This window comes from Echiichthys vipera (assembly GCF_963691815.1).
Source record: "Echiichthys vipera genome assembly, chromosome: 17".
In the NCBI taxonomy this organism is placed as follows: domain Eukaryota; kingdom Metazoa; phylum Chordata; class Actinopteri; order Perciformes; family Trachinidae; genus Echiichthys; species Echiichthys vipera.
The window spans coordinates 5,664,045-5,725,423 of NC_139842.1; the positions used below are offsets into that span (position 1 = coordinate 5,664,045).

Consider the following 61,379-nt stretch of genomic DNA (forward strand, 5'->3'; position numbering starts at 1 on the left):
TAATGAATAATTAAATTAATAAAATAATACAAAATGAATTAATAAAACTAAGAATACATGAATAAATAGATACATTAATAAATATGTGAACGTATAAAAAACGAAATGAATTAAGGGATAAATGAATGAATGGACAAAAAAAGAAATGATTTAATAAAAACTACATAAATAAACAGATAAATCAATCAATGAATACATAATTGAATGAATGAATACATGAATGAATGAATACAACAAAAATAAATAGATCATTAAATACAAGAATGAAAAAACCTTGGAAAAAATGTATAAATAAACAAACAGATGAATGAATAAACACAGTAGATGACCACTTTAGAATACCAGAGCTGCTCAGAGTGCCACTCCTGCAGGATCAGGAAACTCTGATGTGGAATTTCAAAATTAAAGCCCTGCCAAATGTTATTTATGAGCCGTGTTCTCTCTGAACTGACACTGGCATGTTATAGATGTATTGAAGAGAGGTGAAACTTTGAGCTGATGAGCCGTAAAACTGGAACAGCGTTTCCAGGTGCAGGTTAAACTGTCATCGAGCAGTGGAACGCCAACAGTGATGAACTGGCACGCTCGGCTGGTCGGATGGCCGATGCACACGAGCTGTGACTAATGGATCCTCGAGGACCCCTCATGCTGGTCCCATCGTGCTTGAGAAAATTATGTATTTATTGCTCATTAGGTTCCCTTTCTAAAGATTGAGCTCCATGTCTGTGAGCACGGCTGCAGCTGCTCTGAGATTAAAAAAAACAAAACAAAACATTGCTATTATTAGCTTTTTGCATTGGATATGAGGGATTTGTACCCTAAGATGAATGATTATTGTGTACAATTCATGCGACATGTGCTCAGTAGAGTGGCCCCCATTCCACAGAGAGTCTCGCACACCATTAGTCATTTCTTTTATTTAAACTGCACGGCTGATTTTAGTCAGTGGGCTATTTTTCTTACTTTCAACTACCACGACAAGGCCACCGAAAACAATGTGTTAATCTGTCTCCCAACCCTGCCCTACCCCTGCCTATTTCCCCCTTGCTCAGACCACATCTTCCAACTCAGTCTTCATTTCAATCTCAAATACGCACCTGTAAAGTTTTGTGACTCTATGTTTGTGATGTTATCCCAGTGACAAAATCTGTCCACAGAAGAAAAGACAGATATACACAAAGCAAAATCATCTTCTGTGGCAGTTTCCACTACAGTATAGTTGTCTCCAGGACCACATACTGCCATGCCTATATTGCTTATATCCTATTATTATTATCATTAAGTTGCACTGACACCTATCTGTTGCACAGACACTTTATTTATTCAATCTCCTTTTGTGCCTTTTATATGTTATATTTTAAAATATTTGTATACATTGTCTGACTTATATTGTCTGTCACCGGGAATAGTCGAACGTAGTTTCATTCTACATCCTGTATAACGACAATAAATATTCATTCATTCATTCATGATGACTCACCTAAACACACACATCCCCAAAGAGGCTTCATCACTTCATGTACGCATCTGACCAGGCTGGGAATGGTCCAACTATCTGGTGTGGAGGTATTTAACCCAAATAACCAAGTCCAGTTGCTTTTGACTGAAATTGCTTTGGGGATAACGATGACCTGGACACAGGAGAACATTCACATGCATAACACACACAAACTCTCAAGGTGAGCTACAAAAGTGATCATGTTGATCCTAATAAAAGAACATGTCGCTCAATGTAGTCTGGTTTACTGACATTAAATTAATAGGCTAATAATAATTAGCTATAGCCTGTATCAGGTCTGGCTACACAGGCAACTCCCTGACTTTGGTGTGAACTATATCATGGCTTTTGGGGGAGCTCACTTTCAGGAGGGCTTGTGCATCCTCAAGGAGAGGACTGACTGTTGTTGCAGGGAAACATTCATAGCTGCGAGCATGTGGACCCACCTGCTTTGTGTCAGCACATCTGATACATAATAATCAGTTAATGACTACATCACACTTCCAAACAGTGATCGAAACCAAACATTACAGCACAATGTGGCCACTTAAAGCAGGGCACTGTATGCTATAGTCTGATAGGTCAAATATCTAACTAAACAACCTGTAAAACACAAATATATGAGCATTAAATCACAAACATGCATGGAAAAGCACGAATACATGCGGTATGAATAATACACCAATAATAATACGCATGATACACAATGATGAAGATACAAAAACATAGAGATGCATGGCAAAAATAGAATGTTGTCAATATTTTAGGGACCAAAATGTCCTGTTTTTAGGCAAAGCTCTTTTCTTTCAAAGGGGTTCCCATCCTGGGTTTTGGTCTTTTTATGGAATTAGTTTCAAATATGAAAACTAGGCCATAAAGAAGAAGAGTTGACACATTGTGACAGGGAACTGGAAATCATAGTAGCCTCTGAAGGAGCACAAACTTTTATTGTGAAAGGCTAGAGAGCGAGATCAGAACGACTATCGGGAGCGCGCTCTGCTGAAGAGTCTGTGGTTTTATCCGGTTGGCTGCTACGAGAGCGGGAGCGCGCCCGACTGGCTCGTTGTGACAGCTCAGAGCTGTCCACGTCAACACACCGAGCGAGCACGGCGGCGGCAGCGATGGACTCCACGTCTCTGGTGAGCCTCTCCGCCGTTTCACCGGGCTCGAACCGACAGCTTTAGTTTTGGGCTCGGAGACTGTTGTGTGCTCGGCAGCTTGTCTAATTCTGCGGCGCGTTAGCGGGACATTTGTTGCGTTACGGCAGTTTCGGTGGTGGGTAACAAGGGAGAAGGAGGGGGGGTGGGGCGGCTGCAGAATGTTTATAAATCAGGAACCGGTTTGATTTATTCTTTTAATTCGCGAGTGTGACCCTGATTGCGTTGTGTTGTGTGGACGCGCAGGCCTGATCTGATCGGGATTCACAGGCAGACCCAGTCTCTCCCTCTGTGCGCGTCCAAGCAGCGTCTCCGGTCAGATTGTCTGCTGGTTACAGTGCGACAACTTATCAGGGTGTTAACTTAACTCCATTACAATAGAGCGGAGAGCCACAGCTGTTATCACTGATACAGACACACACACACACACACACACACACACACACACACACACACACACACACACACACACACACACACACACACACACACACACACACACACACACACACACACACACACACACACACACGCAGTCCAGTCAGAGCGCAACAGGACGCAACTATCAGCCAGACCTGCAGTTCCTGCAGGATAAACAGTCCTCCTGCCTATAGATCGCACAGGAGGAGAGAGTGTGTGTGTAGGTAAATTAAATTGTGTGTGTGTGTGTGTGTGCGTGTGCGCGCGCTTAAATGTTTGCTTGTGTTGAGCATATGTGCACAGATCAGTTGACGTGTAGAGCAGAGTAGGTGCCACGTCCACCGTTCTCTCTCTCTCTCTCTCTCTCTCTCTCTCTCTCTCTCTCTCTCTCTCTCTCTCTCTCTCTCTCTCTCTCTCTCCCTCTCCATTTATTCAGCCTCTCTCACTCTGCATCACTCTTTCTCAGCGCTGCAAAGTAACTATTTATTCAAGTATTTCAAATATTTCCATTTAATGTCACTTCCACTTCACTACTGAGGAAACGGTTGCACTGTAAGGTATTTGTGCTTGATTTGTGTATTTCCATTTAGCATGCATGTAACTTAAAAGGGATAGTTCAGTTATTTTGAAGAGGGGTTGTATGAGTTGGTTACTTATCCATGGTCAGTGTAGGCTCACCAGCCTGGTCACCAGAAAATGTTTGCATTTGATATATCTGCAAACCACAGAACCAGTGATATGAGACTGTTTTGCCCCCCAAGTGTCAGCATTAGGGTGAAACTCAAACTCTACTTAGGGAGGAATAAGACATAGACTTTTCTTCATCGATCCCTTCGGGATGAATCCCGCAAGGACATTGAATTTCCAGCAGCTAAGAACGGGTTACCGTGTTTCAGAAACATTAAGATTCATCGTATCTGTGGTTTGCTGAAAAGTACAATGCCGACATCTTTTTCTGTCGACTGAGTTGTGTATTACCTATAACAGATGACGGTCGGCTCCCTTCGTGTTTGGAGAAACACGCAGGACGGGCACAGAAGCTAAGCAATGGACTGCTGTGGACGAGGGCAACAGCTAGACTTATCTACCTAAAAATCTCTGTATCGGCTTTACCTTGCTTGCCAGCCCTGATTAAGTTTACATTGGGGGGAACTGAAGCAACTATCAATGCTCTCGTCAAAGCCACCAGACTCCATCGACAAAGACTGTAATGTGTAACGGTGTTTTAAAGGGTTAGGAACTAAGACAACTAACACAACTAACAAGCTAACCAATTGAGGCAGCAGTGACAGTCCTGTGTTCCCTGTTGTGTCTTGGCATAATGGAGTATTTTTCAATGTTGCATTACTACTTTTACTAAGGTCAATGATTTGAGTACTTCTTCCTTTCTTGTTGTGCTGTCTGGCTTTTGGTGTACGCTTCTTTCTCAGTTTCTCTTTCTTTTACAAATGATCCATTAGTCAAAGTCATGCATTCAAAATGGAACTTAATGTAGTACGTTAAGTTTAAGCTGTTCATAAAGAGAATTTTAAAAAAAACTGTTTTTTTTCCAGAAAATCTACAAAATACAAAAAAACCTGTTGAGTCAGGGAATGAACCACCATTAAAATAGCCTACCCTAGTAGACATTAAGGTACATAGTTGGTGTTTGTCAAAATCGAAGCAGTAGTTTCACATTTTTGGAAAATATACTTAGTTGCTTTCTTGCAGAAGGTTATGTCCTCATTCACTGTTCCTAGACTATTTTCTATCCACGGAAATGAATGCAGTGTGATTCATCACCCAGTGGACCAGTGGTTATGTGCCAGAAGTGCTTGTTTTAACCTAAAACCACAGACTTTTTTTCTAATCTTTACCAAATTGATGTGGTGCCTTGTAATGGTCACAGTACCGCGTTGTTGTTTCACAGCATTAAATAGCAGTCATGTTCAAATTGAACCAGTCACATAACAGTAGCTTTGGTGCCCAAACGTAGCCGTCACATAACGATCATGGTCATGTAAAGGTCACTGCCATCTCACAGCATTAAATATCATTCATTCATTCATCTTCAACCGCTTATCCCGGGGTCGGGGTCGCGGGGGGGCTGGAGCCGATCCCAGCTGACATCGGGCGTGAGGCGGGGTCCACCCTGGACAGGACGCCAGTCTATCACAGGGCACATAGAGACGAACAGAGACAGACAACCATTCACACCTACGGGCAATTTTAGAGTCATCAATGAACCGAACACGTGCATGTCTTTGGGTTCATATTTCATTTGAACATTTTCAGGATTCGTACTGTTTTGTGCCGTAAATCTTTTTATTTTTTTATTATTAATGCAGGACGGAGGCTTTTGTTAGAGAGCAAAGTCTCAGCTACTGTCACAAATGTCCTCTTTGGGTACCGTGTCCATAATGTAAAAAGTCAAAAAGTAAACCAAAATTGCATTTCAGACAACTGCCAAGAAGCTTTGATGTTGATTCAGGCGAACCGTCTCCAGACATCTAAATTGGTCGTCTGGTTTCGTCTGAATCCGTGACCTTCTTATAAACACACTCTCAGACAAAATGATTACGTTTAAACCAAACAGACGGTTTTTACATTTGCGGCGTTTAGCTCTTCATTCTGGTCCAGAGTGACTTACAGTGAGTCCTTTTACATTTATATGAATTCTCTGAAGTGAGACTGAGACTGCTGTTGGTTTCTATCACATTTGACCAATGATGATCAGTTCCTTATGTTAGTTTCATTTGGCAGAGAACTCATACCTCTAATCAATAGACATTCCCCTCTAATTTCTCCACTTATTCCCAATTACCTGACATTTACAACAGGCTTTAACATCACGTGTTCGCCATTAAGCTGTTGATCACAAGTAAGTCCTTTTAGTGATTAGGTGTGTTTCATCATCATTGGTGAACAGCTCCTCTCCTGAGGGCAGGGCAGGACCAGACACCACTCTAACTAGTGAGGTTTAGATCTACTAAGGTGTAACTGCTACACAACTGACTGAAACAACAGTGAAGAGATAAAGAGACGCAACGATCTGGTTACCAATCCGATACCTGGACTGAGTGTATCGGCCGATACCCGATACAGATCCGATACCACTGTTCAATGAATGAACTGTATATCTTGTCATATGAGTGAAGGCATCAGGCTTGTCATGAACATTTAGCCTTGTTAAAAAAAGGTATAAAATGAACACGGATATAAATGTACTTAATATTATTAACAAATAACGAAGTGTACATTAGCAGCAAAAAGAAATAAATAACACTTCCATGTAAAGTGCACTGCAAACAGATATTTTAAAATGTAATATAAAATATAGCAGCTGCCTGAAACCCAACAAACAATGGCTTCATTAACTTGCTGTGTTTGATATTAATAAAAAAAGAAATGACTGGATCGAAATTCAGCTAATTAGTCAATATGGGAACCGATGTCCAATCCGGGTATCGGATCGGTGCACCTCTAGATATAAACAGGTTATATGGAATATGGTCGGCCTGCCTCCTGATCCAAATGGTATTTAATAAGTGAATTGAATGTATTTGATGGGGACGAGGACATTTAGCATTCATACAAAGTATGTAAGGGTTAATGCCTGGCGAGGTGTCCTACTATATATATACTATATCAGGAACTAATGGGCGACGGGGTGGCCAGAACTTTCTTTCTGCATTCATTCCTCAAAGGGCATTACCATGGTCAATTTCCAAAGAGCATTTTGTAAGAACTTTATGTGTCAGGTACTTTAGGTCTCTTTGTTGACTACTTAAATACCCTTTAGATAAAACCGAACCCCCCACACCCCCGTTATACATCCAGATAACTATTGTTATTGTTACATTATTATATATATATCGTTACAACTATGTTTTTTCTGTGGAAAAAATATGCAAATAGCCATAAAATCTCCCTGATTAACCTAAATTTGAAAGGACATATATTTCTGGGATGTTATACTGGCTTCATACAGAAGCTCTGGTCTCTGTCATACTGTCCAATCACAGTAGGCTTCTTTTTCCGCAGTTTTCCAAGTGAAGAAAAACATCACATGCTATTTTGTGACCAGTCCTTTGGCCATGTCCAGTACCACCCTCATGCCCTGATTCTCTTCAGGTTTTTTCCCCAGCTGCATATTCCAGACATAGACAACTGTGCATCACATGCTGCCCTTATTTTGATACCACATTAGTCCGGTTTGTTTGTGTATGTATTGTCAGAAGGGCCAGCGCTCACAAATCGCAACCCGTGACGAAAGGGTAATCATTAGACCCACTGGTCCCATACATCATGTGTTGCTGCGGGTTTGCCACAAAGCGCATGTGACCAGAGAAAACATTGAAAGTCTTCAGAGACATTGGTGCCAGGAAATATTGCCCTTCCAGTGGCGGTATTCCAAAAGGTTTGCTGTTGCTTCGCCTTTTGCCTTGGTCACTCCTGCAAGAATGAGCAACCCACTCACAGTGATGTCAGCGAGGCAGATTGTTCAGAGGAGACAAAACTCCGGCTGAAGCTCTCCTCCATTTAAGGGTCCGGTATCTCCTGTCAGATGGTAGTCAACTGTAGGTTTTTGGGGGTGATCTGTGTCAGTTGCTGTTATAAAGGCTAGGTGTGTGATGACTCTGAGGTTCATATCTGAGAAATTGGGAGCCGGAAGGCAGCTGATTTTGCAGGCTGTGTGTGTGTGTGTGTGTGTGTGTGTGTGTGTGTGTGTGTGTGTGTGTGTGTGTGTGTGTGTGTGTGTGTGTGTGTGTGTGTGTGTGTGTGTGTGTGTGTGTGTGTGTGTGTGTGTGTGTGTGTGTGTGTGTGTGTGTGTGTGTGTGTGTGTGTGTGTGTGTGTGTGTGTGTGTGTGTGTGTGTGTGTGTGTGTGTGTGTGTGTGTGTGTGTGTGTGTGTGTGTGTGTGTGTGTGTGTGTGTGTGTGTGTGTGTGTGTGTGTGTGTGTGTGTGTGTGTGTGTGTGTGTGTGTTAGTCTCATGTGGGAAAGTTTGTTTTTGTTGGAGATGATATGCAGTGTCTCATCGTTTGAATCTTCTGGGCCTGACAGACTTCTGGACTCTGGACTTTCCTCAAACTGTAAAACATTTGTGTAACGCATTTTTGGAGTGTTTTAAAGTCTTCTTCTTCGTTGCCTTCCTCTATCACAAAAACTGACTTTTATACGCACATGAACTCAGTTAAGCTAATATCAAACAGCCTGAAACAAAAGGTAGTTTATCCAAATACACCTTTGTTCTCGTTGGCATCCTTCTGTAACCACGGATATGCAGGCTTGGAAAACTGGACAGTGCGTGTTGTAAGTTTCTGGTCTAAGTTCTGTGATACACTCTGACTGTGAATCTATGCTAGTCAGTGCATAACAGAACTTTGTCCCGGGTCTGAAAACTCTTCACATGGATGGATGGATGGATGGATGGATGGAGAAACTGGTTATACTGGGTGGCCCATGTGTGAGTAGGGTGTTGCTGAAAAATCAACATGCTTTGACTGTAGCTGTGGCATTAAGACCTCTCCCAGTCCTAGATGTTTCCCCGAGGTGACTCAACAAAGCTAAAATATTTAAAATGTTCTCTCTGTGTATTGTTGCAGGAACCTTCCCTCTATACAGTGAAAGCTCTTTTCATTCTTGACAATGATGGCAACAGACTTCTGTCAAAGGTAGGTTAAAGGACCATACCATTGCCTGCACATTACCACATTACCCCTGTCTCACTCTACCACTGACTATCCAAAGCATACAAAGCACAAGTTTGCATTATGGTTTCGTTCTTTTTGACAGTAAAAGTGCTGTAAATGTGTTGAACGTTGCTTCAGTTAGGTAGTCCATCTATTTGTTCTGTCAAAGTCACATTAGTTTGTAGTCCTAGAACCGCAAAGTGTTTATTATGTGAGTTCCCTAGCTGGACTCCAAGCTCTAAAAGGGTTTTATAATTCTCTTCAAAGGAATAGTTCAATATTTCGGGAAATATGCTTATTTGCTTTCTTGCCAATAGTTGGATAAGAAGATTAAAGCCGCTCTTGTGTCCCACTCTTCTAGAGTTATAAAAGAGTGAACAGTAAGAAGTGAGGCGAATATCAATATGAATTCCAAACAGTAACACTGCTGCATCTTTGATTTCTTCATGCGTATGAAGGCAATTTGACTCTAGCGTGATAGGGCCGCAGAGTTAAGGCCTCGACACGTCAAGCCCGTATGTTTCGTCCGAAATCGCACTTTTAAAAATACATTACACCTGGCCATCACGTTGAAGGTCTTTGCGCATTGAGTCAGTATTTTTTCGTGTACGATTTTTTTTTTAACCCACCATCAAAAAAATAGCGTCATGGTGAAGATCCACCAACTCGGTCAAACTAACGGAAAAACATGTCGCAACCCAAGGCGGTCCCTTTGGATCTGGGCCGTGCTTGGTTTTGGCTTGACTGTTTTCACAAATGTTCTTATTTTAAAGGTAAACTTCACACTAATGTAAGTTTCTGAAAACATTTTAAGTGAGAAATATGCAATACCGCAACATAATCCTGGTTCATATTAGATCAGCGCTGTTTCCAAACTGTATCAACGGGCAGCTCTCTCCATAGATAATGAATTGGATCCGTCCATTTCATATAGGTCAACGGAGTTGGTGGATCTTCACCTTGAGCTGTGCTCACTCTCCGTCTCCATATTTACAGTGATGCTCCGCCTCTCTGTCGCTGTGTTCCTTCAAACACCATCACTTCTTACAGAATGAAACCCTGAACCCATGCAGTGTTCAGTCATTGTTCCTGTATGTGTCTGTTTCAGTACTATGACCCTGAGCTTTACCCCTCCATGAAGGAACAGAAGAACTTTGAGAGGAACGTTTTCAACAAGACACACAAAGCAGACAGTAAGTCCCTCCCTGTGTATTGTACTAAACACTCACACACATCTCCAGTGTCACCTGTTACACATTCTTGATACTTGCCTGAAGTGGTTTTTGTATTAGCCTGGTCAAACTGAGCTACAGTAGTATATCTTCTGACTTTCTATCAACATTTAAACCAATGAGACATTTATGTGGCTGTTCAGAGAGATATAATGGACACTTCTCTGCAGAATAAGTTTAATTTTCAGGGGAAGATACCTGAGTTTCTGCCTCTGGCGTCCTTATCACCCGCCCAGTATATTCCTCCTTTTGTTTGAAACTCCTCCTACATTCCTCCTCTTCTTTCTTCTCTTTTTTCTCCCATGTCATGCTATATCCCCTCTCCTTAATCGTGCCTCATCCTCCCTTTTGTCCTTTTGCATCCCTTCACTCCCCGTTTCTCTCTTCCTTCGCTCCCTCCTTCGATTTCTACTCATTTTCTATTTCTTCTTCTTCCCCCGTCTCCTTCCTCCCTCTCTCTGTATCTTTCTCTTCTCTCCTATCATGTCACATTTCTTCATCCCTTCTCTATTGCCTCCTCATCTCCTCTCGTCCTCCTTTTCTACTTCCCAATTCCCTGAACCAAAGAAGCCCACTATCAATCTTTGTATTTTTTAATTGGCTGTTGTTCTATTAAATATCTTTATCTTGAAAGTGAAATCAAATTAAAAAAAAGAGAGTTACGCCTGTCCCTGTTCTCCTGAACCCTCTCTCCTTCTGCTCCCTGCAGATGAGATAGCCTTCCTGGAGGGGATGACCGTCGTCTATAAGAGCAGTATAGATCTCTTCTTCTATGTTGTGGGAAGTCCTCAGGAGAATGAGGTATGTTGAATTTAGCTTTTTCTGCCAAAACTATTTTTGTACATCTGCATAATTTTTTATTGTTATTTTACTGCATATTTTTTTCTTGTTTGGGACTATTCACATCCACCGGTTTCAAAAATAATAATAAAAAGTCGATCATAAACAGCCTTATCCTTTAATCTGAAAATAAGTCTGCGTAATTTTTCTAAATGCATCTGTCATTTGCCTGAATTTAAACAATATACTTACAGATTAAAGGTGCGCTTCAAATTCCCCAAAATCGTGAAATGAGCATGAAATCCTTCCCCCACTTTAAGAATTACGGCCCCTTTAGGGTTCAAATGAAGGGATATCTACATCATCATGTTGTTATGTCCAAAAGAATTTGTGCATCCATGATCCATGCAGAAAAACCTATTTCCCTTCAATATACTGAATTCCTTTAAATCATTCATTCATTTGTAGATAAGTGGCAAACGTATTAAATACCAGAATACTGAATAAGAATCCCTTAGAATAACATCATTAACCCCTGACGTCAACTGCAGTAAAGTTCCAGACTTAATAACAACCTAAATTGATAGTTAAGGAATATGTCAAATGAATGTATGAATTAAGGGGAAAGTCAGTCTAAGTAATTAGATTAGTTAGTTCTTTTGAAATGAAGGTGTTTGGTGTTACCTTTAAAATATCATGGATAAATGACTGTCCCCTTTACTACAGCACACTGCTTGATTTAGATGGAAGTGCTATGAAGGATGTCTGGAAAGGCCAAACTCATAAACTTCAATGACCCACAGGTGGCATTTATAAACTCATAGGCATCAAAAGGCTCCCTGTGGATCTTGAAGGTGAAGTCATTATTGGAACATTTTCATCCGCTCGGGCACACTGTAATCTACCCGCTCACATACACTGTACTCTACCCATTCAGGTACACTGTACTCTACCCGCTCACGTACACTGTACTCTACCCATTCAGGTACACTGTACTCTACCCGCTCACATACACTGTACTCTACCCATTCAGGTACACTGTACTCTACCCGCTCACATACACTGTACTCTACCCATTCAGGTACACTGTACTCTACCCGCTCACATACACTGTACTCTACCCATTCAGGTACACTGTACTCTACCCGCTCACATACACTGTACTCTACCCATTCAGGTACACTGTAATCTACCCGCTCAGATACACTGTACTCTACCCATTCAGGTACACTGTACTCTACCTGCTCAGGCACACTGTACTCTACCCGCTCAGGCACACTGTACTCTACCCACTCAGGTACACTGTACGCTACCCGCTCAGGTACACTGTACTCTACCCGCTCAGGTACACTGTACTCTACCCATTCAGGTAGACTGTACTCTACCCGCTCAGGTACACTGTACTCTACCCGCTCAGGTACACTGTACTCTACCCGCTCACGTACGCTTTACTCTACCCGCTCACGTACACTGTACTCTACCCACTCACATACACTGTACTCTACCCATTCAGGTACACTGTACTCTACCCGCTCACATACACTGTACTCTACCCACTCACATACACTGTACTCTACCCACTCAGGTACACTGTACTCTACCCGCTCACATACACTGTACTCTACCCACTCAGGTACACTGTACTCTACCCGCTCAGGTACACTGTACTCTACCCGCTCAGGTACTCTGTACTCTACCCACTCACGTACACTGTACTCTACCCACTCAGGTACACTGCACTCTACCCACTCAGGTACACTGTACTCTACCCACTCACGTACACTGTACTCTACCCACTCAGGTACACTGCACTCTACCCACTCAGGTACACTGTACTCTACCCACTCAGGTACACTGCACTCTACCCACTCAGGTACACTGCACTCTACCCACTCAGGTACACTGTACTCTACCCACTCAGGTACACTGCACTCTACCCGCTCAGGTACACTGTACTCTACCCACTCAGGTACACTGTACTCTACCCGCTCACATACACTGTACTCTACGCGCTCACATACACTGTACTCTACCCGCTCAGGTACACTGTACTCTACCCGCTCACGTACACTGTACTCTACCCACTCAGGTACACTGCACTCTACCCACTCAGGTACACTGTACTCTACCCACTCAGGTACACTGTACTCTACCCACTCAGGTACACTGTACTCTACCCGCTCACATACACTGTACTCTACCCGCTCACATACACTGTACTCTACCCGCTCACGTACACTGTACTCTACCCGCTCACGTACACTGTACTCTACCCGCTCACGTACACTGTACTCTACCCGCTCACATACACTGTACTCTACCCGCTCAGGTACACTGTACTCTGCCCGCTCACGTACACTGTACTCTACCCGCTCACGTACACTGTACTCTACTCACTCAGCAGCAAAAAGCAGACGGACACATAGAGACCAGCTGGTAAACATAGTGGAGCATTTAGCAGCTAAAGACCAATAATATTCGTAGGAGTTGAGAGCAAAACGGAGCTAAGTGTGCTAGTATGTTAGCCGTTATAAATATGTCAGGGCTGTATTTTCACTCTGTTCCACTGCCCCTCAAATTACTCATAACTCCAAATGAATACTAATGTTGCTCTGTGTGCTTTATGTAAACAGGCAGCAGTTTGCTAACATGCAGATCAAATGATGTGTGTCATTCTTCAGTTGTTCTTGAATTCTGTCCCAGAGTAGCCACCAAAGCATATTACTGTAACTCACCTTCTATTTGTCTTTTTCTCTCTCCAGCTGATGCTGATGTCGGTACTGAACTGTCTGTTTGAGGCCCTCAGTCAGATCCTCAGGTTTGTTTCCCCATTGAGTCTTAAAAACACTTACACGACTGAACGCATTTATGGTATTTTCCATCTTAAAAAATAAAAAGAGGAAAACCCTAACACAGAAATCCACAGTCTTGTTCTCTAGAAAGTTTATAAAAATGCTTGTTGATGTCTGGCAACTTCAGTGACACTTTACACAGACCTTTCTACGTGCACATGTGCTTTCGTGATATCAGAACCTTCTCATGCGCATAGATAGTCTCGGCATCACCAGTGCCATCGCTCCACCAGAGCCTCGGGGGGAGATAATGAGTCTCCAGGTTGAATATAAAATAAATCATCGTGTACTTTTGAACTGAAAGGGAATCGTGATTTAATTAGAAAAACAATGTTTGACAGACAAAGCAGCTGGATGATGACTCAGTGACACTCTGAGTCTCCATTTTTAGATATTCATTGAAAAAAGCACCACAATTAGTTTGCAATGCCATCTGTGTGTGATTCAGCTTCAGTTAGTGTGTGTTTGATCCCCCATTGTTGACTGCATCATGATCAGCCCAAAAGTGGCTGATGTGGTTGCTATGGGAACTGATGCAGCAGTAATGCAGAGTGTGAGCGACAGAGACACGGAGAGATTATATTATTATACAGTATGAAAGATTATTCTAAGTTGCACAGTGCAATATGTAAATGTGAAGATCACAGCATTAGAGTATGAAATAGTAAGTTCAGGCCTGTTCATAATGTTCCACCATTACCACACGGTCCTTCTCCATACTGTGTCCTGTTAAATTAGACTGGATGGATAGATGGATGGGCTGTGATATTAAAGAAACCGTTTCACTCTTTCTGAGCGTGAGATGAGAAGATTGATACCACCCTCATGATTTTGTGTCAAAGATTTTAATCTAGTTAATTGTCTGTTAAATCACTATCTATCAAAGAGTGAGCTAGATTGATGGGGATTCTTTATACGACCAACTAATGAAAACACTTACTTTCAACACTACTTTCTGCTTTCATTGAAATCTGGAACTTCCAACTTCTAAGTCAGGCTTGTGGTAAGGGCAGAAGTGTAATAGGAACATGTGTGTGTGTGTATGGATTTAAGAGGGTGACATATAGGGGACAGACTGGAAGTAGAGAGGTGAATGTGTTTCATTGAAGTTTACAAAAGAACAAAAACAAAAATCCACACACATAGTGACTGTAAACGTGACCACATGGAGGGCCAGAGAGGCCGCTTTTGTAACAACAGTAGTGGGTCAGCAAATAAACACTTTGTACATAACATAAATAGAATCAAATATATACATAGTGTATATATACAGTGCACAGTGTGCTATAAACAATAAACAATAATAATATATACAACAAAATATGGAAAATATACTATAACAATAATAATATGTACATAAAAATAGTAGAGAGAGCAGAGTTCTCTGTCAGGCAGAGGTGAGAGAGTTATTATATACAGTGATGGATTGTGGCAGGAAAGATTTCATGTATCTGTTGCTACGACAGCGAAGCTGAAGCAGCCTTTTGGAGAAGGTGCTCCGCTGTCTGACCAGTGTGAGTTGGAAAGGGTGGAGATATAGGACAGACTGGAAGTAGAGAGGTGAATGTGTTTCAATCAAGTTTACAGAAGAACCAAAACAAAAATCAACACACATAGTGACTGTAAACGTGACCACATGGAGGGCCAGAGAGGCCGCTAGAAACAAGGTATATCAAATCTCACGGATTATGACTTTAAGTATAAGTAGCTTATTGCTGCTGCTCATGATCATAGTGCTTACTACTCTGTGTTGTGGCCACAGCGAGCCTGGTTCGAGTCTCGTCGACGTCATGGCAGATTAGCTGTATTTGTTGCGTTTTCCTTGTGTAAACTTTATACAAACCTTAAGTGCAATACACTTGTATTATATCACCATTGTGTTGGAAAAGCATTACAGTTGAATTGATTTTTATGATATTCATTATTGTTATTCTAGCGTGCCTCTTTAATATTTCAGCATCCAATATTTAGTATACTTTTCAAAAGCACACTGTATTACAGCTTAAACTGAAACTATATCAAAGTGCACTTCCTGTTGTGTATTTATATAAACTCCCAATGAAGTCAAATTAAAGTACATTTTAATTAAGCATACGATAGTATATTACAAAGAACATTATACGTATTTGCAGTTTAGTATACTTTGAAGTACACTTGTATACAATTAAACATACATTTACATTAAAGTACACTTTCATATGTAAACTGAAATATCACATTACGTATTGCAGAATTAGTTGCTTTTAGTACATTGAAGTTGAGGTTAATGACTGGTATTTTATCAAAGTACCCTTTGTAGAAGTATATGTGAAATATACTTTAAAGATTAAATTTATATATATATATTATTAGATTAAGTCATAGACAAGATGCCATGAGGGACAAATACATCACACCATGTGGATTACAAATACAGACAATGGACATAACGTACAGATAACAACAGATAACAGAGTATTAAAGATAAAATATTGTACTTTTTGATCTGGGGAAGAACATGCAGGAGCTCCAGGGAAGCTCAGGGTTCCTTTACACGTGTTGTCATGAGGTTGCCAGGCACACGTACGTGCATAGATAAACTATCGTCCTTCCAAAAGTAGTTCCACCAAATCCCAGTAAAACCGCAAATTCTCCTTTTTTCATTCGTCAAAAACAAACCGGAGTTTTTGCAAAGCTCACATCAACATCCGTCATCTCTTCTCCTCTCTATGAATAACTACATCTCTCAAATGTCAAACTGCCACTTTAAATGAATGACATGGTGATTTAAGGAGATGCTGAGTATGATTTTACAGGATTGTTGCTGTCTTTTTTTCTGCAGGAAAAATGTCGAGCGGAGGTGTTTACTGGACAACATGGAAGGAGTGTTCCTGGTCGTGGACGAAATCATCGATGGAGGGTAAGAGAGAAATAATGTCTGAAACACGTTCATTTACAGGTGAACAGCATTCATAGTGAGTAGGTGATAATCAGCGAGTAACATATTTGACATCTCTTTTAAATGACCCCGCTGTGAATAACAAACTCTTTAATGACCATGTACAAGAATGAAGGCCTAATTACAAAGGTGTATAACTCATAAATTAGGCCAATCAATAAAATCAATTACAGCTAATTAGCAACTACTTATTGGGAAATAGAATATGATTAATGTTAAAGTCCCCATATGAACTAGCTTACAACTATTCTGTTATTCATTTAAAAAAATATATAATGTTTAGTCTATTTAATGTTAGAAATAATCCCAGAAATCGTCCCTGCCTTGCTTGTGATGTACTGTCCTAATTGCTTTTTTTTTTATCCTGTTGCCAGGGTGATTCTGGAGAGTGACCCCCAGCAGGTCCTACAGAAGGTCAACTACAAGGTAAGATAACTGTCAATCATACCAATTAGTATTTTGATTTGAATCATTGGAAACAGATGTGATATAATGTACAGCAGCTGTTTGGCCTGTTAGAATGACAGCAGACTGTAGCCTCCACAGCTTCTTACCTGCTTTACCTTTCCTTCTCTCCTTCTCCCCGTCCCTCTTCTTCTGATTGGTGTCAGCTAATGTCAGAGCCAGCCTATGGCTTCGTCCTGTTTGATTACATCACCGGTAACGTAGAGGGACAAACAGACAAGAGCCAGCTGCTGTAGACAGACAGACAGGCAGACAGAGGGTGAGAGAGAGAGAGAGAGAGAGATGAAGAGAAAGGCAGTGAAGAATGAATGCATGAGAGTGAGATAGAGACAGTGAAAGGATGAAGGAGGGATGGGCCGCCATAGATAAGGTAAATGCATGGTGATAGAGCATGCTGACTAACAGAGAGGCTTAAAGAATGAAGAGCCGTCCATACCGAGAACCATGACTATAAATGTATTGTTCTATAATGATGTCAGTGGCCGACAATATTGTCCGGATCACTTTCTGTCAGTGATGTGTCTGTGTTTTTGTTCCGGTGCTCGGCACAGATTTGACACCTCCCTGCCGGTAGACAGTATTTTTTTTAGGTTCGTAAAATGTACCCAGTCAGAAGCTCGGAGTAGAGCCGCTGCTCCTTTGTTATGAAAGGGGCCAGTTGAGACTAGGATGTCTCCTGGGTGCCTCCTGTTCGAGGTTTTCCCGGCACGTTCAACTGGTAAGAGACCTGGGGTAGACCCAGAATAAGATGGAGAGATCATGTATCTCATCTGGCCTGGGAATGCCTGCACTGTCTACTGTATTAGTGTATTCTGTATTATCTATCAGCTGAAGTGTGCCACTGTTTACAGAATGTTAAGTGTGAATGCTCACACGTTCATCATTGTTATAGTCATCATTATAGTTATCGTTCTTGGTGTGGACGGCCTTTAACTGGCATTTTTCTACATTTTAAAACTTTAACCTGTTGGAGGTGCCACATGTAATGTCAAGGGATGACCGTGTCATTTTACTGTGTCCTCTGGGGACTGGGACTGTCCGCAAAATGTCATGGCAATTGATCCTACACTTGTCCTGGTATTTCATTCTGGACTGAAATGGTCACAGACAGACTAAGACCCTAGAGCCGCTACATAACACGACTATAAGCTCTAACATCAGTTGTGATTGCCTGAACTGTTACTGAACTGTACTACTTAATGGTGCTTCTTCACAACCAATGGTGTTGGTTTGCAGTGCTCTGCTTTGTGTGTGTGTGTGTGTGTGTGTGTGTGTGTGTGTGTGTGTGTGTGTGTGTGTGTGTGTGTGTGTGTGTGTGTGTGTGTGTGTGTGTGTGTGTGTGTGTGTGTGTGTGTGTGTGTGTGTGTGTGTGTGTGTGTGTGTGTGTGTGTGTGTGTGTGTGTGTGTGTGTGTGTGTGTGTGTGTGTGTGTGTGTGTGTGTGTGTGTGTGTGTGTGTGTGTGTGTGTGTGTCCCCTACATTGTCACACAATGATGTCATTTTGTTTTACAGGCGGAAGAAAACTCATTATCTGAGCAAAGCGTGGCCCAGGTAACACACACATACAAACAGGCACACAGACTCATACGTGACACTCATTGTGTGCACACATGCAATTCACATGCACACAGACCCCATTTACACCTGCCATTAAAATGTGTTTTTGGTGCTGGGATTGCAGCCAGATAGTGTTTGACCATGTGAGAACAGAAGCAAATGCACCAATAACGCTTTCGTTTTTGCTCGTAAGAGGGTTAAGAGACAAAAGCATGAATAGAACAAATGATAAACCTCACATTTAACACAATCATTAACCTACAGATCCATGCAGATATAGTAAGACATACGCATAAATACTCAGCCACTCTGACACACACACACACACACACACACACTCACACGGCTTCATACACAGCTTCATACACTGCACGTTTACCTACTTTCTGTTATTAACATGTAAATCTTCCAGCTGCTTCTCTCTGATACCATTAGCCTATAGCTAGCTGTTCCCTGACACAGTGAGTGTTAGCAGTTTGACATCTGTCTGCAGATTCAACAGGCTGGCTGCATGCTCATGCTTCAGCTAATCACTCGTGTTAAAATGGATAGTTCATATTTTTAAGTGGGATCGAACAGCTCCGTGAGTGAGGAGCAAAAGACCCTCTCGCATGCGCTGCTTCCATGAGGCTCTTCTCAGCAGACCAGTAGTTTGTTAGTTCGTTTCTAAACTTTCTAAACTCCGTTTTTGTCAATGGAGTCTGGTGGTTTTGACGAGAGCAAAGATGAGCTTACCCCTGTCATCAGCACTACATTGTTTAGCATCCGTGCCGGTACTCCAAACTGAGGGCGTGCCAACCCCCCTCTACTGTAGGTAATACACTGACCGTGAAGTATCTCATACAAACCCACTTCAAAATATCCAAACTGTCCCTTTAAGGTAGCAGCTAGCTTGGCTTTGGCTCCTGGGCAGCGGACAGCACTAATACGCTCAACTGTAAATGCATAAATGGATTAACATCCTCTGAAGTACTGCACCTCTCTAAATACTGGACAGATGTAAAACTGATCGGAAAGATTTATTTTGAGTGTCTCTCTAACATTCTTTCATCTTTAGCTGCTTTGTGTGTGTGTGTGTGTGTGTGTGTGTGTGTGTGTGTGTGTGTGTGTGTGTGTGTGTGTGTGTGTGTGTGTGTGTGTGTGTGTGTGTGTGTGTGTGTGTGTGTGTGTGTGTGTGTGTGTGTGTGTGTGTGTGTGTGTGTGTGTGTGTGTGTGTGTGTGTGTGTGTGTGTGTGTGTGTGTGTGTGTGTGTGTGTGTGTGTGTGTGTGTGTGTGTGTGTGTGTGTGTGTGTGCGTCTGCCTGCGCGTGTACGCTCATGCTCTAAGCTTTTCTCTATCTGTTGCTTTTACCCTGACAGCACATAACACAGAAACTGGCTCTGACCACTAACGTAAGTCTTTACTAACTTCACACACACACACACACACCCACGCAGACACACACTGCACATCTTATTCTGCTGTAGCACTGCATACACACCACACACTGTCATCATACTCAGGATGTTATACTAGGGTTTTTAAAGCTCAGGGGACTTCCATATCTATCTGTAGGTTCACACGTAGGGGCTCATGTGATTTCCCAGGATCCCACACTGCAGTGGACGTTATCTGTGCTCCATGCGCCCCCTGCTGTTAGAATGAGGAACTATCGCCTCAGTGTCAAGTGGACGTGAAACCTAGTGTTGATCATGAAAATACCAAGAGGGAGTAAAAGAAATGGCACAAAAATGAAACAATTGGAGAGGGTCGTCCTCAGATTTTATATTTCAGTGACCTTTTTTGCTTCGGGTCTGGATCCATTTACAGAGTTACACAAGAGACGGGCTGAAGGACACGAGGACTGTTCAGTGTAGATGTCCTATCAGAACACACTGGTGTGACATTTAAAAAGAAACTTTATTTAATCCTGATGTGGGGAACTTTATTCATTCTTCTTCACTCCCTTAGACGGATTTGATGCTGTTTGACATGTAATACATTCATTTAAACCCTCGTCCTATCAACGTATTTAGCATACAAGGACGACTGATAGGGGTCCCCGAGGCCCCCGAGCAGAGGAACCATCGTAGCAAAATGTTCACTTGTTTTTTCTTAAATTCAGTCATCTGAAAAAATATATTATATAATATATTATTTTAGGAAAGGTTCAGGTTAATTTGTGTATTTTGTGAAAGGATGATGTATAGTTATCTTTAATACAAAGCACAGTTTTTAGTTTTTAGTTCTCAGTCTGACATCTACTGGGTGAACACTGGTGCTGCAACGGAGCTCTAAGAGACACGCGGCAGCACGGAGTCAGAACTTTTAGCATAGGAAGGATTATCACGGAGGAAAGCAAGCAAGCAAATACACATTTCATTCAGTTTTTTGCCAAAGCTGAGCATGAAAGATTTGTATTATGGCCTCATAATAAGATAAGATAAGATGTTCCTTTATTAGTCCCATAAAGGTGAAGTTTCCTTATGCTCGAACCTACATCATTATTATATAATATCTCACATTTAGTGATGTGTTTAGTGTTTTTTTGACTTCTTGATTTGACTTTTTGCTGCATTATATTAATCATTATTTGTATGATTTCCAGGTTCTGCAGTCGGCCAAGGAGCAGATCAAATGGTCCATACTGAAATGACCCGGACCAGACGCATCACAGAAAGCTCTGGGGACCATTGTTTAGTCCCAAAGCTATTTTTTTTTTATAGTAACAGATTAAAGGGAACATCGTTACAGGCCAGCTGGTCAATAGGCTGCTTTATATAGCAATTAACCCGTCTGTAAAAGGACTCTGTGTGTTACATGTATTAATTTATTTTGTCTGAGAGTGGAGTGAGTTAACTCGTGTCGATTTGTTCTTTAGCAGGTCAAATGACACCAGTGGAAGGACAAAAGTACCAGACTAACACGCGATCGGTGATGTGTTGCTTTAACGTTGGTGGAGCAGGATCCTCTACTCGTATTGACTCAAACCAGAATTTGAATGTAGGATTTATTTTAGCTATTGAAAATGACACTGTTTCACATGAAGATCGTATCCCCCAAGATGCTAATACATTTTCTCTTTTAGGCAGTTCATATTCATATCAATCTAAGGGTAATCTGGAAAATAAGAATAGACATAGAAGAAGAAAACACTGATGCAGCAAATACCTGCAACCAAATCAGTCATGCAACACTCGCAGTTCAATGAAGTTTGGTACGTGTGTTTTGTGAAGCTTGTTTAAAGGGATGTACTGAGGCCTTATGACACTAAACATGTGTGGAGTAATGATGTTCCTGTTGCACTGTCAGTAAAACCCTTATTTCTCTCCTGAGGGCAAATTAGTATATGTGCATAGAATTGATCTCAAGAGTCAAAGGGATGATTTTGTGGACAAAGTTATAAAGAATAATGTTTATTTTCTGAGAGTTTAAAAGATATTCAATATTTTCTTAGTTGAAAAGAAGACGAGAAAAAAAGCCAAAGACATTTTTTTTTGTTATATTTGTCTGATGTATTGTGATAATAAAACATATGTCCTGGATTCAGAGCATCTCTGATTTAAATCGGCGCTATTTATTTACTTTGTTTATTCTTTTTTTTTTATAATAATGTAATGTAATAATGTCAGAAGTAACCAATTATCCCCCTGTGCGCCTCTTATCCAATCAGGATTCAGATGTGCGACTCTGATGAATATTAATGAGACAAGGCTCAGTCCGGGCGCGGCCGGGGATGCTATTGGTCGAAACCAAGTGACGTCAGGAGACACGTGTCTGTACTCCCTCAGCCAATAGTTCGTTCTGGTTTAATTCCGGAGTAATGTGATTGGTTGGCGGCCTCCCCCCACCACCACACACCCACACACTCACACACACCACCACCACCACCACAGCTCTTTCTTGAAGGGCCCGAAATGCATGAGACCAGATTCAAAATAAAGATTATTAACTTTGAATAAAAAGTGGAACCAGGGGACATCAGATAAAACATTTGCCACAGGCTGGATCAAAATACATTACTATTACTATTATTTTTTAAATGCACTTTTATCTGTTTTAAATTGAAGGTTTTTGTTATTTTATGGACATTCATGAGAGATTTGCTTATATAAGTGGTCATTTCCTTCACTTATTTAGTCTATTTCTCTTATTTACCGGCATTAATTTATCAACTTGCACTTCCCTTCTGTTGATGTAGGGGCTCAGTGCTGCTTGATTATGTGCTTTCATGTTCCTCATTAGTTTACACACAGGATGGGTTTACATGGGTTTCTGAAACTTTCATTTTTTACTATGTACATCCTTCAATCTGGAAATCCATAATATTATCAAAAGACATATATAAATTCTTTTGACCGTTTCAGTGATAAAACAGCCTTTGACAAGTCAGCAGATCAACATAGCCAATTGTTGATGAAATCCAGATGCATCTTGGGAATGCTACAGTGTGTTTTTTACAGTCTTTGGTTCATACGTGATGCATGCGTTCAGGTCTGATATGTAGCAGACGTGTAACGTTGGCTCTTCAGGCAGGTACAGTGTTTGATTCCCCATGCAGTTCAGATGTGGAAAGTCTTAACCAACGACAATTCATCTTACCACATAGAGGTCTATTAGCCACTTTTGAAGGCCCACGCATCACAGCCCGGCTAGCTCAGTCGGTAGAGCATGAGACTCTTAATCTCAGGGTCGTGGGTTCGAGCCCCACGTTGGGCGCTTCGTTTTTGGTTGATTCGGACAGAGTTACCAGGTTCATTAGAAACACACACTCTCACACACATTCATGACAATACCAGCACAGAGCAACTTCACAATGAACCTAGTGAACACAATAACTGCAGGAATTACACCCTCATACAAACTCAATAGGCTTCTTCTCTGACAGATCCGGTCCAAAGCTCCCCCGTGCCTTAGCTAAGCAAGTGCTATGTTTTTATGACATATTCACAGTCTTTATTATTGCTTATTTATCTCTAACTTCTGATGGCAGCAACATAATCAACAGTAACTCTAAATTTACCAAAGTTATCCCTTCTTCCTCTGTTTCTTTCCTCCATCCTCTCTTTCTTTGTGTCTTACTTTCCACCACTAAGACGCATTATTGGTTCGGCCCTTGCAAACAAGCTTAGTAATAGAGTTTGATTTCAATTCAAACCTGATTTAATTAACATTTCTTTTTACAGTTAACACTTGAAATGATGAAGGTTTGTTAGTTTAATCAGGTTTGAATTGAAATCAAATCCTATTACTAAGCATGTGTTAAAGAGCAGAGAGGGTGTTCCCATACCAAAGATCATCTGTCGATCCCCGGCTCCCCCCGACTCCTCTGGTCCACATGTCGAGGTGTCCTTGGGCAAGACACTGAACCCCAAAATTGCTCCCTGTGCTGTGCATGGGTGTGAATGGTAGTCGCTTTGGATTAAACTGTCAGATAAATGTAATAAATGTAAATTATATTTAGTCAATGCTGGAATGCAACACAGAGCTATGCTATGCTATTGATCCTTCCGGCAACAACAAAAAACCACCACCAGAGGGCAGCCGTAGTGCCCGGCTAGCTCAATCGGTAGAGCATGAGACTCTTAATCTCAGGGTCGGGGGTTCGAGCCCCACGTTGGGCGCAGATGCATTTTGTAAACTCTATGCATTAGCTTATGCTGACAATAAATGCTTAAATAAAATCATGTTAATGTTCCCTATTTATTTCTATACATCTACAATCATTTATCTGTGTATTTATTATTTCACCTTTTACTTATTTCAATGTTTTTACATTTGCACTTTTTATTTTTCTCTTTATTTAAATATTACTTAATTGATATACTGTAGGGTTTCAATGTGATGAATTCAGCTCTTCTCACCGGTTTTGCCAGTTGAGGTTAGTAAGAAACCAAAATATTGACATTAACATGCTTTGGGCAAGTGAGGTCTGCTTCTGTTGGAGATCTTGCAACTAATAAACTACTTTCCTCTTTAGAAGACACATCTATGAAACATGCGTCTGTGAGGATGTATGATTATTAGATAGATAGATAGATAGATAGATAGATAGATAGATAGATAGATAGATAGATAGATAGATAGATAGATAGATAGATAGATAGATAGATAGATAGATAGATGGGAGCTATCATGTCACCCTCTGGTGGTCAACAGCTGTCATGGAAACAACTAATGAGAATCAGTGAGGAGTTTCTTTGAGTTTACCTGTCATTTCTACAGTAAAGATGGAATAACCTTCAGGACTGGGTGACAGTAAGTTGTTCAGCGCATAAAGCAGATATCTTAACATTTATAACTTATTTATTCAGCATACCCCCTTGAGATGAATGATCTAATGTTCGAGGGGATCCTTCCATATAATGATACACATAATACAAAGTTTTAAAAAAGCAATAGAGAGAAACACATTAAAGGACATATACATGCACACACAGAGACTCACACAGACAAGACTCTCCTAACCCCAGCTAATCCCCACACAGCCAACTCTCAGATTTAGTAATATCCCTGCTTACAAATAGGAGAAAAAAGGTTAGAGAAATACAGGTTTATAGGGTTATATAACAATGATGTCAATGAGGAAGTTAATGAGAAATTAGACATTAACATTACTTCAAGTGACGGCATGCAACTGAATTAAACAGGTCATTCCTGAATGCAGTGTTACCAGTGGTAGTAACGCAGCTTAGAATTTTTTTTGGGTATCACAAGTCACATTTCTTCTCTTCCAGCAGATGCTAACTGTCTCCCCACATCACTTACATACTGTGCCGGTCTGTCAACTGAATTCAGGGGGAACAAACTAATGTCAGCGCTCCATCAAGCTGAGAGGCACAAACGGGGTAGGGATCTCTGACAGTATTGAGAGTTGGATGAGCATATTGCTGGATATGGATTTGGGACATTGGAGATGTGCACTACAATTGACATAAATACCAAGATTAGGATCAGGATATGATCGTAATAAAGGCATCGGAGAGAAGTGGTTTCACACAGCAAAAGCAGAATTCAACCATATTGTTATATGTTTTTAGATGAATGTGGAAAGGACCATAATGACTCTCTGCTTGCAGATAACCTCTCTCTCTCTCTCTCTCTCTCTCTCTCTCTCTCGCTCTCTCTCTCTCTCTCTCTCTCTCTCTCTTTCATGCAACTGCTGTGTCTCTTTATCATTTTCCATCCCTCCCACTTCTATCTCACTCTCTTCCTCTCTCTACCCTCCTCTTACCCAGCCCACATTCGCTGACATCACAACTTAATTGCCCAATCACCAGGAGGCCAATTTGTCCTTGTCAAAGCCCCGGCCAATCAGCTGCTGCATGCTAATTCCCCCCAGCCAATGGCGGTGAGCGTGGCTCTGTTGGTGCAATATATAAACCGGGCACACGGTGAAGCAGGACAGAAAACATCCTGATAAAGTTATCATGCCTTTTATAAATATGGAGATGTCCCGCCCATGACATTTGATTGACGTGTGGTCTCTGGGGAAGGCGGGGCAAAGAGGGAGATAGAGCAGCTGTACAACAAGTGAGGAAGGAAAAGAGTGGGCTGTAGTCATGACGATTCAACGAGAGAACACACACACACACACACACACACACACACACACACACACACACACACACACACACACACACACACACACACACACCTAAGCATTGAATGCCAAATCAAACATGGTGAGTCATTTTAAACACCAAGCACAATTCCTCCTCAGTACCCACCTGCTCTGATGAAAGCCAGACCATCTGAGAGTGATGATGATGATAATGGTGATGATGATTATGATGATCTATTTCTTTCTGTTGAGTCAGCACCAGCTCAAAAGCCAATCACTACACTACAGTCATCCCACCACCCACTTTTTCCTGAGCATAAATATTTTTCCTGCAGGACTCTGTCTCTCGTCTCAGGAGTGGCTGTTCCTGCTCTATAGAGCAAAGCACTACATCAGGAGAGATGATCCACATTTAAGCATTTGTCCCTTTATTAACTCCCCGTGACTAAATGTTCTGGCTTAAGGCCCTATGAGTCAGGGTAACGTTGTCAGGGCTGATTCAGTGCTTTAGGAACTCTTGTGAGTGATTATTCTGTCACTTATGAGACCTAAGCTTTATTCCTAAATCAATGGTGTAACATTACGGTGCATAGGTGACGTTTCAGCTTTCCATTAGGCTTGTCTCTGCGTGGCCAAATGGTCTGCCTGCAAAACGTCACCTTTAATGTGATGTGGAAATGTAATTATGTTATTTTTCTGCAGCAGGCTCCAGCTGGAAGCCTGGCTGTAAAAATTAATTAGCACCTTCAAAACGCCAAGGCTCCGACACCATAAGGAGTAAAGTGACAGCAGAAGAGTCACTGCCAACAACAGCCGGCAGCCGCGGCCTCCACAGACCCTCCGGAGATCTCCAGAGAGACCCAGACACCCAAGAAAGATCTGGAAAATCCCAAGAGACCCCCCCCCCAGAAGTACGCACTAACCAAACTCTTTAAAGGCATAGTTAGACATTTAGGAAAATACATAACTGCTTTTGTTTTTCACTGCGAGATAGATGAGAAGATTGATGCCTCTCTCATGTTTGTATGCAGATAATTACTTTAGCATCTCATCTCATCTCATCTTCATCCGCTTATCCGGGGTCGGGTCGTGGGGGCAGCAGCTTTAGCAGGGGACCCCAAACTTCCCTTTCCCGGGCCACATTAACCAGCTCTAACTGGGGGATCCTGAGGCGTTCCCAGGCCAGTGTGGAGATATAATCTCTCCACCTAGTCCTGGGTCTTCCCCGAGGCCTCCTCCCAGCTGGACGTGCCTGGAACACCTCCCTAGGGAGGCGCCCAATTACTTTAGCTTAGAATAAAATTAGAAGAAACAGCTGGTTCTGTCCTACCAGCACCAAAGCTCATTTATTATCATGTTATATCAGTAGCACTTTATATCAAGGTCCTTGTAATGAGCGTTTGTTAATAAGTAATAAGGCCCTTATAAGTCATTATCAGATGCTTATTAACAGTAATATGTGTTAATAAGACATTACAGTATTGCAATGCTAAATACAAAACATATCCTGAGCAGTGAATCTGAATCTTTACCAATAAATATGAGGTGCATGGTTACAAGGTTCATAAGGTTGTACCAAAGCACTCTTTTACGCACCGTCCTAAAACTAAATATGGAGCTTAATCTCAGATTAAATGTACATTGAAAAGGGTCTCACACATGTTGTCTTCTGTGATTCTTAATGTTGTGGTAGATGTTTGTACTTTGTATCTTGTTTTACCTTTTTGGTCTTTGTCACGTTGCAAATGGCGCTGCTGGGATGCAAGAAAGACGTCAGATCTGATGATACATAGGCTATTGTCATATTATATATATATATATATATACTGTATATATATATATATATATATATATATATATATACTGTATATAGAAATATACATAACAAATATATTTAAGTTTTAATAATCGCATAATAAACACATTTATTGTTAGATGATATGACTTTATTATGCATTTAACAGTTAACTCAGTTCTGAAGCAAGAAAAATTTCTTGGGTTAATAAATCCTTTATTAAGCACTTTTGTATTTTATATTATTTTTAAAGATAGGGGATGACAAGCGGCAAAGGGCTGTAACAGAAAAATGAAAATTTTAAAAAATTACATAAATACAATATGTCTGCAGGAAAGGCACACAACACACTTAAAGACTAAGTGCATATTGACTCTTATATAGTCGTATTATCACATAACACCGTTAATGAGCTTTTTATAAGGACTTCTAATTATTATTATACCTTATCACCTATTAACTAACACTTATTGCTCCCACTACATAAGTCTTCTAGATCACTAAGATCCTCTGAGGCCAACCTGTTCGTGGTTCGCAGAGTAAACTCAAATCATGGGAAAGCATCTTTCAGTCATTATGCAACAAACAGCTGGAATAAACTTCCTGCAGATGTGAGACTTTCACCCACTCTGACCACTTTTAAACTACACTGAACACTTTTATGTTCACCTTAGCTTTCTGCTAAATCTTTACACTTTTAACGTCCGCGCTGTTTTTATTATTGTCTGTGTTTTTATTCTCTTTGTCTTTCTGTAAAGCATTTGAATCCATGACATGTTGTGCTGTGGAGCCCTTTGAGTCTGCCTTGTGTATGAAAAGTGCTGTACAAATAAAGTTGCCTTGACTTATTATAAGGAAAATTAACATTATATCACGTCTGTACAAAAACTAAAGTCTAAAAACATCAGTTAGTCATTTTATAGGAAGTTATATGCTTAAGTTCAGTCTTATGCTAAGCTGAACTAAAACCTCCATTAACCTCGGGAGAAACCCTCCAGAGAGTTCTAGCAATCTCCAGACCAACTCTCCATGGATGACTCTCTTTCGGGGTCACATCGGCTCGATCTAGATCAGATTCTACGGGGATGTTCTCTTACAGCAGGCGGCTGAGGTCTGATCAGAACCGCACAGAGGTAAAAGGAGATCTGTTCTGACTGCAGTGCCCTGTCGGTGGACCCAAATGGGCCGAAACTGTGCCTCATCGGTAAACTCTCCCAACACTCCTCATTCAGCGGTGAAAAGAGAAACACAACACATGGCCTTTACACTGCAGGGCTGCCCGCCTCCTTCTCAAAGAAATACAAACTAAATAAATATAACCCAGGTCTGGACTGGAGCAAATCAAGGGGCCACCATCTGGCCAAAGATCATCTGTTCTGCAAGATGAATCACTCGATATTAAAACGCCATCCCACCTTCATGTGCACACAGACACTGAACACAACTCGTATTTGTGTGAATGTTTTCCCCCTGACTTTAAAATACCTAAGAGAAAGTTTGGGATCAAATCTGGGTTCAAGAGTTTAAACTTTATCTCATAATGAATATTCAACCGGTTCATCTTTAAGTTTAAACTAACGTGATTCTAACCACATGTACGAGGCCTAGGAAATAGTGGTAATTTCTTTAGGATCTGCTGTACTTGGTGGGACATTATAGACCCAGGAGACGGCAAAAATGGGTCACACACGCACACACACACACACACACACACACACACACACACACGCACATTATAAATGATGCCCCCGTGCTTGAAAAAACAAACGGGTTGCCTGCAGGATCTCAAAGCTCTGATTGGAGAAACACAAAACCGGCCAACAGAAAAACACGCAGCCGCAATTAGCAACAGAAAAACCATTTATCCCAGTGTGAAGGTAAACATGTAGAGACAGGTTAGTGAAAATAGAGGAGAGGGAAGGTTAAAGCCAGAAAGCAGGGGAGTGATTCAAATCCCCACAGCTCCACCTGATTCCTTCCTTTAAATTAAAAAAAAGGGCCGTTTAGCATCGATAGAACCAAAAAATACAGTCATGGTTGTTATTCAGCGAGTGCAGATTTCACCTATGAAACATTTCTTTCAGGTCAGGTGATGACATTCAATCTTCGTTCTTCATAACCAACGCAACATTTTCATTTATACTTTTGCTGGCTAGCAAAATAAAGTTTACTCATAAAAAATAAGTTCCTATATAGTTGAATAGCTTTCTTTAACCACAGCATCGTTCTATTTACTGTACACAGCAAAATCAAAAGTGTTAGATTTCCAGTGTTGTGGTAAAAATACAGTGTCAATTCAACACTTGTTCAGTCTTATTCAACTGTGTGAGAGTTAGGTCTGTGAATGTTCTCATTCGTCCAGGTCGTCGTTATCCTCAAAGCAATTTCAGTCAAAGGCAACTGGACTTGGTTATTTGTCGAGGAAGATGTTTCACCTCTCATCCAAGAGGCTTCATCAGTTCATGTACGCATCTGACCAGGCTGGGACTGGACCAGGACCAGGACCAGGACCAGGCTGGGGCTGGGACTGGGACTGGGACTGGGACTGGGACTGGGACCAAGAGGCTTCTGATCGAGATTCTGATGAAGCCTCTTGGATGAGAGGTGAAACGTCTTCCTAGACAAACAACCAAGTCCAGTTGTTTTTGACTGAAATTGCTTTGAGGATAACGACGACCTGGACGAATGAGAACATTCACAGGCCTAACTCTCACACAGTTGAATAAGACTGAACAAGTGTTGAATTGACACTGTATTTTTACCACAACACTGGAAATCTAACACTTCTGATTTTGCTGTGCACGGCAAATAGAGCGATGATGTGGTTAAAGAAAGCTATTCAACCATATGGGAACTTATTTTTTACGAGTAAACTTTATTTTGCTAGCAAGCAGAAGTATAAATGAAAATGTTGCGTTGGTTATGAAGAACGAAGATTGCCAGATAACCAGTCCAGTTGCTTTTGACTGACATTGCTTTGAGGATATCCGAGAGTTAGTTCCTCAAAAGAGTTGGTGTTAATCCAGTGAGTTCAATCTAAGCAGCTCTGTTCACTGTTGATTTTAAAATGCTCCCAGAAATCCAACCAATCTGTGAACTTTGTTTTTCGCTTCGTTTGACTCAACCGAGTATCTTTGTGTAAGTAAAAGAAACGCAGCGTGTCTATTTAATAAAACTGTCTATGCGGTAGTCTTTCACATGTGTTGATAATAAGTGTCACGGAGCCAATATCTGCACCGTGACCTTAAACTGTTCCCCATGTTAAGGTTAGCATGATTGTTGTATGCTATGTTTTGATGGGTGCATTAATGTTCCTTTTGCACAAAAGTGTCGATGAATATACGTCATTTTCTTAACGTAAGTATACAAGTTTGGATAAGAGTAATGTCAACTATAAAATATTTTTATGTTGAGTTATGTACAACACTGTCCACAGTGTTCATATAATTTCAACCTTGTTCAGTGTTAAAGACACACACTGATAGTGTTAACACCCAACACTACACACTAGTAAATTCAACACTGAGTGCGTGTGTTTGTGTGTGTGTGTGTGTGGTCATCTTTATGTGTAGGAGCGTACTTGTGAACTCCCATGTGCATGTGCATGTGTGTGTGTGTGTGTGTGTGTGTGTGTGTGTGTGTGTGTGTGTGTGTGTGTGTGTGTGTGTGTGTGTGTGTGTGTGTGTGTGTGTGTGTGTGTGTGCATGTGTCTGTGTCTGTGTGTGTGTGTGTGTGTGTGTGTGTGTGTGTGTGTGTGTGTGTGTGTGTGTGTGTGAGAGTGTTGTTCCAACTCTGTCACAATGATAACTGTTTAACAATTTCCAAAGGGGATGTTTAAACTCGATCTATAGTGGACCAGTATATACACTTGAATGAACGCTTCCAAATTTACCGTGTTTGTGTAAAGATACAGTTTATTTTTATTACTGATGACCTTTTTATACTGTTTATTGTAACCAAACCTCTGTGTATAATGCACATGCTATTGACAAAACTGTTAATATTACGTCCAAAACAACACAAATTAGACTTAAATTTACTACATTCTGCTAAAAAAACATGCATGAAATCTTCACTGGGACAAACAACACTGAGAACATCTTCTCTTTCCTCTTTAATCCTAGGACGTACTTGTGCCAGGTGAGGAAAGGAGGCATTTAATAACTGTATGGGACGATGATCCCTTACAGTTACACGCACGGCTCATTTTCCTTTGACCTTTCTCTCCATTCCTCACTTGAAACACAACTCAGGACCAACTCTGATGCCAGAACACTCTTAATTCTCTAACTGTGTTTTTTTGTCATTTGTGTACTTCCTCCTTTAGACCACTGGGTGATGCAAAAAGACAGAGCACAGTCATTATTCTCTATGTCTCACCAACTGATCTACTATAACTGTGTACTGCAGGGTTTCCTTTGCGGAGTTATATTCCCTATACTCACATAAATACAGGATTTAAACCTTTACTTAATCAGGAGAGTCCCATTGAGATCACGAATCTCTTCCTCAGGGGAGACCTGGTCAAGACGGAGAGCCGCACAAACACACATAGTTCCAGGATGAAAACACAAAAAGAGGCACAATTTAAGGGAACTAAAAATCAAGCTAAGGGTACTTACATGAAAAGAGTCACTTTTATAACCAGGTATATTAACCACATTTACATCTTGTTAAATCTGTCTCGAATTTCTTTAATTATTTCATTTTGGATTTAAAAGCATTTAGCCGGGTTAATTCATTGAGTTTCAGGTTCTTCTACGACAAATTCCACGCAGAGGGTGCAGGATACACAAAAGCCCTTTTCCAATTTCAGGACACAAAGAATAAACAAGTCTCGAGAGTGTTGCGCGGCACTTTACTGCATGTTAATGACATATAGGTGGTATGGGAGCAACTGCCTTATACATAAAGGTGTACCAGCGACAGAGCATACGAATGGTCTTACATCTACCTGAGAGTATCACTCACAGTGAGGAGTCTGAGTTTTACAATTGGTAGTGAACCACACTGAGCAGAGGCATGCATTTAAAAATAGTCCAACACAGGTAAGATAAATAAATATATATCCGCGATAAGTTGCTTTTTTATATTAAAATAAAAACACAACTTACTGTATTTTGAAAATTACAACCCAGTGTTAGTCACAGTATGTACTGAACACAGGGCTTAAAAGTGAGGTAGTCAATAAGATACTTATAAGGGTTAAAGAAGCTGTATTCGCCATTCAGAGCGGTGTTTTCTATGTAACGATATAATGGAGTAAAGATGTCCTGAGCAGAGAATGAGGTCACTCTCCCTCTGTGTGTGTTCTAATCTGAGTTTCTCTGTCTGTCTGTTTGTTTGTTTTGATTGCCAGTCCGGCCGTGACCACGTTTTTTGTTTGTTTGTTTTTTGTATTTCCAGTTTCCTTTAACAATTACTATTGCACTTCCCTCAACAGTGTCTCCCTGGTAAACAATAAAGAATGTTATAGTAATATAAGATGTTATAAAGACGTCGGTTTGTGTGCTGATTGTCCTTCTGTGTGTCAGAATCTGTCCTGATATTTTGCCTTTAGGTCGGGTTGCTCATATTCACGAAGCTTTCATTTTTTTAATATACACATATGAGTTGATAATCTCATATCAAATCTCTGTTTCTGCTAGTTTCACTCAAGTGATCCAGAGTCTCATAAAGTGACTCAAAGAATGGTCCAAATGAACAAAGCAGAGGTTCTTAATGATCAAATGATCTAAAAACTTCCCATCATGCAACCTACAACCATGATGACATCATCAGGGTTATTGTGTCACTATTGAGGACATGATACAACATCAGCTGTGATGACTTAACTGTAATTTTCTCAGTTTCTACGTTTTTTTACTCGACACCATGTTCGAAAGTTACAAAAAGTAAGCTACGTTGCCTGACTTCCCCCTCAGAGGCAGCCCTGTACGTCCTGGCTCACGTTTACGTAGACTATATACAAATTAGATATTGCGTCACTCTTTGTAGGCATAAGTATAAAACAGCCTGTACCATGATGTTGCTATGTGTTACCGAGACAACAGTGGCGCCTTGGCCAGCTTTGATCAAATGAAGACCACATTGTCACACCCCCTACACACACACAGACTCACAGTCTGAATGGCTGTCAGTTCTGCTTGTCAAAAATGACCAAAGGGTGTCCCGGACAAAGGGGGCTCTCTGATTGGTCATGGCAGACTTTGACTGACGTGTGATGGCAGCTGGGTGGAGTGTGTGGGAGTCGCACCACCTCACGGTAGAGTAATTGAAATACTACAGTGAAGAAGTATAATTAAATCAAATTTGTTTTATTTGACCGTCATATTGTCGTTGTGCACTCTGAATGAAGCGTGTCACAGTAAAGTCTGCATTGACATGAGAGTCTGTTCTTCCCAATTTCAACAGGGCGAAAAGGCTTTTACCCGGCTGGTTTGGATCGCTGATGATTCTCTTTTTTCAAACAAATCACTCTTTGCAGGGCATTGCCGTCCTGTTTGGTGCTGTTTACCAAACAAGGCAGTGATGTTTCCCGTCGCTTCCCTGTCGATGTTGCAGTAATAGAAATTCCTCAGTATTTGAAGGAATACTTTAATTTCCTCAGGCGTCTAAGAGGAAAAAGTCTCTGCCTTGTCTTTCTAGCTACTGAGTCCGCACCGTATGTAGCGCACAGGTATGGACCACCAAGGAACTTAAAGCTGTGCACCCTTTGCACAAGGACCCGTTGATCGTAAGGGGGGCGTAGTTCTTCCCCTGCTTCTTCCCAAAGTCCACTATCATGTCCTTAGTCTTGCTGACGTTCATAAGTAGGTTGTTGTCCTGACACCAGTGGGTCAAGTCTCTATTTCTTTCAGGTAGGCCTTTTTCATTGTTATCCGTAATCAGGCCCACCAGATAGATAGATAGATAGACAGATAGATAGATAGATAGATAGATAGATAGATAGATAGATAGATAGATAGATAGAATTTCTCTCCAAACTGTAGGACTATTCCTTTAATGGCAGCAGTTGCTAATTGACAGGCATAGTCACACTTCTAATCTACACTAATCCTCCTCCAGCTACAAGACCTCACACACTGTGAAACACAACTCATCCATCTGTATTCAGCGTGTAACCTTGTTACAATTAAAGTATGATGATGATGATGATGATGTGCAATAAAGACAATAACATTAATTACACTAAACCTTTCCTACAAATAAATAACTAATTTTGATACATAAGAATATTATAAACTAACTACACAGAACCATAAACAGTAACCTGAGCAGTTCCAAAATTGATTGTCGTAATGATGGTGGCTTTTGACAGTGTGTTTGACAAATCTGTGCTTGTGTGTGTGTGTGCGTTGGGGGGGGGGGCTGATTGACTTCTGGCATGTGCGCACTTGTACATGTGTTTATGTGTGTGTATGAGTGCGTAATTTATGAGCAAAAGACAGCTAATTGCAACCACTTGTTAAAGGCGGAGGTCTGCATCTCTTCTTATGTCATATTACACACACACACACACACACACACACACACACACACACACACACACACACACACACACACACACACACACAGTAAGTCATTATTCCTAGCATAAACGCAGAGCCAATCATTAACCTACAACTCTTTGAGAGGCATATATAACATACACACACACACGATGTTCAAGCTAATCATGTGCCAGTGTTCATTTATAATCAATCTCAGACGCCTGACACCAGCTGTAAATAAACAGACCTGTGTGTGTGTGTGTGTGTGTGTGTGTGTGTGTGTGTGTGTGTGTGTGTGTGTGTGTGTGTGTGTGTGTGTGTGTGTGTGTGTGTGTGTGTGTGTGTGTGTGTGTGTGTGTGTGTGTGTGTGTGTGTGTGTGTGTGTGTGTGTGTGTGCCTGGTGTGGAATGGGAAGCAGGGAAGTAGTCCCCAGATCTATCCATCACTTTGACCGTACTGCAATCCACGTGCCGTGATTTGCCTACTCAATCTGTGTGTGCGTGTGTGTGTGTGTGTGTGTGTGTGTGTGTGTGTGTGTGTGTGTTACCCCTGATTGGTTGTAATGTTTAACACATGGCTGGTGAAGCTCACTTTTCCCACCAACCCACACACTCACACACAGTGATGTTAAAAGTTTCTGTTTGATAAGCTCCACACGGCTTCACACTGGAAGTTGAAGTGCTTTGCTCAAGCAGCCTCTGGTGCCCCGAATGCAGAATCCTCCTATGCATTGTGCAGAATTCAACCTAAAATTGTATAAAATTATGACCATTTCGATCACAGGCACTTTCCACCAAGTTCGAATCCACCAAGTGTTTTTCCAGTTTGATTTTTAGTTGATTGTTCCTTCTCCCCCAAATGCATCGTTGGCACTATTTGCTCCTCGTCGGCCCTCGTTGGCCCTTGCAGCCCTCGTTGGTGGTTTTTTGGTCGATTCAGCGTTGAATTGGATTGGCAGGGGGAGCTGGTCAGTGAGAGAAATCACTCGGATTGTCAGTTTAGCTCAAGCAAATCAGTGCACAAGAGAAAGGAAAGTAATGAAGGTAAACAAACCACTAAAGTCAAGAGGCTGTCAGATGGAAAACTTGTTATATCAGGTTGGATTTTTCTTTTCTTTTCTTTTTTTAGCTCAGGCAAGCGCACTAAAAATGATCACAGGATCAGGCAGACGGGTCCAAAGGTGTCTGAGTATCGTTCAAAGTAAGTTCATAACATACATGGAAGGCAGGTGGAGTGATTAGTGACAGAGGGGTACAGCAAGCGTGGCGGTTTACAGGACAGTAGTCAGTGAGTTGGTTTGTTAGGGTGACGCCATGAGGAGGACCTGGAGGTGGCAGAACCGAAGATGTCCAGATTACCACTGGGATGGGCCAGAATGAACACAGGATTAGGAGCTCTCTCTCTTTAAATCTCTCTCTCCCTCTCTCCATTTTCTCCTCCATCCATTCATACCCAGATGGACAGCTTGTCTTGGTGCTCGCCCTCCGGTCACATTTGACCTGGAAGTGCTGTGATTGGTCCAAAGGTCACACGGCCAGCTTCTCATTGGTGGAGAGGTCATTCCATTGGCCTCCGTAGCTGACACTCCCATCCATCACTGTCACCATGGCCTCAGTTGACAAAAAACTTGCTATGTGTGTGTGTGCATGTGTGTGTCTGAATTCCTGCATGAATGTGCATTTGTATGTAACTTTTACACACACCCGCACGCACACACGCACGCACACACGCACACACACACATACACACATACACACACACACACACACACACACACACACACACACACACACACACACACACACACTAGATCCAAATGAGAGAACAAATAATTAATACTTGATTTGTTCTGAAATATTGTTATTTTTCATTTTTAACAATAGAGAATCTCTGGAAAATCAGAGTAACGTCTAAGAAACCCACTCCAGTTAGTGAACTGTGGGAGACACTGAAGAAGAATGGACCGAGATCAAACCAGAGCAGTGTGAGAAACTAGTGATGTCCTGTGGGCGCAGATGAAGTCATCCAAAGCTGTGGCCTCTACACTTCCTGCACACAACCCAACCTTGATTGATATCATACAAAATGTTGTGCCAAACCTTTTTATAAGATCTCATACAAACCTGTTTGATGAGAATACATTCGTTAGCCAATAGACTTTTAATGGTTTTAATCAATAACCTTTATTTAACCAGGTAAAAATCTTAGTCTGACTTTTTTCATTTTAAGATCACAACATGGTGCTCACACTGAACGAATTGTCCATAAACTATTCCAACCAATTTTATTCAAAGATGTAATCTGTAAGATTTTCATCTCGTTAATTGCCTTTTAAGCTCCTATCTATCAAAGAGTGAGTTAAAACAATGGGGAGTGGTCATATGAACCACTAATGAAAGCACTTGTACTTGCCTCTTTGTCGACATCCACCATCTGAGTGTCTGTGGCGACATTCCCTCCCTAAATGTAAGTGCGCTGCTTTTGCCCAGCTGGAGCTCATCACTGTCGGTCATGCTGCGTTCACTTGTACCCGGAAATTGTGAACTTCCAACTTCTGACAAGTACACGTGCAATGAAAAGAAACGTTCAAGTCTGAATTCCGAGTTGGGCTCACTCCTGCCTCTGGCACATGAGGTCCCAGAGGCTCGCCTGCAGTTACATCTTACCGCCAAAATGGCCGCTAGAAACGACTATCTCAATTCTTACGGATTACAACTTTAAACAAGACAGACACATCTTCAACGATGTTTACAAAATGAGAGAAAGGCAGCCTTACTTTTTGAAGAGAAGAACAATGAACAGAAGAAAAAAAGGGTAGCCACCCAAAAGATCAGATCAGGAACATGCAACAACATTTTTTTTGCGGGAACTAGATAACAAACAAAAGCCAGAAACAGTTTTGTATTACGTTGCTGTGAGCTGGCAATGCAACACTTCCTAGCAGAAGGAGAAGATAAAGTTATCTCAGAGTCTGACCTGGCGAAGCCTCTCTTCCTCCTGCACCGTGGAAAGCAGAGCAGCGTGAAAGCGAGGATCTCTCACTCTGCAGTACACTTTTGGGGACCGCAATGTCCCCAGAAGTGTACTGCACACTGACAGAGTAAAGAGACTGCTCCACTTGAAAAAACTCAGTGGACTGGGGGTGACAGACTGAGGATTCAAATCTTCCACTTTTTGCCCTACACAGCAGTCTCGGCCAAGACTGCAGTGTTCGCCACGACGTGTAAAATACCACTGCAGTAGTATTTAAAGAAGCTCACTTCAGGTTATGACAACAGCCATTTTGGAAACCGGATCACAGAACTGCTGCAACCGCAAGACTGTTAAGTATTCAGGTAATTAATCAGGCGTCGTGATCCTTCAAACTGCATGTAAAACAAGACGATCGTGCCCAGAAAATCATCCTGATTCTAAAATGATCGATTCAATAAAATGGTGTCTGATCAGATTTTCAGAATCTGATACGGAGAGTAGAGACAGCCGAGCAGAAGCTCAGTGGTCATCATGTTTAACAATCCATTCTCATCAACAGGTTCCTGTGATATCTTACGAAGAGTTATGCATAAACATTTGTATGAATATGACCTTCTACTTAAAGCTATGAAACGACTGTGATGGTTACATTTAGGCGGTTAGGGTTAGGCATCAAAACTACTTGGTTAGGATTAGAAAAAAAGGTTGGGAATTTGTGTAGTACTTCTGGTACACAAACACCAGTCCCCCCAGGCGAAAGTCATGTGTTTTGGGACCCGTCCACCACCCAAACCTATCTCCTTTAGAGGAAATGAGCGGTTTTATACAACATCACTTGATTTTAATATGTGGAATACACACAACATCAAAAAACGTGGCATACACACAAAGTACAGTGCACTACTTTTCATAGTTATATGTACGGACAGTGAATGAGGACAGCTTGAACAATCACATAATGTCTTTGTCCCCGTACTTACTGTAGATAAAAATTCATTTCATTTCCTCGCCATTGCCAGCCTCAGTGTCATTAAATGAGATGGAAACAGAGAGACACAGCGCTGAGGGAGCGGAGTCTGTTTTCATCCAAGGGATTAACGGCTAATTAAACTGGCGGCCCTCTGTCTGTGTGTACTGCGTGTGTATACAATCAGTTTGAATACGGGTGTGTCTACATGCATAAACGACTGTACTCCCTCACTCTGTCTATTGACCATATCCTGTCAGTGTGTGTTTGTCCAGCATTGTTTGTGTGGATGAAGACATAAACCAGAAACTCTCCACCCTGGTTGGGATCCCCCAAGGGACAAAAGATATAATTAACATGATAAGAAAAACACATTTTTGCTTTACAAAACATGTTTTTCTAACAAATCTTTATGTATTCGAATCCTTCTACCTTTCTAGCTTCTTTCCTTCACTTTCAATTGTTGGGAATTAAAGGGTCATAAAGCTAGAGAGGTTGAAATGTACTAGTATACAAAACCAGCCACAGTTCTCCAAAAGCATGGAGCTAAATGACAGGAAAAGACGATGTGGAAATGAACCACCTGGAAGATGAGAAAAGGGATGTATGAATCTGCTGGGATCGATTTCAAAAAGAACCAAATACTACTTATTTGGATACAAACAACACCAAAATGAGGATAGATGATCTATAGTTTCTTAATTTTAGGTTCAGTATATTTGGGGTTTTACCAAGCCCCCACCTCGGCGACTCTCCCGGATAGTAAACCATGCTGCCAATATAACTGGTTCCCCCCATACCCCCCTATCTGAGCTGTACAGTCACTCGGTGATCAGGAAAGCCAACCTGATCACAGAGGACCACTCTCACCCCCTCCATCACTCCTTCCAGCTACTACCATCAGGCAGGCGTCTCAATGTACCACTGGCCCGGAAGAACATTTACAAGAAATCCTTTATCCCTTCTGCAACAGCCATACTGAACAACACAAAATGACTGCCACAGCTGATACCTCAACACCCCATGTCTTGTCCTTACATGTCTGTGTGAATGTTTCTTGTGATTGGAGCCTTGTCTAAGAACATTTTCTGTAACCCTTGTGTAACAGACAATAAAGTATCTTATCTTTTCTTCCTGGTTGATCCAATAAGAAAGTATACTGCAGTTCTCCGAGTGTTCACTAGCAGCAGTTTGTATAATAGAGCAATTTCTTATTTCCCCTCCATGTTAAATAGGCTGTTTTCACAGCATAATGAAACCTATTTAAGGCGTGGTACAAAAAAACATTCTAGTCTGTATGTTTAGGTCATATCTCCATGACAACACTGAGGTGGGTGATTTTTTTTTTGTACCAGGCTAGTTTTTAATTTTATTGGAGGTTTAAGTTTATAAATAATTAGGGGGCAGCCTCTTGAGTGACAGTCAGACCCTGGTCCTCACTTCTCCTCAGAGGTATACGTCTCCCTCTCCCCAAACGCACACCAATGCCCCTTTTTGGTAAGAGGAAATGAGGCGGAGTCAAAGTCTGACAAGTGGCGCCTCCCATAGGCGTGGACGATTCGATCATGTTGAGAGAACGGACCTAGACGGGTATGCTATGTCCATTTTTTATACAGTCTATGGTTTTTACTTGGAACAGACAGGTTCAGGGTATTGTAAGGAGCATACTGTAGGCCTATAGCCTATATGTCACTGTCTTGTAAAGTAGGCCTACTTATGTGGTACAACACCTGCAGAAATGTGCTGCTGAGCCACAGAAACAGGCGAGGAGCCTCCCTTAGTGTGTCTTAGTCCTAACACTGAGACTTAACATTAAGGAAAGTCACACATTCACGTTCTGGTTAGAATGAGACAAAACCAACTCAAGTTTTTGACTTATTTTTTTCCATTTTGAAGCTACTAATCTCTCAAGACACTGCAGTTAGTCTGACACAAATGTTTCTAATTTAAAGACTTAAAAAAGATGTTTAATTAAAAAGATGAACATGCGCCTAGATCCATTTATCTGGTTGGTGAACACACATGAGAACACAAGGCTCAAATGGATGTTAGGGCGATTGTATAGTGATACAGAATCAATATGTCCTTTGAATCTGCTTATCACACATACACACACACACACACACACACACACACACACACACACACACAGTCTGTCTAATATACACCCACGCCACCCTATCATTGTCAGTGTAACATGAAGTTAATCCATTAACATGTCACTGGGCTGATAAATTTGTGTGTGTGTGTGTGTGTGTGTGTGTGTGTGTGTGTGTGTGTGTGTGTGTGTGTGTGTGTGTGATCTCCAGATTAGCAATAAAGATCTCTTCCCGTGCTGCGACCTGATGTGGTTCCTGTTTAGTGTTCTTCCAGCAGCAGATTTTTGTTTTTATAAGCGTTAAAAATGATGGTATTTATAACAAGAATTACCAGAGGAAAAAACCTCTTTTACCTGGAAGTAAAAGAAAAGAAGTATGTTACTTCCATCTAAAATTCGGAGTGGATGGCCGATTACCTAACACAGTGCATGGGCAGTCTGCAGCAGGCGGACAGATATATTAGAAATCTATTCAAGGCATGGGGAGAACATGTTTTGTGCACAGGAGGACTGTTTGATCCCAGTTGATGCGTTTTGGCTTCATGCAAAAGTCAAAAATAGTAGCCTCATCCATATGTATAATATGAAACAGTTACTGTCGTTTACACAGTAGGAGCATCATTGGTGCTTTTTTTTACATAGAGTACAATACAGTAGATTTCAATAGGGTATGATTTATTTTTACCTTATCTTTAATTGAGACTATTATGAGCCTTAGTGTTTCTCAGACCTTTGTTGCCTTTGATAAATATACTGTTTCCTTTGATTTTGAGAGGTGAATTACGCAGCATAGAAATCCAATAGGAAGCTGTGAGTGATTACACATAAATTCCAAATTAATGGCCAATTAGTGTAAAATGCTTCAACTTTAGAAAAATACTAGTGTAATAGTGTTAGCTGTCGATCTCCACAGCACTGTGTCAACGCTGGAGAAAGGTCTGGTTACACTCTGGTTTGTTTATCTTTCTTTAAACCAATCACAATCCTCTAGGGCCGACTAGCCCTGGATGCAACAATAGTGTCCTTGCAAAATAGAGAGTGGAGATAGTGGAAGGGGCGAGTCTAACATATTAGCATATTAGCATTCACTGTGCTTTACTGTTACTTAGTTCTGTAGGAAGTGCTGCTACATTTTTAACACTGTTATCACTTATTGCTCCTTCTCACTTATTTAGTTTGTACTTATTTTATTTCAATCTGCTGCTAAACTGCAGGCTGCGTATTGTTGTATGTTGTATAAACCTACGTTTAACCACAATGTCTGTTGCACTCTGTCACACTTAGTTATTGTTTGATTAATTTTACGTTAGCTTTATTTTGATTTGATTATGTTTTTATGCTTATTGTCACTCTGATCCTTTCCCATCTTTGTATTGAAACTGTTGCACAATAATTTCCCTCGGGATTAATAAAGATTCCTGAATCTTGAATCTTGAATCTTGAATCTTGAATATTGGCTGAATAACCAGACTCACAATAAACCCTTCATAAAGCAAGGTGGAAATGTCTTACACATCTCTACAGCAACAATGTGTATGTCTACATGCACACGAATATTCAATTATTATTCAGAATGTGACAATAGTCAGACTTTGATATGTGGGGTTTGTTAAAATGATTCAGCTCCCTTTGGTGATGTATACAGTGCATCCAGAATACGCCTCGTAATTGGAGTTGTTACTGCACAACGAGCCAGCAGTTTGCAGGCAGGTGTAGAGATAAAAGCCCCCCATACACACACACACACACACACACACACACACACACACATACACAACAGATTTTAAACATTATGGCAGACTTGGATATAAACATCTTTTTGGTTATGCAAATGTCAAAACTTTTCAGGAGGGCGGTTGGAGAAATGATAGAGTGTTACAGTCCTTAAAAAAATCTATTGTGACGGACACAAAACTTCATATTTTGTGCATGTAAATGTAGTCAGTGTTCTCATCAGTTTAAATACGACCACACATGCTTGAATTGCATATTAAAAAAAACACACTAATGAGCTCCATTTGAAGCCAACAATCAGCTGTTCCTCAGAAACAAAATGTCTTCCAGATGGTGTGATTACATTTTTATAATATCCTTCAATGTGTCCATTTATTCAAGCTGTTTTATTTCACGTTTCTCCTTCTTCCATTCTTCCCACTTCTTCTCTCTCAAACACCGCCCCAACCCCCATGTAGCCAACTTCCCACAATGCCGAGCATGGCGGGGAAGCACGGCACCCGTGGTGCATCACTTTCACGGCTCCACGCGTCATTTTACTGTCACATTTATCTGTGTATGTGTGTGTGTCAGGTGGTGCCTAGCCAGACCAGACCCCAGTGGGTCCATGTCCCCTGACACACACACTAACAGAGCTCTGCCAGCTGCCATTCGCTTCTACGGGGAATTGAATACACTTCTACCACCAGCTGAGCTCAGAGGGAGAGAGAGAGAGAGCATCTGTCCATGATGAGGCAAAGTCACTGTCCGTTATTCGTGTCTTTACACACATAGTGCGTGTGTGTGTGTGTGTGTGTGTGTGTGTGTGTGTGTGTGTGTGTGTGTGTGTGTGTGTGTGTGTGTGTGTGTGTGTGTGTGTGTGTGTGTGTGTGTGTGTTTGTGGTCATCTTTATGTGTAGGAGCGTACTTGTGAACTCCCATGTGCATCCGTGTGTGTGTGTGTGTGTGTGTGTGTGTGTGTGTGCGTGTGTGTGTGTGTGTGTGTGTGTGTGTGTGTGTGTGTTTGGTGGTGGTGGTGGGGGGGGGGGGGGCGTTCCGGGGGGTTAGTTTGATTAATGCCCACCCCACCATCGCTCCACCTTCTCTGAACAGAAAAAAAAACAAAATACAAAGAAAGAGAGAGAGAGAGAGAGAGAGAGAGAGAGAGAGAGAGAGAGAGAGAGAGAGAGAGAGAGAGAGAGAGAGAGGTTAACAGCTGCTGATGCTCTCTCTCTCTCGTCTTTTCATGTGGGCCCCACATCCTGTCAGAGCTGATTGATAGCCAAGACAATGATTGGACAGAAATAAAGAGAGAGAGCGAGAGAGAAAGAGAGAGGGGTGGACAGAGAGAGAGAGAGAGAGAGAGAGTGAGGGGGGAAGAGGCGGAGAGAAAGAGTGAGAGAGAGGAAAAGAGAGAGTTCCAGCAAACCAATCGGGTTGCAGGAAAGGGGTCAATTAACCAATAGATGGAAGAGCGGATGGTCGAGCAAGAGGGCGGAGTTTGATCGCCCCCTCAAGCACAAAGCGAGACGGGGGTCCAACATCAGTAAATCTCTCTTTCTCTCTTTGATTGCATGATTGTGTGTGTATGTGTGTGTGCGTGCGTGTGTGTGTGTGTGTGTGTGTGTGTGTGTGTGTGTGTGTGTGTGTGTGTGTGTGTGTGTGTGTGTGTGTGTGTGTGTTTGTGCGTGTGTGTGTGTGTGTGTGTGTTTGTGCGTGTGTGCGTGTGTACGTGTGTGTGTGTGTGTGTGTGTGCCGTGTGTGTGTGTTTTGTTGGAGTTGTGCTGTAACTGAGACACCACAGGTTTGATTCCCAACCTGCTCACACACAAATTAATTAGGCTGCATAAATGAAATTACATAAAAAATGTATGATAATAATAATAATAATAAAAATAATGATAATAATGAAGAAATTATTTTTCACAGTACAAGTGCATTACTTGAGAAATGATATCGTAACAATCAAATGGAACACCGATATTAAGGAATATGAATTATTAATTATAAAGACTTTAAATGTGACAAAGCTGGACATGGAAATAAATCCATAGTGATCTTGTGAATGTGGAATAAAACGAATTAGTGAATAAAATAATTAACATTATACAAACAGTGAAGAGTTCATTAACTACAGTAAACACAGTGACTACACATTTTCCACCATTTAATTTTGTATTATGCCATAAACACGTGCTATAATTATTGCTTATTAAGGTAATTATATAATTAAGTCAGGTACAGAAAATTATGTATGACGCTGTAACTAAGTCTGTTGAATGAATACAATTTAAATAACTCATATAAGTTCATTGTAGATTTTTGCAGTGTAGTCAAAAAAATCATTCAGGAGCTTTTCTCACAAATTAAGGTGCAGCTTCAACTTCTGTAAAAAGCCGTAGTCAGTGGACTTTGTTCTTGTTTTTTCTCACAATCACAAATATTAATAATGATAATAATGAATTATTATCATTATTATTATAGCAGTTACTCACCCCATTAGCTAGGGTCGAGAGTAAAATATAGATTTAAATAAATATTATTATTATTAAATCAGCAGCTTTACGGGGAAACAGTGTCACAGGCTGAATGAAGCCGTCACATAAACAGAAGGTAAATGATGATGGACTAGACCAGGGCTGCCCAAAGTGGGCCACGGGCCATAGTTTGGTGGCCATAAGATTAGATTTGGCAGATGTTTTATAGTTAAAAATAAAATGATCAAAAATGAAATTACAAATAATCATAATATAAATCAATAGTGTTTTTTGGGAGGCAGAATATGTAGGATACCTAATTATTAATAATTGTCATAGTCTGAGTGCAGTGGGCAGAGAGACGCTTTCCGCAGAAAGTCAGTGTAGCGTGAGTTTGGTCAGAAAAAAATGAAGCGACAGAAACACACCGACAAAAGGCATTTCAATAAAGGGAACTTGGGATCCCAGTATCATTTTGCATCGTGACAATACATTACAATAGGTGTTTGTGTGCGGTCCATGGCCCACAATTTAGTTTCAGTTTTGGCCCTCCAGTGGAAATAGCTTGGGCACCCCTGGACAGGACGGTAACAACCACAAATGACAGTAATTAGAGTTCTGTCATTCAGACGAGAACTCCAGATTACATCACTTATTTAAGGGGCTGTACTCAACAATCACAGGATTAATATAGCGGCGAACAACTGTTTTCTATGTAAAGATATACTGGAGGAACGGTATCCTTGGGATAGTTCTTTCAAATATTGAAATGCTTTAATTGTCCATTGGACTCAGATCACATTTTCCTATGCCCACAACAAAAAACACAGACACCCACAGGCACACACACACACACACACACACACACACACACACACACACACACACACACACACACACACACACACACACACACACACAAACACACCAATGTGCTGTCCTTATTGAGTTAGGGAGCAGGAACACATGCAGAGGGGCCTCGTTGATCTGGGGGATGTTGTAGCGGTGGCGCCGTGCTGCCTGCCTCCCTAACCCCTCCCCTATTTCTCTCTCTCTCTCTCTCTCTCTCTCTGTCTCACTGTCACACACACACACACACACACACACACACACACACACACACACACACAAATAAATGGAGTTGTTGTTGTTAAGTGAATGTGAGTTGGAGTACCAGGTCTGTGTGGAGAGCGAGGATTAAGAGAGGGGAGATGAGGGGGGTGTCCGAGTGTTCTGGTCCAACAAGCAAGTTAACATCAGCAGCACCACACAGCTCAAGACCGTGGTTATCCAAAAAACAAAAACAAAATCGACCTTATAGGTCAATTGTGCAGCTTTTAATGACCTATATTTACGTTTGCTGTTAGTTGGCGCCCTCAAGTGGCTTTAGTAAACCAAAGAACAAGTGAGAAAGGAAGGTAAAGTAATGTAATATACTGTAACAGCCCCTTAGTCCACATAGGGAGGAATATCAGGATTAATGAAAGGGTCGAAGACTTTTGCCCAGGATACCAGTGTTTGTGTCCCTTGTGGAACCAAAAGTCAAAGCCAATCCATGATCTTTTCCTAAGCAGCTTTGTTACCTAAACTTAAGTAGTTCTGTTTCACAACCTTGACTCCGTGTTTAAAACTACAACCATTATGTTAAAGAGAACAGTTATGTGATTAAAACTGCCACCATGCGACCGTTTCACAACATTAAATAGAGCGCTCTTATATGTCCTCTTGGGAGTCGCTGGCAATCGACCTAGTCTGTTGTAGAGGAATGGGGACGTGTTGGAAAAATCACAACATGGACTGCAGACAAAGTGATAAATGATAAATAGCACACCTGGTAATAGGGAGGTACTGAAGTGCAGGATGATAAAACAAAACGAAACAGAATGGGGTATATTTTCTTAAGTATGTAGTACGGAGGAACTGTCCAGGGTTCTGAACCTTGTTAGTATCATAAGCTAGATCATGATGGGTTGAGACACCTGTCAATGATGTAAACAGGCACCCAAAACCAGACTTTAATTTGCCACCAAGACGCTCATTAGAACAGAGGTGTAGACCAAGTCAAGACACTTATTATACTTATACACAAACTCGATTCTCATGATTTAATGAGTTCAGTTTGTATATATGTTAAGTGGATTCAATCACATCTGGACCTCCAAATATGAGAAAGTTGATATGACCATAGGACCTCTGTCGAGAGAGAAGATGGTGCTGTACAGTAACTTCAGTTCGGTCAATTCTGTAGAGCATGGGTGTCAAATGTCAATGTCAATGAAAACCTGCAGCCACACGGCCCTTTACTGGATCAGTTTGGCACCCCTGCTGTAGAGGAACTGTGTTATAATATTGACTTTCCCATACGGTACTGTATGTCATCTCTGTTTGCTGCAATTCTAGTATCCTGAATTGTGTGGCAGTTTGAAAACAGCATCCATCCTCTAAATGAAGCATGAAAAATATGTTCAAACTGTTATTTCACTTTTCAGGGTGTCAGACAGAGTGCTGAAGTGTTTCTTTCTCACATTTTTTATTGCGTTGCTGTGTTTTCTTTTCTCTCAGAGGCTGTAGGGCATCTGGATGGAAATTCCTGCTTTACTTTCTCAGAATTTCTCACAGACTGCCGCTGAGGTTAACACGAGAAACACATCAATCGCCAATATTACAAGAAAACAATCGTAGTAGGTCATAGGTCGTTGAAGAATGAAAGGAAATAGAAGAGATATTTGTGTATGCTACAAGTATCATGGGTTTGATAGGTACAATTCATAGAAACAAGCAACACACGCTTCCTCAAGTCAAGTAATAAAAGTAGCAAGCCGATAATCAATTATTCCTAAATTAATAAATCTCCTGTCTTGTTGGAACACACCCACTCATCCAGCGCAGCACACACACAGCACACAGAGCCTATAGTGTGTTTCAGTGCTGTCTGTTTGACTTATTTTGCAGATTTAATGAGAAATATCACATTACCGCAGATACTGTGTGCAGTGAAGTTTGGACGGCGTCCACTGTGAATAACGCCTGAGAAACTGAACCCAGAACTACACCAACTTTACTCCTTAAGTATGTGAACAGCAGTGGTAAGCAGTAGTGGCAGGAGCAGCAGGGGTAGTACAGAGGTTACATCATCCAATGTTGTTGTGGCAGTACTGAAAATATGAGCAGTTGTCATAGTAACAGTAAAGTATCTGGTGTTGTCACAGTAATGAGCATTTTAGGCTGGTGGTACTGTTATAGTTGTAGGGAGAATAGTAGCAGGAGACAATATTTTTTGCAAGTTAATTGTAACTTTGTTTGGGAATATGTTGCATAAAATCCCCAAGATAAGGGCCTTCATGTGCTTTATTTGGTCACCTTGAGTATTAGTTTGATGATTACATGTTACATACAAACTACGTTTTTGTTTAACCGAACTCCCAGAGTCCCTGAGCACGTTCACCTGGCCATGAGCAGTAACAGTGGTGGTGAACCAAAAGTAGCATTAGTGCCAGAAGCAACAGCAGAGAATAGTTATACTGGTGGTTTTATGCTCTAGAAAGCTCCAGTTGCCTCTTAATCTGCGAAAATTAAATATATGCTAAACTTATTTCTATTTTACAAATATTTGTTGGGTTTTTTTTGTAATTGATGTTGCACAAGGATTACCTATGACTACAAGTTGCTCATCGGGATAGGGAAACCAACTGACCTAACTTGCTAACCTGAATTGTGGAGGTTTTAAAATGTAACCATCAGAATAAACCCAGAGGAAAGGTCGAGAAGATGAGCACCTAATCCGAAACACATGGACCAGCCACCTTTACATCAGAGGGGGCAAGCATGGAGGAATTCAATTCTGACTGGCCGGTTCGCAGGTGTGCCCATGTCGGGAGCTGTGATGACGATCTGGTGGCCACTTTCTGCTCACTGATGAATCATGCACAGTTGAAGGAGCTGATAGAATTACATTTAACTTGAGTTGCACCTTGTATGGTGAGACAAATAAAGCTGATTGATTGACACTCTTGTACACACTCTTGTAAATAGGTAATAACATTGATGCCTTGTACGGAAATATAGTTTCCTAAAGTCTGCTGGAATATCCCTTGTGGAAGTACTATGCTGAAATGTACACCCAAGCTCGACATTGGACCAACGTGTGTTGTTGAAATTTCAGGAAGTGAATTGTTGCTTTGAGAGCCTCTTTCTCTGCGTACTGTATGGGTTTGCAAAGCATAATTCCAGGTTTGTATATAGAATCTGAAGGCAATGGGACAAGATTTTGGTATCCATTTTAAATTGTAGTTTGTAATCCAAAAAGTATTAATCACATTCATACAAGGGCTTTGGTTGGAGACAAAACAGTCCACGTCTAAGGATGATTTAGCTTCTTCTAAAAGAATACTGCTAGGCCTTTTTTTAGTAGTATAGGTTGAGACTGACAGGAATGGGGCAAAAGAGAGACCGGACAGCATGATCATCAAAGGGACCTTAAAATGGAGTTGAGCTAAGATTTAGTTTTTGTTGGAAAAAATTTGATTTCTCTCTATTCCTGCGTGTGTGTGCGTGTGTGTGCGTGTGTGTGCGTGTGTGTGCGTGTGTGTGTGTGTGTGTGTGTGTGTGCGTGTGTGTGTGTGTGTGTGTGTGTGTGTGTGTGTGTGTGTGTGTGTGTGTGTGTGTGTGTTGCTTGCTCAGCACAGCACGGTGCACGCACACTAATACACACACAGACACACATACATCTCACCCCTGGAGCCTGTGTTGCTGGAGGACCCCTCTGGTGCTGTTAAGTGAGTCCTGAGTGAGACTGATGGGGGTCAAGACCCTCATACACACACACATACACTGACACCCACACATACACATAATGTACATGCTCACAATACTGTGTTGAGCTTTTCAAACGTGTACACACACACACACACACACACACACACACGCACACACACTGAGGCAGTACAGTGTCAGACCCCCCGCTCAGAGCTGCAGCTGTGCCAACTCTACACACACTCATATACACACTCTCCCCTTCTGAGTGCATGCTGAGTCCGTGTACTCCAACAACATACATGTTGTTGTGTGTGCACATTATAGTGTCCAAGCATTTGTATGCAAATATGAGTGTGTAACGTGATTTTGTGCATGTGTGAGTGTGAACGGTCATAAACTCACCAGGCAGGAGAAACAAAGCACCTCATGTCTTGCCTGCAGCGCTCACCTCCCTCCGTGTGTTTTCATCTTTTTTATTGTCTCTTTTTCATCCTCGTCACGTCTGTTTTATCTTCTTCAGCTACAAACAGGCAGAGAGCAAGATGGATGGTTGGATGGATTTAGAGAAAGAGTGATAGGATTGTCCTCTTTACCCTAATTCAGTTTTCATTTTCATTTTCAATTATTTCATCCTGTAATTCAAATTATTAGACAGATAGATAGATAGATAGATAGATAGATAGATAGATAGATAGATAGATAGATAGATAGATAGATAGATAGATAGATAGATAGATAGATAGATAGATGGATGGATGGATAGATAGATAGATAGATAGATAGATAGATAGATAGATAGATAGATAGATAGATAGATAGATAGATAGATAGATAGATAGATAGATAGATAGATAGATAGATAGATAGATAGATAGATAGATAGATAGATAGATAGATAGATAGATAGATAGATAGATAGATAGATAGATAGATAGATAGAAAGATAGATAGATAGATAGATAGATAGATAGATAGATAGATAGATAGAAAGATAGATAGATAGATAGATAGATAGATAGATAGATAGATAGATAGATAGATAGATAGATAGATAGATAGATAGATAGATAGATAGATAGATAGATAGATAGAAAGATAGATAGATAGATAGATAGATAGATAGATAGATAGATAGATAGATAGATAGATAGATAGATAGATAGATAGATAGATAGAAAGATAGATAGATAGATAGATAGATAGATAGATAGATAGATAGATAGATAGATAGATAGATAGATAGATAGATAGATAGATAGATAGATAGATAGATAGAAAGATAGATAGATAGATAGATAGATAGATAGATAGATAGATAGATAGAAAGATAGATAGATAGATAGATAGATAGATAGATAGATAGATAGATAGATAGATAGATAGATAGATAGATAGATAGATAGATAGATAGATAGATAGATAGATAGATAGATAGATAGATAGATAGATAGAAAGATAGATAGATAGATAGATAGATAGATAGATAGATGACATGTAAGCTGCATTTTTTGGGGTTCCAAGAGGAAACAAACGTTGTTAGGTTGTGAGGCAAGAATACAGCGTGGAGATCAAAGACTGTGGAAGAGAAAAATGTACCGTTTGAGAATGCACCATCATCTTCTAAGTGAGTTTGAAATAGGCTGAGTAACACTTTTGCTTTTGAAAGAATATTTGTTGATTTCAATTATTATCAGATCTCTGGATTGGAAAAAAAATGTGATTCTTGCAAATGATAAAATAGTCACAGAACACACGTTGCTCCCCTACTCATCACCACCTCTAAGACGCAGCCATTCAGGTGGACACACAGTAGCCAGCCATGGAGGTAGTCTGCAATCCACCAGTGAAAGATCAGGAAAGGGTAATATGTCTAATTCGCTGTCTTTTTAAGTAGGCCTATCAGGCTTTTCCATATTTTCAGTCATATGTTTGTTATACTGTTGCATGTTCATGCTAAACATAATGTTTTGAAGTTTCAAAAAAATGAGTAAAAACCAGTCTAACTCCCACGGCCAGATCTGCTCAGGATACAGACTACTGTCAATGCCTTTGTTTGGGCATTTTTTCTACTTTCTCAGCAGGCTGACATCAAGCCTTCTCAGATTTTCAAGTAAGGTCATCTGCTCCAGACACGGCAAACCGGGCACGCCCACGAAGTACAGCTACGCCCAGCTCCTGTAGAATGTGCTGCTGTTTACTTCATGTAGCTCCATGCTAACGGCAGACAAGGCTGTAATATTGGTTACTTGAGTCGTTCATTGCGCCCTAATTTCGGACCACACCCCTGCTGCACCAATTGTGTTTGGTTTCTAAAGCATCATTTGTGATTGCTGACGGTAGAAAGTGTTGCTATGTTCCCCACGGTCTGCTGCTAACGACATAGCTACATGCTAACGGCAGACAAAGCTGTAATTTTGCTTCTGATTGCTTGGTATTTTGGGTTTTATGAATAAAATTGACTTTAGGCTCATTTGAATGTGGTGCTTTGCTGAAGACAGAACATGGGTGTTTGCATTGTGAGCTGCTCTGGATCAAATACACATTAAATGTATAATGTAAATGCGAAAAAGTGATTGTTGCGCACTCTGAATGTGATTAAGAGAACTGGACCATGTGGGTCAGTCCCTGCTCACATAGCATCAATCAGACCTATTAGCAGTGACAAGAGGGTAAAAAGCTAATATTGTTACCAATACTGTTGTCTGACAAGACATCAATAATCCACCAAGCTGTCGATTTTTCTCTCCATCTCTCAATTTCTTTTATTTATTTATTTTACCTTTCCTTCTACGACACTATCTGTCTCTATTACACCGATGCAGTATTTTAAGGGTGTTGGTCTCCTCTCAAGAAATCCACATACTCTTGACCTTATAATGTACCTTTACATGTTTGGATGCTTTATTCATAAGTTTTCTTCCCGCCTCCTCTATATTTATGTTATGGCATTTATATAAAGGGCGTGACCTGTCTGCCAACATGTTTCTTTGCTTTACTCTTCCTCGCTCTAATTTCGTTTTGAATACATTAATGCATTTCATTTTGGGAAGTGTATATTGTCTTTCCTTCTGTCCTATTTCTCAGTGCCTCACAATAGCTTCACTAATACATTTATGTCATTAGTTCTCCTCCTACATGTCAATTTCTCCTCTCCACTCAGAGGATTTTGTAAAGAAGATCATCGATTGGGCACAGACGTCAATGCAGATCAATAGTTCACTTATGGACAGCTTCGGGTCGCGTCAGGCAGAGGTCAGACTGGTTTTTTAGTTTAACATCAGTTGGCGTTTTTACCATAAATATGTTCAACCTTTTCACACACATATTCATCCTGGCTGTGCCAGCTTGGATCCCCATTATGTGAAAATTGGCACAGAAACAACAGCCACAATTAATGATAATTAAAACTTCTGAAAGGGAAAGTTTTATCTGGTAAAACTATGAAAATACATGCTCTACAGTGTGATCATTACCAAAAGATACAAAGTAAAGTGATATGTAAAGTAGTAAGTAATGGCCTTTATTTGGTGCTATCAATAAGAATAATCATCTGCAGGCATAAATAGCAGCTCTGTAAAGGTCTACATGAACTCCTAGGTGGAGGTTTGTGCGCAGCCCAAAATTTGTAACCATGCAGACAGAATGCATAGCAACCGTGACGCCTGCACTTGCTCCAGCTAATCCCTTGTTTCACACTCCAGTCCAGTTGGTGGTGTATGCACCTCTGGGAGAAGAAGATAACAAAATGGATGCTTGTTTTGAAGAGAAGTTGTGAGAAAACACCTGCCGTTACTCACATTAATATAATTTGTCTTTAATGGAAGAAACAAAAGGGGTTTGGTGAGAGTTTCTGGGTGAGAAATTGCGCAAACCGTGAGGAACTCGGAGTAGAGCCGCTGCTCCTTTGCGTTGAAAGGAGCCAGTTTAGGTGGTTCAGGCAATTAGCAAGGATGCCCCCTCGGCTGAGATTGTCACGGTCAGTTATGCTGTGTTCACTTCTTATCGGAAATCGGGAACTTCCAACTTCTGAGTCAGGCTTGTAATAAGGACAGGTTTAATAGAAACATGTGTGTGTATTTCAGAGGGTAACATATAGGGGATGGGGACTGAAAGTAGAGAGGTGAATATGTTTCAATAAAGTTTACAAAAGAGCAAAGAGTCAACACACATAGTGACCATGAACGTGACAAGATGGAGGCTCTGAAAGAACAGACTCGCCTGCAGTTACATCTTACCACCAAAGAGGCCGCTAGAAACAACAGATCTCAAATCTTATGGAGTAAAACTTTAAGACTGCATTTATTTTGCCATAAAGTACTAAATTTTACATTTTTTGAGTTTTTATACATATTTATGTATATATATGTTTATGTCTACTGTTTGAAATGTCCATTTATCCGCTCTAGCTCTAGCTCTCGCTCCCTCTCTCCCTCTCTCCCTCTCTCTCTCTCTCTGTCTCTCTCTCTCTCTCTCTCTCTCTCTCACCATCTATCTGGATCTCTCCCTACAGGACGCAGAGGCTGTGTTAGGTAGCTAATGGCTGGAGGCTTTTTATTCCTCCCAGCCTCTAATGTTGCACACACACACCCAACACACACACACACACACACACACACAAATGGACACCTACACACCCAAATCCCACTGTGACATCATGATGGAGTGTCAGGTGCTGCTGGCTAATTTCTGCCTCGACGTGAGTGTGCAGCAGAGGTAGAGCGGATGGGTATGAATACTAAACAGTTAGCTAATGATATCTATTGTGTGTGTGTGCGTGTGTGTGTGTGTGTGTGTGTGTGTGTGTGTGTGTGTGTGTGTGTGTGTGTGTGTGTGTGTGTGTGTGCAGCAGCTAGCTAATGATATCTATTTTCTTAGTGAACAAGCCCACTGTGTATCTCTGCAACTGCTGTTCTCCACCTCTCCTGCTGACTGCACACACACACACACACACAAAGATAGAATACACATATCACCATAAACATTCATCCTGCTCCCACAATGCATTTAGGCAGCCTGACATACAAAATGGCTGTAGCTATAAATGAGTGATGGTAGTTCTACTGAGTAAAATGGATGTCTGTGTTTTTTCACAGGATACTGGAGGAAGCAGGAAAAACTACGTCTATATCGTGTTGCCACAACTTGGAGGCACATATTTTTACAAAAACAGAGGGAAGTGTGTAAGTCAGTTCCTCTGAAAAAGAAGGTGCAAGATCGATGGATGGACTGAAGGGGCCTACCGAGCACAAGCCCAGAGGCCCAAGGGGTCAGGGGCCTAGACTGACGCTGAAAAAATTATAAAACAACCACTAAGAGACGCTAAATGACTGACATAGCAACAAAACGATAAAAAAAATGTACATATATAATACATGACAACTACAAACGACCCAAAATGACTACAGAGAGACAAAAAAAATCAACAACGAAGACAATTTAAACAGATGTAAGAAGTTGGTTGGATGACAACTGCCAAAATATTCATATTCTATGAAAACAAAAGAAAACTATTGTAATTTCTTTTCCATAATGTCGTATACTTGTGATGATAAGGATGATTAGAATCATAGCATTTTTTTCCAAGACTATGAGCAGCACGTTGATCTGACATCTTCAAAGACCCTGAGTTTAAACTATATAATTACATTTCAAGCCCATTGTATAATCATACATTAATGTAAAGGAGAGCTGTTTTCAGTCCAGCTCAGGGTAAATCCTGTCCCGTCTGTATTTCTCTGTACCACACACACACACCACTACTACCCCCCTTGTGTCATGACCTTTGACTTCCCCTCATGATGTCATTCCTTTGGCCTGAGGCAAATTGACCCCCTGGAGGAGACGTGGATACAGGAACCCTCTGGTAGTGTGTGTGTGTGTGTTGTGTGTGTGTGTGTGTGTGTGTGTGTGTGTGTGTGTGTGTGTGTGTGTGTGTGTGTGTGTGTGTGTGTGTGTGTGTGTGTGTGTGTGTGTGTGTGTGTGTGTGTGTGTGTGTGTGTGTGTGTGTGTGTGTGTGTGTGTGTGTGTGTGTGTGTGTGTGTGTGTTCGTGTGTGTGTGTGGCCCTGTGTTTGGACCTGCTGCTGTCCCATAATCAGATTGTTATATTCCTAATGAAATTATCAGAATTCTACTCCAGATTATGACTGATGGAGAACAAAGTCAGTCTGTCTTTCTTCCTCTCTCTCACTCACTCACTCACACACACACACACACATACACACACACACACACACACACACACACACACACACACGCACACACAAAGGCATTCTCTCATCATATCTCATTATCATTTTCTGTCTCTTAAATGTATGTAGTGTTAAACACGCACACACACACATGCAAAGAGTTTCTGGTGGATGCATAAAGAATCTCTCTCCTCTATCTCTCTCTCACACACACATGCACAAACAATTCTCAGGATGCCGTTCATCACTGTGGCAACAGCAGCAGGCTGGAAGGCTGACCTTTGACCCTTCGGGAGGTCAGGTCCCAGGGGTCGGCATGGCAACGATCCCTGATGTTTGAAAAGGAAGACGTGGGCATCTGGCTGGAAACAAGGAAGGTCTGTGTGCATTGTTTTGTGTATATGTGCATATATACTATATATACAGAATTTGATAGAATATCCACTGTGGCTATACTACTGCTGTACTGGCATCCTTTTTTTAAATAACCAGAGACACTTCAGTAAAAGGCTTTATTTTGTGAAAAGAACAGTGAACAAAATTAGAGAACAATAACCATGGTGTCAGAAGAGAAGATTTCAACAATGTTTTCTTCGGGCTATAGGATTCAAAAAATGAACAGGAAGTGAAGAGGCCACAGCTTTGAATGACTTCAGCACATCTGCTCCCACAGGACATCACTAGTTTCTCACACTGCTCTGGTTTGATCTTGGTCCATTCTTCTTCAGTCTCTCCCACAGTTCGGGAGCTGGAGTGGGTTTCTTAGACATCCAGAGATTCTCTATGGTGTTTAGATCTGAACTCTGGTCTGGTAATGTTATTGTTTCAGTATTCTTAGCTTCAGGGAACTGTTTAACCCTTTTTGCAGTGTGACAGGGACATTGTCTTATATGAAAATTGCAGCTGATTGGGAGACAGTTGCAGTGGAGGTATTACATGTTGCTGAAGGAGGTTCACATAAACATTTGCATTCACTCTGCCATGTAGCTGTACAAGAGGCCCGACTCCTGCTGCAGAAAACATCCCCAAGCCATGACATGACATTGCTAAAGTTCAATTTATTTGGGTCTGAGGGAAAACATTATGTTCAGCGTTGGACTTTGAATGACCCAGTGTCTAAAGAAGTCGGTTTAATTTGGATGAGGAAGTCCAGATCTAAACCTTAATAGAGAATTTCTAACACAAACGTCATGCATAAAGGCTCAGTCCAGTGATTTAGTGTTAACAGACTCAAAAGGACTCCAAAAACACTGGATCCTACATTTACCATAATCCAACGCCATGGCATCTTTTGATGGGACCCTCCCTGCCTCCTAAATGCCCACTTTTGAAAATCTACCTCCAGTTTGTAAAACAGCTTTCTGTTAAAAATCAGGAGAACATGTCCTGTTACTTTAATAGTAACAATAATATGTATTATTAATACTGCACCTTTAAAAACATAGTATACTCATAGGTTAATATGACAGCAAGAAGCTAAACAGTAAGGTAAAAAAAATAGGCAGTCATAATCATAGTTAGGTTTTATAAGAACAATAAGACAAAATATGCAAAACATAGTAAAGGAGGAGACCAATAAAAACATTTTCTAAAAAAAAAAGCAAATAAAAAGGATAAACTCACTAAAATAAGATATATGAATAAAAGTAAAATAAAAAGATGAAAAGATGAACAGAGACAACATCACATAAAAGCCATAAAAGTATATAAAAAGTTCACTGATTCTGTGAGTCTTATGGTGGCAAAAGCTCGCTCATATGGGGTCAACATCTCTGCTATAGCTTGGAGCCAGACCTATGCTTTGTAAGTGATGAGTAAGATCTAAAAATGACTTCTAAATCAAAGAGGGAGCCACTGGACAGAGGCCAGAATCAGAGTGATGTGATGTTGTCAGTTATCAGACGTGACCAGTGTGTAAAATCGGAGGAGATCTCTTTTTATGTTATAGCCGAATGTCTTAAGATGGATGATGGTATCCCTAAAAACTGCATTGAAGTGAATGGAAAACCCTGTTGAAACTGTCTAAAAGTACAAATTTAATTCTTTTTTTTTTCATAAGGAATAAAACATGTGCTGATTTATTCTTTTTTAGACCATGGCTTCACTGAGAGTGATGTTTAAGACATTCACACCCGGTGCCACTGTGTCTGCTTATTTAAAGCATTTCCACTGTGTTGTATCCTGACCCCCCCCCTGCCCTGAAGTAACCCACCTCTTGCCTGTCTCCTCCTGCAGCATATACAGTATATTGTCCCACTCCCACTCTTCTTCTGCTTCAGATCATCAGTGATATTGCTTGCCTATTTAGGACCCTTGCCTGCACCTATTTGGCTGCTCTCCTCGACCTTTGGTTGAGAACTCGAAAGAGATTTTTTTTATCTCTGGTTAAATAAAAACTAATTGGACACAATAAAAAAGGGGCAGCCTCTTTTTTGTTTTGGGGTTTTTTGGATTGACAGCACTGCTTCACCCCTTACTGCTGCAACACCCTGTGTGTCCTGCCAGCTGTCTGTCACATCGGTTCCCACCGATGACCCTTTCCCATAACCTCCTCCTCCTACACAGACACACACACACACACAGAGAGAGAGAGAGAGAGAGAGAGAGAGAGAGAGAGAGAGAGAGAAAGAGAGAGAAAGATGGAAAGAGAGGGAGAGAGACTCTTTTACTAAAATGGTGTCAGTGTTGGAAGTATCAATCAAAATGACAGAAAGACAGACAGGAATTACACAAATAACCACACACACACACACACACACACACACTTATACACACACAGCTACACACTCTGTCTCTGTCTTTCTCTGTCATGCACCCATGCAGACATATAATCACTCCCACCACCACCAAATACACAAAACACACACACCCTCCCTCCCTGTCTCTTTCTTTCTCTCTCTCTCTCTCTCTCTCCTCTCTATCTCTTCTTTCTCTCTCTCCTCTCTCTCTCTCTCTCTCTCTAAAACACACACACACTCACACACACAGAAGCAGCAGTGTGAGTATGAGTGATGGTTGCAGCTCGTGTCGATCCATTACAGTGGTGTGGCTGCAGACAGGTGAGCAGGCTGATACATGAGCAGGGCTTTATCTGCACTCACCGACTCCCCACACCGTTTCATTCAGCGGCTCGCAGCGTTAACAGCCTCCACCACCCCCCTCCACACACACGCACCAACACCACCTTCATCTCCACAAAGGAGAGATTTTAAAACTACAATTTAAATACAATTTCATTATCAGAATTTCATATTAATGGCACTGAGGGAGAACCGTGAAGTGGGTGTTATCTGTGCTCCACACCGGCCTGATCACTCACTGTTTGCTTTAATTGGTAATCATACACACACACGCCGCAGGTGAAAAGCTTGTTTTTTAGAAATATGTTTACGTGTGGAGGTTAAGAAAAATGCTGTAATTAAAAGAAATGAATAAGTTTATAATTCAAGTGAAAGTATAGAAATACAGTGCTGCAGGCAGGATGAAAAAGTAGCTCTGTTTGTTAGGTGTCACCTTTTTAAGTGATCTATATGTCATCCTGAAAGCAGACTTCTCACTCAATCATGTTTTATAAGCTGAGATCATTTAAAATGTTACTTTGTAAAGGCCTCCTATAGCTGATGACCAAATGTTTTTTTTGTTGTTGTTTACTACTACTTCTAATACTACTACTCCAGGACTCACTGGAAGAAGAGATATCTCAATGGGGCGTGAAAAAAGGATAAAAATGTCTGAAAAGTTATCAATTTCTTTCTTTTTTTCATTATTTGTCATGTGAAATCAAAACAAGTACAATATTATCATTTGAAATGTGATTGTAAATGAGAAGTACACAAACGGCAGGAACTGGTGTGAGTAACAGACCAACCACAAGACTGCGTAAGTGATAATCGATCTGTATAAGACATGTATTGCAGGGATTTCCCTTGATCCTTCAGACAGCTGAAAGCAGTTAAAACTGCATTAGAAATTATGTAGCTTTCCCACAGTAATACCACCTCTGTCTCCTCCTGTTTGTCATTATTCGTAACATTCAGTCTAATAAAACATGACATGTGGATGATCTTTTTTATCTACATCTTATCTTGATCTTATATATTATATGATGCTGAGCTCTCTGTGAGGTGGAGTGATGTTCTGAATATAACATGAGCTGTTTTCTACTCCAGTAGAGTTTCCCTTTCACACATGCACCACATAACAGGAGATTGTCCGTCTCAAGCACGTCCTCACATAATGGTGGTAAATGCAGTATGGTGAGGGGTTGTGCCTGGGTAGACGGTACAAGACGCAGGACATGATCCAGATTACAACACAGTCATGAAGCTGGTTCGTGATCCGGTCATAAACAACCAAGTCTTTTGCCATTCTTTGATTTTGTGTGATGATTGTGGCCTCGGCCGTTACCGACCAAAGTTCCTAAACCTTGTTGTCTCTCCAGTTAGACATTTTCGTTGGGATCTTTGTGTAAATCACCTATTTTCCTCACCCTCAAAGGTTTGTTTATTTCCAGTTTTGCCGAGCCACATGATAGAGATGTCATCAACACGCACACTCGCCCACGGAGAATTCTCACACATGGGCTCACATTACACAGACTTTGTCCTAGGGAGCTGGAAGGCTAAAGTTTGTTTAATGTCCAACTGATTCGGACATTTACATTCTCCCATACAGCTCCTCCGGGTAATGTCTAGATAAGTTCAGGGTGGCTGTGCATGTGTGAAAGGGGCTTTCCCTCACAAGAATTAAATTTTGATGATGATGATGACGTAGAATGACATCACCCAAACTGTCCAATGAATGAGT

The 61,379-nt window shown here is 41.1% G+C and overlaps 1 protein-coding gene across 2 annotated transcripts; it reads left to right on the top strand.

The window, feature by feature from the left end:
• Window positions 1–2,576: 2,576 nt before the first annotated feature.
• On the top strand, window positions 2,577–22,094 carry copz2 (COPI coat complex subunit zeta 2). 2 transcript variants are annotated; one of them, XR_014593598.1, is made up of 10 exons: window positions 2,577–2,637; window positions 8,661–8,729; window positions 9,856–9,940; window positions 10,689–10,780; window positions 13,522–13,577; window positions 16,433–16,510; window positions 16,924–16,975; window positions 17,161–17,273; window positions 18,526–18,564; window positions 21,158–22,094. XR_014593598.1 is itself a non-coding variant. In XM_083932037.1 (9 exons), the coding sequence occupies exons 1-9, from the start codon at window positions 2,620–2,622 to the stop codon at window positions 21,203–21,205; spliced, it is 537 nt and encodes a 178-aa protein (XP_083788163.1). In that variant the 5' UTR covers window positions 2,577–2,619; the 3' UTR covers window positions 21,206–22,094. The 2 variants fall into 2 exon arrangements, 1 of the variants encoding a protein (XP_083788163.1); XM_083932037.1 differs by lacking the exon at window positions 17,161–17,273.
• The last annotated feature ends 39,285 nt before the right edge of the window (window positions 22,095–61,379 follow it).

Excerpts from the sequence above, each read along its gene's own strand:
- copz2 (XM_083932037.1), top strand. Across the intron at positions 9,941-10,688 it reads CAAGACACACAAAGCAGACA|ATGAGATAGCCTTCCTGGAG; the intron begins GTAAGTCCCTCC and ends TGCTCCCTGCAG. Across the intron at positions 18,565-21,157 it reads CTGAGCAAAGCGTGGCCCAG|GTTCTGCAGTCGGCCAAGGA; the intron begins GTAACACACACA and ends TATGATTTCCAG.